The 72,089-nt window shown below is 45.2% G+C and overlaps 1 protein-coding gene and 2 long non-coding RNA genes across 4 annotated transcripts; all 3 read right to left on the minus strand.

Annotated features, from left to right (window-relative positions):
- Positions 1–3,794: 3,794 nt before the first annotated feature.
- On the minus strand, positions 3,795–36,297 carry LOC137157180 (uncharacterized). Its single transcript, XR_010921022.1, has 2 exons — positions 35,823–36,297; positions 3,795–5,498 (listed from the first exon to the last, which is right to left on the minus strand). It is a non-coding gene; the product is annotated as an uncharacterized lncRNA (long non-coding RNA).
- Positions 36,298–58,395: 22,098 nt separating this feature from the next.
- On the minus strand, positions 58,396–62,478 carry LOC137157390 (uncharacterized). Its single transcript, XM_067554655.1, has 2 exons — positions 62,342–62,478; positions 58,396–59,819 (listed from the first exon to the last, which is right to left on the minus strand). The coding sequence occupies exon 2, from the start codon at positions 59,766–59,768 to the stop codon at positions 59,034–59,036; it is 735 nt and encodes a 244-aa protein (XP_067410756.1). The 5' UTR covers positions 59,769–59,819; positions 62,342–62,478; the 3' UTR covers positions 58,396–59,033.
- A 3,604-nt stretch (positions 62,479–66,082) lies between these two features.
- On the minus strand, positions 66,083–71,638 carry LOC137157391 (uncharacterized). 2 transcript variants are annotated; one of them, XR_010921109.1, is made up of 2 exons: positions 71,542–71,638; positions 66,083–66,395 (listed from the first exon to the last, which is right to left on the minus strand). It is a non-coding gene; the product is annotated as an uncharacterized lncRNA (long non-coding RNA). The 2 variants fall into 2 exon arrangements; XR_010921110.1 differs by lacking the exon at positions 71,542–71,638 and adding an exon at positions 67,075–68,130.
- Positions 71,639–72,089: the final 451 nt, after the last annotated feature.

Raw genomic sequence — 72,089 nt, forward strand, 5'->3', positions numbered from 1 at the left:
TAAACAAGAGCTAAAGGGACCTATGAGGATTCCCTGAGTATGGGGGAATCCTGGGCTAGTGTAAAGCCAGCATAGCCAGCTTTATGCCAGTCCTCCTTGGCCCCCAGAGCCAGAGGCACGTCAAGGCAAGCTGTGAGTGTAGTACTGCAGTGCAAAAAGATGCGGCATGACTACGGTGGGAGAAGGTGAGGCCAGGGTGTGATGGGCTCCACCGCTCCCCAACCCATGTTACTATCCCTAGAGCACCTTTCCAGCTGATAACAGTTAAAGCAGCCCTGTGGCTGCTCTGACTGGTGCTGAGGGGGGGGGTCTCTTCAGCCCCCTGCTGGCCCAGGATTAAAAAAGGTGGCTCAGAGCCACCTTTGACTGTTCCCTTTCCCTCAGCTGCACTGATCGTGAGCAAAGCCAGCAGTGAGTAGAGGGGGCTTTCCTCTGTGCTCATCTGAACTCTTGGTCTTTGCTTTTTCATTTTTACTCCATAGCACCGTACGGTGGAGAATCTCACCGCACTGCGTACAATACCAGCGGGGTGCCTGGCATGAGGAAGTCTAAAGAGACAGACGAGGACTGCTGTGAGCAGGTTGGGGTGCTCCCAGTTCTGAAGGAAGACCTACCACAGATTGGGGTTTGGGCACTTCAGCTATATTTGCTCTCCTTTTATGTTCTTAAGCTACAAGAGGCCTTTGCCAATGTCTTTCTGGCAGTAAAGTACTCCTTATAGCTGCACATACACTCCACCAGCCCTATTGCCTCATAAAAGATGTAGTACCGGTTGTTGGTCCTGAGTGACTGCCTGGCCTGGCAAAGTGCTAATTCTACCCAGGGTTCAATGAAAGAAATCTCCTGCAAGCTGCAAAACTAGCAGACCTCATAACAGACTCATACATCACACTCACTCACTCCCCCTCCTCTCACAAACAAACTCCCCTTAGCACCATGACTCATGAGCACATATACCCATCTGCGCACACCCCCACAAAACACAGCATGCAAACAGGGCTAAATTCAACCAGATTTCTTGTCTTACTCAGCCCAATAGGATGGTAAGGTCCTCTGGCTCAGTCCATCGGGATCTCAGGTTTTGGCTGGGTGCAAAGCACTCCTCCTGCTCTGCACACCACCCACCCACCATGGGTGGGAAACTCGATGAGGGACAGCCCTAGTTGAATGGAGTGAACACACACTGTAGGAGTTCCCCTCCCCTTCAGACTCTCTAGCCACTCATTGACTAACTTGGGGAGGAAGGGAGCTGATTGGTCCCTCATAATTAATTAATTTAAATCCTACCGCAGGCCATTTAAATCCTACCGCAGGCCATATATGGAGCCTCTTTTTGCTCTGCTCCAGCAGCCCCACCCTGTACTGGTAGCCTCAGAGCTAGGTTCTGATCAGTCACCTGTTTAGAGATCAGGAAATAATTTCTTCTTCCCCTGGGGGCCAAACTGGTAGCAACCTGGAGAGTTTTTCACCTTCCTCACAGCATCCTGGAAGCACAAATATTATTTGTGCGGGCCAGATTATTAATCAGTGGCCAAACCTGAATAAATTAAATCTGAATGGTCAAGGAAGGTTGTGCTGATTTGCAGCATTCCCTGGCCAAACAGCCATGTACGGGGAGTCTGTCAAAGACCAGTGACATGACTATTGCTGCTGCTGAACAATGGGCATTGGAATGGACACCTTACCCTATTAAAGAAACAATAAGCCCAGCCATCACAGGCCCTAAGCATATGTGAAAGGCAAAAAGGGACCATAAGTGGCACTGACAGCCATGCTGCCTGGAGTGCCTTAAAGCAATCATCATTTACACAGCACCTGCCAAAGAATCTGGAATGAATTTAGTGAGGGGACTGGCAGTGTTGTGATCCAGCTTCAGGGCAGGTTCTGTATAAGCTTCGCTCCACCCCCTCTCTCACATAGTTCAATCCTGAACCGTGTCACCGCTGCTGTCTTAGTGTGTGCCTCTCCTGAGAAGAAACTACCAAATGACTTTTGTGATTTAGACAAATGGGGACTGATTCTGCCCTCTCATATCCAGCTTCAGGTCCCACTGAAGCTCATAGGACTTGTGCCAGTGCCGGAGGGCAGAAATCAACCCCAGGGTACCTACGGTGAGACCCATCAAATGTTTTGTCAATTGTAACTAAAGATGGGATTTGAGCTGGGGTTTCCGAAACTCAGAGACTGAACTGATCCCACAGAGTCCTCTGGTGCCAGGCCCTTGAAAATTCATACCTGGAAATTCTATGTTCATACATCAGAGAAGTGTATCTTCAAAACACACACACAACGCACAATGCGGAAATTCCAGTAAACTGCTGATACAGAGCAATATTTCCTCTGTTTTCCCAGCAGATTCAGTTTGTGCTTCTGGTTGCACACCTGAAGGAGGCAGTAGATTGGACTTGCAGTAGCCAGGAATGGAGTTCAGAGAACAAGGTTCTGTTCCCAGAACTGCCCCAGAGATTTCCCGTGTGCCCTGTGGCAAGTCATTTAGGCCAGCTTAAAAACACTTAGTGCTTCTGAAAATCAGGTCCAAAGCACCCATAGCTGTCATTTGCTTGAAGTGGATTTGCGGATGCTCAGCACATCTGAAAAACCAGGCTTTCCTTATGAGATTTTCAAAGGAGCTGGGCAGCCACCACTGCCACTAACTTCAACGTGGGTGCTCAGGACTTCTGAAAGTCAGCCCATAAATGCCTAAAGTTGGCCACCAAAATGTAGTAGGTAGGTCTGAGCATTGTGCTCTCAACTTCTGGGTGTCTCATCTGTTAAAAATAACTAAAAGCTGTGGGAATCACACTTGTGTTCCTCGCAGGGGAGTTGTGAGAGTAAAAGCGTGGTTATGCAAACGTTCATAAGGGCTGAGATCTTCACATGACAGAAGCAACATATGTGCAGGCTCTCAGAATATGAATATTAAAGGCTTTGGGCCTAACCCTGTAGCTCCTCATTGTTCAGATTAGTTAATCTTGTTGGTTCCAACACAATTATTCACTTTGGTAAAGGCTGCAAGATCTAGCCTTTGGCTGTATTATCCTCCCCAGCTGATCTTTTCTCACCAGCTGTTTTTAACCTCATAGAGTTACCATAATCTTTCTAAAAGGAGGAGAAAATGGGGCACCAAACCCCAAGTCCTGTCCCCAAAGTCTTAAGTGAACCATTCTGGCTTTGCAGTATACAGATGAACACTGCTCCAGCATTCACAAGGACCAACATTTACAGAGCCACCATTTTTAATTCCCATTACGTTTATTATTGCAGGATCCATCTGGGATCCAGCCATTCACATTTGCTTCTCTGCCATTCGCCCAACAATTTGATCTGAAGCACCTTCAGCAAACTTCTGCCACTCTTTCACCAGACATTCAATGGCAATGGATCTCAAACGTAGATAATAAAATATCGTATGCACTGGATCACAGGGCAACAGAAAAAAGTTGCTTGTGCACATGAATGCCATTGTGGGCTTTGCTTCAAGGTATGAGTCATTTCTTATTATAGTCGATGCTGTTTACATCTCTCTCTTAATGACACACAACATAAGGATGATGAGGACATGTTGTTAGAAGCATATGTTAAAAGCCTCAATTTCATAAGAAATTGCATCTCTGCAAAAACGTTATATTAATGCTTAACATATATAACTAGAAAAAGTTTGCTAAGGAAGATGTTTATACAGGTAAAGGAAGAGCTCCCCAATACTTTGCCACTAATATTATGTGTTAGTATATGGCTCAGCTGATAGCACTCTTACCTTAGAGTCAGGAAAATATGGGATCAAGTCCACCACCAGCATTTAGGCTCATGCCCAATATTAAAAGTAGAGTTGGCCAAATGTGGAGCAATAACATTTTGAAATCATTTTTGTTTCATTCAGAAAATAAATGACAAATTTGTAGTTATGGTTTTTCATTTTTGAAATAAGGAATATTTTAAAAGGAAAATTTTGGTCATCTTAATCACATGGTAGAATTTTTTCACCCTCAAAAAACATTTTAAAAAGCAATTTATTTTTTAAAATCATATTTTGAAGATGGAAAATGATAAACAAAACATTTTAAAAATTAACATGTAAATTGTATTAAATTGGAAAGCAATTTTGTACTTTTTTTAATATATAGTTTGGGGTTTTTTTTGCATGTTTCAGTTAAAACAATTCTGGACTGAAAATGTCAACCAGCTTAAATTCACAGCATGGTACTAGAGAGGTTACTGTAATGTGAGAGGTGCTGTCTGCCAGGCAAGATGCTAAAAGGATCTTTCTGCTGACAACTTTAAAAAAGTTCCTGGTATTTATTATTTGCAGGTGACACATGGACAAAAAGGTTAAAAATGTTCAAGAAGTATCATTCTCAGTGGGTGTCTACAGAATGCAATCACACATAAATACATGCATCACATTCAACACACTGCAAAAAACAAAACAAAAAAACACCACACGTCTTTTGTCATTAGCATACATCAGTTTAGACTTAGCATCCTAATTTCATAAAAATTATTTCTCCCCTTGACTCCTAGTCCAGATGGCCGCACTTGGGAGAAAGCACTGGCTCCTTTCAAGCCATCTCTTAGGGCTTCCATTAGAAGTATGGCTCAAATTCCCCTGAATCCCAAGTGACATTCAGAGATCCATGACACTTTTATAAAAAGAAAAAAGGAAAGAAAAGAAGAAAAATGGAATAACTCCAGGGCTCCTGCCAACATTGTCTCTAAATAAAATGGTTTCTTGAATATCCAAGACTGTGTAGTCTATAGTTGGGTGCAATACAGCAGCATCTCCAACATTACAGTAAAGAACTTGGTGAGATACTTTATAGAAGAGGCTTATATGAAACTATAGCATTCTGTGTGGTGGAGGAGCAAGTGGCTCAATGTAGGTAGTGACTGCAAGGCCACTGGAAAAATACACTATTATTGTTAGTTATGGATTATATTGGGACAGCACCTACGAAACCCAGCCATGGACCAGGACCTCACTGTGCTAGGTGCTGTACAAATGCAGAACCAAAAGCTGGTCCCTGTCCCAAAGAGCTTACAATTGAAGTGGCGTAGATGCTGCTGGGAAGAGCCAGTTTTTGACATTTCAGCCTTTTCCCACTGTATTTGCGTGTCTGGCTATAAACAGACTGTTAGATGGTTGTAATCTCTTCGACTAACAACATTATTAGCGTTCTTTCCATACATGCCTCAGTGAGCCTTAATCTCCCAAATTGTACAGATGGTAATACAGATTATCAAGAAGTGAAAACAAATATAATCCAAAAAATAATAAAGTGAAAGCCAGATGCTGTCTTGACTGCCAGCTGGTGGTTCCCCAAGCAGCCTTAGCCAGTTAGACTCCCATTCATCCCACAACTCTTCTCATGGAGCTTGCAGCCTCCTCAAGATTGGGCCTTCCTGTTGCACAAAGGACAGCTTTACCAGGTGGAGCTCTCCTGTTGCTGCATATCACCCCTCTCAGCTGGAAGTTGCACTCAGATGCATGAAAGCAGCAGCTAATGTTCAACAGGAAAAGAGCACTTTGTTTTAATAAAGGATAATAATACACATTGATACCAGATGAGCTAAGACACAGCTTTGACATAAGTGAGCAGTGTGAGAAAGCAAAGGATTTCCCTATTGGTGGGCCTACTGTCTACAGTAATGTGTACCCCAACCTTGCTGAGGGCCAGTGGTCTATTCTTCCATTAGCCCTTTGAAAGTCTTCTATGAGGGGAGAATAAAATTACTAGGACTACATAGTGGAGAGAGAAGATGGATAAGAAGGGACACAAAAGAGGTGTATAGAAGAATGGATGACACAAAAGAGGTGAACCAGGCATTCTTACAGGGATAAAGGGGATTCCCATAAAACCAGAAGGCAATGTTAAGGGAAGCAAAGGGATACAAGGAGAAATTTACGGCCAGCAGTAGTAAGGACAGTAAGGAGGAGGATTTTTAAAGTATATTAGGAATAAAAAGAATCCTAACAACGATACTGGTGCATTACTAGATGGAAGTGGTAGAATAGTAATAGTAATAGAATAGTAATAGTGCATAAAAGGCAGAAGCGTTCCATAAATATTTGTTCTGTAGCTGGGGGAAAAAAACAGACAATACAGTCATGCCATATCACAATGATGAAATGCCTTCCATTTCAATAGTAACTCAGGAAGATTTTAAACAGCAGCTACTAAAGTTAGACGTTTTTAAACCAGCAGGTCTAGATCAGCAGTTCTCAATGACCAGTCCATGGACCAGCACCCATCCCTAAGATCTCCCTGACACAGTTTAGGAAAGCAGCAAGCTGGTTCTGGGTATCAAAAAGGTTGAGAAAGAGTGGTCCAGATAACTTGCATCCAAAAGTTTTAAAAGAGCTGGCTGCGGAATTCATTGGACAGTTAATGTTTATTTTCAATAAGTCTCAGAGCACTGAGGAAGTTCCAGAAGACTTGAAGAAAACTAATGTTTTGCCAATATTTAAAAAGGGTAAATGGAATGACCCAGGATAGGAAGTTATAGGCCTGTCAGCCTGACATCTATCTGGGGCAGGATAATGGAGAGGCTGATTTGGGACTTTATTAATAAAGAATGAAAGGAGGATAATATAATTAATGTCAGTCAACTTGGACTTATGGAAAATAGATCCTGTTAAAACTAACTTCATATATTTTATTGATGAGATCACAAGTTTGGTTGATAAAGATAATAGTGTTAATGTAATTGATTTAGACTTCTGTAAGGCATTTGACTTAGTACCGCATGACATTTTAATTAAAAAACTAGGACAATACAAAATTAACATGGCACACATTAAATGGATTAAAAACTGGTCATCTGATAGATTGGAAAACATCATTTTAAATGGGGGATTATCATCAAGAAAATGTGTTTCTAGTGGTGTCCCACAGGGATTGGTTCTTGACCCTGCCTTATTTACCATTTTTATCAATGAACTGGAAGAAAACATAAAATCATGACTGATAAAGTTCGCAGACACCACAAAGTTTGAAGGAGTGGTAAACAATAAGGAGGACAGGTTACTGATACAGAGCAATCTGGATTTACTTGCAAGCAAACAGTATGCATTTTAATATAGCTAAATATAAATATATACATCAAGGAACAAAGAATGTAGGTCATGGAGGTAGGCCATACTTACAGATGCAGGGACTCTTTCCTGGGAAGCAGAGATTCTGAAAATATTTGGGAGTCACGGTGGATAATCAACTGAACATGAGTGCCCTACGCAATCCTGTGGCCAAAAGGGCTAATGGGATCCTTGGATGCACATACACGGGAAATTCAATCAGGAGTAGAGAGGTTATTTGACCACTGTATTTGGCACTGGTGTGACCACTGCTGAACTATTAAGTCCAGTTGTGGGGTCCACAATTCAAGAAGGATGTTGACAAACTGATGAGAGTTCAGAGAAGAGTCATGAGAATGATTAAATGATTGGAAAACATGCCTTATAATGATATAAGGAACTCAGTCTATCTTAACAAAGAGAAGGTTAAGTGAGGACTTGATCACAGTCTATCTGCATGAGGAGCAAGTATTTAATAATGGACTCTTTCATCTAGAAGACAACAATATAACATGGTCCAATGGCTGGAAGTTGAAGCTAGACAAATTCAGACTGGAAATAAGGCATAAAATGTCTAATTGTGAGAGTAATTAACCACTGGAATAATTTACCAAGGGCTCTGGTGAATTCTCCATCACTGGCAACGTTTAAATCAAGATTGGCTGTTTTTCCTAAGAGATCTGCTTTAGGAATTATTTGGGGAGAAGTGCTCTGGCCTGTATTGTACAGAAGGTCAGACTAGATTATCATAATGGTCCCTTTTGGCCTTGGAATCTATAAGTTGCAGCCAGACTTTTGTCAATGGAAGGGTTTTTTAATTGGTCTTTTAAAAGAACCTTTGAAACTGGCTACAAATGACTCTAAAAACAGAGGCTGTTGCATTTGACTGGTTTCAACTCATTCAGTTTTGTTCTGTGTTTAAATAACCTTTCAAAAGAGTTTTCTTTTTAATTCTGTCCAGTAGCTTATAGGTAAACTCAGGTGATTTGGAAAGGAAATTGAATGCCAGAATAACTGCTTCATGCTGCAGTAGCAAAAAAACTAAAATAGCTTAAGTATTCTTTAGAGTCTCCATTTTTTACTGCAACACCTCTGCCTTCTTAGCTAAATGAGAATCTCATATTAGGGCTTATATATTTGATGTAGGCCTCAAGTCACCTACCAGGCAACCATACGATCGCATGCAGATGAGCAAGTCTGACATTCGCTCCAGTAGAAAGCAGTAACGCACTACAAAAAAGGCAAATTATTACAGGCCAGAATTTTCATTTCATTCTAGTTGAATCACCAGCAAGGGAGAGCCAGTTCCAGAATATCTGGAGGCTTCTGTGAATCCATTAGATTGAGCTCCTAGACAAACGGTCCGAGACTCAGTGTGCAACCCTCCTAAATCATGTTTGCTAGTAAGGGCTGGGATGGGGTAGAAGAGAATGAACAGGGAATGAATCCAGAAGCAGCACATGTATCTGTGGTGGGAGGTTGGACAATAGTGGGTTTCTTGTTGAATGCAAGGATTGGAACTTGCAACTTCCCTCAGACACGGGCCTGACTAAGAGGAAAACGTATTGATTCTCCAGCATCATCCCACGGCTTTCAATCAGCATGAGACAGCTTGTATTCTAGACCACGTGGTACTGGAATCTGAGCAATAAACCTCATAGAATATTAGAGTTGGAAGGGACCTCAGGAGGTCATCTAGTCCAAGCCCTTGCTCAAAGCAGGGCTAACCTCAGCTAAATCATCCCAGCCAGGGCTTTGTCAAGCCGCAGCTTAAAAACCTCTAAAGATGGAGATTCCACCACCTCTCTAGGTAACCCGTTACAGTGCTTCACCACCCTCCTAGTGAAAAACTTTTTCCTAATATCCAACCTAGACCTCCCCCACTGCAACTTGAGACCATTTCTCCTTGTTCTGTCACCTACTATCATTGAGAACAGCCTAGTTCCATCCTCCCTGGAACCCCCTTTCAGGTAGTTAAAGGCTGCTATCAAATCCCCCCTCATTCTTCTCTTCTGCAGACTGAGGGAACTAGGCTTGTTTAACCTCTCCTCATAAGTCCTGTGCTCCAGCCCCCTAACCATTTTTGTTGCCCTCCGCTGGACTCTCTCCAACTTGTCTACATCCTTTTTGTAGTGGGGGGGCCCAAAACTGGACATAATAATCCAAATGCGGCCTCACCAATGCTGAATAGAGGGGAATGGTCACTTCCCTCGATCTGCTGGCAATGCTCCTACTAATGCAGCCCAATATGCTATTAGTCTTCTTGGCAACCAATGCACACTGCTGACTCATATCCAGTTTCTTATCCACTGTAACCCCCAGGTCCTTTTCTGCAGAACTGCTGCCTAGCCTGTCGGACCCCAGTCTATAGCTGTGCATGCGATTTTTCCGTCCTAAGTGCAGGACTCTGCACTTGTCCTTGTTGAACCCCATCAGGGTTTTTTTGGCCCAATTCTCCAATTTGTCTAGGTCACTCTGTATCCTAACCCTACCTTCCAGGGTATCTACCACTCCCTCTAGCTTAATGTCATCTGCAAACTTGCTGAGGGTGCAATCTACCCCATCCTCCAGATCATTAATGAAGATGTTGAACAAAAGTGGCCCCAGGACCAACCACTGGGGGACTCCGCTTGTGACCAGCTGCCAGCTAGACATGGAGTCACTGATCACTACCCATTGAGCCCAATGATCTAGCCAGTTCTCTATCCATTGTATAGTCCATTCATCCAACCCATACTTCTTCAACTTGCTGATAACAATACTGTGGGAGACTGTATCATGCATCCCTGTCTGTCAGAAAACCAAAATCAAAACTGATTTCCCGCTAAAATACTGCCCGGATACCCCTTTCTGCAAGCACCTGCAAGGAGCATTGAAAATCCATTGTTTTGCAGCAACAGTGTCATGTATTATTTTGATTCACAAACAATGGCAGGCCAAATAGCTCTATTATCTGAAAATGGGTGTCTTGCCCTTAAAACCTGAGCTGTACTAGTACTTCTACCTGATTTCAACAGCCTCATACCAAATGCTGTTCAAACCACATGTCTAAAGAAGACTCCACAAAGTATCACAATGTAAGACAACAGATAGGTACGAAAGGCCATGTGCTGGTTTGGGGAACAGAAGACAGCTGCTGCACTACAATGCCACTGACACAAGTGTTCTTGGATTCTCAGCTTTTCCAAGGATGAGATGCTGCTGCCTGTGTGTGATGGGAGAATGGCTCAGAGAACCAGACTGGGTCTGAACTGGATGCAGTGAGTTAAACTCTAAATAGGGGATCACCTGCATCAGGCAGCATTTCAGAGCTGGGGAGGAAGCAAAGCTTGTATAATTTTTGCCACAGGGCAACTTTGAACTTTGTTGGTTTTGAATCAATAACCTTTCACTATTTCAAAGTGGCAGTATCCTCCAGTGCTTCGAACAGATCTCCTACGTTCCGCTCCCGGCCCTGCCACCAATTTACTGTGGATATTGGGGAAAGTCACTTAGGACCAAATTTGTAAAGGGCCTGAGGCACCTAAGGATGCAGATAGGCACCTAGTGGGATTTTCCAAGAGTGCCTAGGTCCCTCTGAAATTAATAGGAGTTAGGCACCGTGGTGCTTTTGAAAATCTGTGTAGGCGCCTATCTCCATCTTTAGACACCTCAATGCCTTTTGAAATGGTGCCATTAGTCTCTCTCTACTTTAGTGTGACACCACTGCCTTTTATAGTGGGAGCAGAACATTACAAATAATGGTCCCGTATCCCAGCTGTTGGGTGCAACACCCAGTGCCTGAATGAATTGTTAGTACAAAAGAGAATTACAGCATGCCAGGGGCGGTAAATAAAAACGGCAAATATGAATACACGCAACTTGGCACAATTTATGTTAAGCAGCCTGGGTCTCCCATCTCCTCCACAGATAACACCACAACATTCCTACTCTCTCATTGAGAGCTGTCTCTTTACATATGAGAGCTGGTTGGAAATCATGTTTTTCCCATGAAAAATTTCAGCAAAAAGAAAAAATGGTCTTTGCCATTGAAAATTGTTTTCAATGAAAACCTGGGCATTTCCAGTGAAAATGCAATTTTTTTTTCATTAAAATTTCTATTTTCAAAGTTTTAACAAAAAGTTTTTGACCAGCTCTAATATATGTGGATATAACTCCACTTCCCCAAATAACCTTTGTTACTGTTCCTGGCCTAAACTGCACCTCTAACCCTTCCTGGTCTTTTCAAGTACGTGCCCACCCCCCTTCATATCTCAGGCTCTGGGATGTCATCTGACTCTAGGGGGAAACACCCAATTCTCCCTCTCTCAGATGGGGACGTGAGTGGCAGCCTTGATACTAAGAGTGTGTCTACACTACAGGGGCATAGCTACAGCACTGCAACTGTGCTGCTATAGTGCTGAAGTGTAGATGCTTCCTACGTTGACAAAAAGGATTTTCCCATTGATTTAGGTAATCTACCTCTCCAGGAGATGGTTCACTAGGTTGATGGAAGCATTCTCCTTTTGAGTTGGGTGCATCTACAGTGGGGGTTAGGCTAATCTAACTACATCGCACAGTGTGTGAAATTCTTCACAGCCCTGAGCAATGAATCTAGGTCAATCTAATTTTTAGGTGTAGACCAGGCCTCATTGGGAGTGACTTAGGCTCAGACCTTACAGTGCATGTTCCCCCCAGAGCAATGACAGTGGTTATTAGTGACCAAACAGCCTCCAAGCAACATATTATTTATTAGAGCCAAAACATTTCAGAAAAAAATACAAACCAGCCAACATGCATTCCTGCTTTTCCCTAAGGCTTTACCATTCCCTGGTTCTGGGAAGACTCAACTCATCCAGACTTGCCCACAGCCAGTGCGCCTCCCTGTGAAATCTCATTGACCACCACCCCTCTCATTTTTTCCCCGAGAAACACTTAACTATTTATTGTCTTTTCATCTTTAGTTCCCATTTTACACGACTTGCAACTTGTTGGAGATAGGAGACAGCATCTGTGAAGCTAACAGCTTACCCCATTGTCTTCCAAGTATGTGGTTGGGTTGTTTACCAAGATGTATCATGTGGCTTTCCTGTTTTCTTTTCCCCTATTCAGCTGGATCAATACAACCATACAGGAAACTCTATCAACCTTTCATAGTTATACTGTGACTTTACCTCGCTGATCAGGTCACACTCTATTAATTACATTACTACAAATCAGTATTCACAGATTACTACAGAGCAATTCCATGACCACCATAGCCATAATGGGAGGGGCTCCTCTCATAAACCCATTGGCAGCTATTTTGTATTCACATCACCAGCACCTTGGGCTAGAGAACAGCCAGAAGTAGAGAAGATTTTGAAGTCAAGTGAATCAGAAAGGGAATAGGAAAAACAGGAAGAGACAAAAAGGGAAGGGAGGCACGGGGGTGGGATATGCACCCTCCATCCAACCCATCCTATCTCACACTCAATAGTAAATAGGGAAGGAACAAAGGGCAAAAGTCCAGTCTCTGCTCTGGGGAAGGTGGTGTCTCTGGTCTCCCTGTCACACTCAGGAATAAGGTTTATCTGCTTCACAAGTGTCTTATCAGGCTTAGTCGAATAGCATTTTAAACTCTTTTGAGAGCCTTAAAGGAAAAGGACTATGGGATAAACCCTTCGGCGCTACCCAGGCATGGCTCCCACTGCAAGTTTTGCCTAAGGACTGTAGGAAATTTTTTTTAATCAGGGAAGTGTTTCTATTGATTCAAATGCCGCAGCCCATGGCACTGCCTTGCAGTGGGAGTGTTGCCAACATAAGGCCTGAGTGAAGAAGTCAGGATTTTGTCCACATTTTAATACTGAAGAGAGTATTATTTTCTGTAACCCAGACAACTTTTTCCTAAGCAACCTCACACCGGCAGGGCTGGGAACTAACCCTTCTCCTAGAAAGGAAATCATCTTCTGCTCATGCCCTGAGTGCTTCTTTTCTGCCTGACCAAGTCCCACTACTCCTGAGATGCTGAGAGAAGGATACAGGTCACAGATTCAAAATTAATAATGTGGAGAGACCAGAGGCCTGATTCACCATTGCTTTGCATGCTCACTCCTCATTTATCCCACTGCAAAGCATGTGTAAAACGGTCCCCGATGAGAGAGATGGCATTTTACACACTTAGAAGAGGGGTCAACGACGACCCAAGAGTCAGACCCCATGTTCGTTAGGGAATTGGGAGGATGTGAGATTCTTTCACATGGCCTCTGTTTTTTGTTGTTGTTTGGTTTTTGGTAGAAGTGGCACAGAGATATCAGCAGGGCCCATGCCAATAATTTAAACCTCCTTCCCCCCCAATAATGACATCTGCTTAAAAATCATAAGATTTTTAAAACAACAACATTTGTGGTTCTTTTTAGCTGCTTTCTGGTTTTTTGAATCATAAGGGTCACATTTGCCAGCTTTTCTCAGCAGCCATGAAAGCTAGAAACTTATTTTTTGAAAAAAATGAAAACTAAGATTCTCATGTCCTCATATAATTCCAGGAGCTGGGGCTTTAAGAAAAGCACCCGATATTATGAGGCTTGCAGTGAGAGTTGGCAATAACACACCAAACTCATCTTCAAGAGTGGTCATGGGGATACCCACTTTCTCTTCTAGTGAAGACAGTTGCAAAATTGCTGTCCCGTTGGAAGAGATTTTCAAGCTATTGGAATTAAACATATCCTTTCAGGCTAATCCATCTTAAACTTGGTCTGACCTGCCCACCCCTGAGTTCCTTTTTCAGGGTAGAGAGAGAGATCAAAGACAGACAAATGACTCTGACGCAGCATCTGTATGGAGCAAGTATCTCCTGGTTGTCTTTTTTCCTTGACATTCACAAGTTCTTCATATAGGGACATCCCAAGAGATTCATCCCAGATGCTTTGAAAATCCATATAAATCAGGTTTCTAGAAGAACTGTAGAATTTGCAGGCTTGTATAGTCCCTCTGGTATACATCCAGTACCTGGATGGGTCTCAGTCCTTTGTTTCACAACTTTAGTTGCAGATGACTTGGTCCAGAGGTAGATAGATTGCTGAAAGGTGAACAGGATTGAAGACAAAATGGATTCGGAGGCTTCTGCCTTATATATCCTCTGGCCCTTGCCATGTTGCTTGTGGAATTTCACAGGAATCAAAATGGAGTCCAGAGTCACATGAGCAAGTCCCGGTGACTCATCAGGTATATCCCTGGCTTCTCCCCCTGGGTCCCTTGCACCTGTGAATTTCTTAATGGGCCATTAAGCAGGCTATTGTTCTGCAACCATCCTGTCTGGGGTGTGTCCCAAACAGCACAATTTGAAATACAGATATCTCAAACATATCCATAACTTCCATTACACATATAACACATGAACATAAACATTATCATCTTACTTAGCACATTATAGCCTTTCTAACAGTACCTGACATGGCATATCTTACATGAATTATTATGATTTTGACATACTGATGTCAAACAATATCATAAATGCTCCCCCACCCCCAATCCAGCTAGCATGACACCCCCAACATGAGACTGGTGTAGAAGGAAGTAATCAGAGCTCCTGAATACGCTTCAAGGGCCCCCCCTTATCCAGCCAGCATGACACTATTTTCTAATGAAAAAAAGAACAGCCTGAGCTAGGGAAAACAACTGCGTTGTTCTCTTGCTTTCTCTTAGTCCAGCCATAAGGCAATATTATGGTAAGGTCTCCATCCCCTATTGATCGCCGTGGCCGATAATTGCGTCTGAGGAGAGCGAAAGAAAAGCTTCGGTAAAACTGTGTAAGCCTGTCTCACAGGTGATTTAGGTTGGTTGTCACTGGGGTTCATTGTATAAACCTTAACTCTAAAGAGCTAAGATTTGCCTCAACCAGAATCTCCCTGTAAGGGCTGGCCCCTCCCTTCCTTTCTCCTCTTAGACTCTCTTTTTCACTCAGAAATAATTAAATAGATTCTGTCAATATCTTCCAGCAGAGCCCCAAAACCAAACAAAGGAAGAAGAGTGAGATTGTAAACCCCAAGGAAATGTCTAAATCAATAGCACAACAGCTCAGCAAACCATGCTCACAAATTCCTCCCATTTAAAGGCAGCTTTCTCATCAGTTCACCAACCCTCATTCCTACAGGCAGTGGTTTGTATCCAACGGCCCCACACTCTCAGGGGGCGGGAGGTGGACTATCAACTGTAGCAGCAGATCAGAGATGTGTCAGTTTCAGAAGCCTTTGGGGGTGAAAAGCAGCAGCAGAACTCCAGAACAAAGGCCAGGGTGTCGAATTCACTTACTTGAATCCTTCTGCCACCTACACACAGCATCCTTCCCCTGCAGACCACGTGCCTGTTTAAATCTTTAGCTAATGAGTGCAGTGCGGTTCTTTGTTTTGTTTGTTGATAGATGGTGAGCAGCTCTCTCTCACACACACACACACACACACACACACACACACACACACACACACACACACACACACACACACACACACACACACACACACACACACACACACACACACACACACTTCCAGTGTTTTTCTTGTTAGTCTACAGAAGTCCCAAGGTGAAGGAGGATGCTACAAAGAGCCCACTCACTGGATCTGGCATCTCCACAGTGTCCCAATGATTAACATTTGGGTTTCTTGGCATCCCGGCTTTCTCTTCTCTCAGAGCTCCCTCAGTTTGCTTTTGAAAATGCATCGTACTGCTTCTGAGACATAGAGCCTGAGGAAATGCAAATAGCTAAAAATCCTGCCTCTAGAACACTCAGCCAGACACAGTACACTCCCATTTATCCAAATGGCCTAGGTGACATCTGAAACTTTTGGATAACTGGACATTCAGATAAAGGGAAGGGATTAACGAACACAGGGCTGGATGGGGGACACACTGTGGATTCAGATAAGAGTTTTTGGATCAAGGGAATTCAGTTAACTGGAATTCTACTTTACTCCCTACTTCCCTGGCCATCATTGCCCCCCTTAAATCACAGGCTAGGGGTCACCTGGAAGACAATACATTAGTCGTGAACTATGATTGCTCATGAATACACCATAAGGGTTGGAAATGGGAAGTTCAAAGCAAAGTCCCTGTAGTGCCTCTTCTGCTGGAAGAGGTCATGCTAAGACCCTGTCTACAGTTGCCTTTAAAGACAGTTTTGAAATCACTGAATCATAGAAGTGTCGGGCTGGATGGGAACGGAGTACAATCTTTCAACTAACTGTGCACCCACCTTATAGTCATTTCATCTAGACCTCGTTTCCTTAGTTTGCTCATGAGAATGTCATATCAGACTGCGTCAAAAGCCTTACTAAAAATCAAGATCCATCATATCTACTGCTTCCCCATCCACTAGACCAGTAACCCTGTCAAAGGAGGAAATCAGGTTGGTTTGGCATAAATTGTTCTTGACAGATCCACGCTGGCTATTCCTTATAACCCTAATATCGTCTGATGTTTAGAAATGTATTGTTTAATAATTTGTTCCAGTATCTTTCCAGATATCAAAGTTATGCTGAATGGTCTACAATTCCTCAGGTTCTCTTTGTTCCCCTTTCTAAAGATAGGTCCTATGTTTGCCCTTCTCCAGTCCTCTGGGACCGCACCTGTTCTCCAGGAGTTCTCAAAGATAATTGATAACGGTGCTCCCATTCACCATTGTGCTTGCTAAACCAGTTTCTATCACAGCTCGGCTGGGCAGCACAGGTGCGCTTGCACCATATTGATGGGTGTAGTACATAAACCGAGAGAGATTGAATCCTACCCATCCTAGCAGATGAATGTGGTCAGCCCTTGATCCAGCCGAGGCCCAGCTTTGGCCCTGAGAAGACTTTACTGAGGGTTCAGAGAAAGCTGATCAGTCTCTCCATTTTGTTCCATACCCTAATATGAAACGATGGACTTATTTGACCAATTAGAATTTGTTCTAGCCTAGGTACAGAACTAGGCCACAATAGAGTTTTTAATCCCAGTTTTAACAAGGGTTTGCCCTGGTCACCCTGTGCTTTAACTGGCACCAAGTGTGGACGCAGGTTGAACATGGGCCTTAGCTGGGTTTGAGCTCCTTTAAGCAAGTTTGTTAGGAAATCTCTCCCTGTTGTTGGAACAGCATCGCAGCTGGCAGGACGCATGCTCTCATCCCCAGGTTTGCCGCGTGGGGCTAGTTCTAGTGGTTACTCACAATTTCAAGCCAAACATGCCTGTGGCCGTGCTTGAATCACCTGCCGTTTCCTCACTTTGGACACTAGAAGCCGCTGTGCTGCAGGCAGCGGCCGTAGCAGCTACCTGCAGTCAAGAATGCCTCCATGCACTCTGCGGGGGCCAGCGTCCTGATGTAGGCACAGCGCACTGGAGCTGTCCTTTCTATCTCTTCCGACTGGGCAGCAGTGCCCCACCCCCACCACAGGTTAGAGCCCAGGGCAGAGTGGCGTAATTCCCTTCCCTGCAGATGGGGCAAGGGCAACTGCTGGGGGTTGCCAGGTGGGGAGTGTGGTCTGTTAGGGTATGTCTACACTGCACATGAAGCCCAGGTCTGGGGTACCTGAGCTTGTGGACTTGGTGTCTCTAAGGCCATGCTCGAGCATCCGCACTGCATTGTAAACTCACAATCGCTGGCTGTGGCTCTCACCACTGTACTAACACATCCATGCTGCATTATGCAGATCTTCTGACTCGGCACTGTGGCTTGAGCTGTGTCCACACTACAAAATGACAGGACTTGAACCCACATCACAGTGGAACTCGCGCTCTGACCCACTTCCCTAGCAGGTCCTAGAACCTGAGTGCTCGCTGCCCCCCATCAGACTGCTGTGTGTGGATGGAAGGTGGGATTGGGCTCAAACTTGAGTCAGAGCCGAGGTTTAGGGTTCAATGTAGACACACTCCTAGATCCTATCAGGAGGCAGTGGGGCTAGCTAGGGCTGCTGAAGCTTGCCCGGGGAAGTATGAGGGCTTCCCTTTACCCCCCAGGGAAGGGGAACTGGTGGATGCTAATGGAGAGAGCTTGAGGAAGGCAAGCAATGGGTAAGAGGGGAAGAGATGCTGCCATGGGGAACAACAGAATTCACATCAGTAGGGTTGTTTGTTTCACACACACAGATGGAGGGGGCAGGCAGGATGCTGGCTGGGAAGTGTTTGGAAATCAGACTCATACCCAAGAAACAAAAGTTTATTATTCTTTTAATCTCATTGCTCCCCTTCCCCCTTCAAGTCAGTCTCATGATTCCCAGGTGATGGGGTGGTTCTCACGATTAGCATAATCATGGAGTAGGGCCCTACAGACTCCAGAGGTGGACGTGTAGATTGGCCAATGGTGTTTTTACCAGCATGGCATCTGATTTAGAGCAGGTCTAGACAGTACAGTGGTGAAAATGCCCAAGTCCCAGCTACGGTAGTGCTCCCATACTGCTAATGCACTGAAAACTAGAGAAAGCCAGAGGGAATGAAACTCTGCCTATGCTGCAAACACAACCACATTTAACAATAGTTCTGAAACTTAATTAGCAGCCCCACTACAGGTCAAGTTTTCAGATGAGCTGAGCATCAATTTATGCATCTTAATAATTAGGCAGATTTTCCAAAGAGACGTGCATGCCGAGTTCATTTGAAAATCTGGACAATGAGCACTTTTGAAAATCTGTCTTGCTGTTGCAAAACAGTTTGGTCCAGTTTGTGGGGACAGATGCAACCCCTATTATAATCAGCCTTTTTTAGAAGAGGGTAATTTAGTCAAGTCAGAGGCCTAAACAATAGCACTGATTTTAATTTGCTTTTGCCCCATCCACATAACCTGGACCAAGACAGCATATAAACACGGTTAGGCCAGAACTTCGTTTAACCACCCTTGTTAAAGTTGGTTGATTCTTTGTATAGACAAGGCCTAAACCAAAAAATACAGGTAAATCAAGAACAAGCCTCAGTGCTACCACTTATCACTGGTCACACCAAATCACATGATGACCCCTACTTGTGGCAGCTGACTGAAGTGATAATTCTGTTGCTGTTTTTTCACCATTGGTTGCCGCACCTGTTATCTGAATGCCTCTTCTCTACCCGTCCCACTGGCTAAGTTCCCTTTCGGGAATTCTCACTGGCCCACTAGCTGTGAAATTCGTTGCCAATTCCTCAGTGTTTTTTAAATCCAGATTAAACTTTTGTGTTCAATTTAGCTTTACGCCCTCTGTATCTGGCACGTAAAAGGCCCAGTGCTCCCCTTCTGCCCATAAAAATAAAACTCGCATTATCACTTAGAATTTTATATTCCTCTGCTTTTCAGAAGTGGTGAAATATAGGCCACAGTTGCCTATTTCCAGCAGCTGCAAAGTGACGTTCTGACCGTAATGACATCCTTCTGCCTCCCGTGATATGTTTCGGCTTCAAAAGCTCGGGAAGCTGCAGATGTGATAAACTCATCAGGCCCAGGAACGGATTTCATCATTTCCATTTATTACCATGGTACTTCTAGGGCAAAGAAGTGCCGAAGAGGGGGAGGAAAAAAAACCCAGTCATGATGTATCTTCCCATTGTCCCTTCTTCAGTCTATGCCCTCGACAGATGGGACTAGCTTATGTTCATGGCTTCCATTTAATAAGGGACTCTCATGCTGAAAGGAACCTTCCAAGGGAAAGGTAGGGATGGTTTTACATTTGTTCTGTTACACAGGAACAAGAGACATGTCATCATGGATCAGCTTTTTGATTCATCGAGTCGGGGATCCTGCCTCTGGCAGTGACCAATAGCGGATGCTTCAAAGGAAGGTGGGAAACAACCCATAATAAACTAAGACAGCTGAACAATGCTGTACATGGAGATGGGCTGGTGGAAACCTTTCTGGCCAGAATGCAGTCAGTTTCCACCCCCAAACAATGAGATTTAACTCATAGAAGTAGGCATTTTATTGGCCACACAATTACCCTGCATGCTTAAAAATCCATCTCCTAAGTTTGGCTCGGTGACTTGCCTTTGGCAGTGACTGGAATGCTCACCCTTATTACGCACTGCAGCAAAGTATTTGTATGTATTTGTTCTAAGGCTACCCACCACTACATGAATCAAGTGATTCCAGACTGGCCTCATAGCACGGGACAGCATGACAACATTAGAGAGTGCTTAATTTGTGCACAGGCTTGTCAGGGCTGAGCCCCGACCTCTCTAGGCTTGGCAGTTCATAGCCCCGGCATCTCTGGGCTTGCCACATCAGTTATGAAAGTAAAAAAATGCTTGAGCCCCAACATCTCTTTCATCACAAGTTAAGCACTGACTAGAGAAGGGCTTGAACCAAAAGCAGGGAGATCTTTACTGAGTGCAAGTTACTAACTAGGGGGAAGCAAGACAAGAGTGGAATAGCTCCTATTATTTATTATGGTGAGGCCCCCGTCTGGATCAGGACCCCATTTTGCAAAGCAGTGTACACACACATAGGAAGAGGCAGTCCTTGCCTGAGGAGTTTATTGTTTAAGGCCTGGCCTACACTACAGAGTTGTGTCACCAAAAGTCAGCTTTTGCTGACAAAACAGCGGTGGTGCACACACTACAATGCTCCTCCCACCAACAAAGTTTCCCTGCTTTGCTGACAAAATAAAACCACCTCGGCAAGAGGTGTAGAGCTTTTTGCCACAAAGTTCGAGTGACAAAGCATCAGTGTGGACGCTGTGTGCTGTAACTGGCCTCCAGAAGCTATCCCACAATGCCCACCCTGACTGCTCTGCTCACCGTTTTGAACTCCACTGCCCTGCATCCAGTTAGATAGGCATGTGCCTCTCCCCTTTCAAAGCCCCAGGAAGTCTTGAAATGACTCAGGGTGGAGGGCTCACACAGCCACTCCCCAGCTGAGCATGCCGGCTTTTAGCAGCAAACGCGCTCCTGCCTGGATTACAGAGGAGAGGGTGGATCATTTTCCTGAGGCTGTGGGAGAACTCGGAAGGAATCAAACCTGCTCTCCTACTGCAGGCCTGCCGGCAGCAGGTCTGCTGCTGGGAAGAAGGGGGAAGAGACTCCTGATGTACAGAGCAGAGCCAGGGAGGGATGCAGGGCTTGGTGTTGGTGTCTCCCCCTCCCACCCGTCGGTGTATAGGTCTCCACTGAACTGGTGGTGGGACCGGGGGGACAGCAGGACACCAGCCATCTGTGCTGCAGACTGCCTCAGGATTGGTTGCTTCCAGCTTCTGTCTAAACTTAAAGACGTGTGGCATACTCACTCTCCTGCAACACACACCCTGTCACACACACACTTCTGTGGGCTTCTTGTGTTAGTGGCCATCAATGCCAGTTTGGTCATATTACCAATGTTACTTTAAAAAGTGATTTAAAATGTGTTACTTTTCGGGCACACACAGCAATCATTACAAGGTTCATAGCACGGTGCAAACAAACAATGCCAGGCTCAGCAGACTACAGCAACACACATTACTGTGGCTCATTGTTAATATGCTCCTTTAAGGCAACCATCAGCCGAATAGCCCCCCCCGGGCTCCTCTTATAGCCTTGTGTTCATAACATACAGCACAATACCGAAGAGCAGGGCAGGATCCATGCTTTCTGACAGAGATGGCCGGCTTGCAGGTTAACAGGGCAGTTGAGAAGCAGCTGGCTATCTACTAGGATGCCCATGGAACGATGGGATTGAGAAACCTTCATCATGTGACGCATGAATACCCTTCCCAAAGCACCCTGCAGCTCGATGCACAGTGGGATGGCTACCCACAATGCATTTCTCGCTGTGTCGATGCAAGAGCTGCTAGTGTGGATGCGCTCCAATGACAAAAGGAGCATAGTGTGGCCATGCAACAGCGTTTTAATGACGGCAGTGGCTGTACGCCAGCATAACTTGTCGACAAAACTCTGTAGTGTAGACAAGACCTAAGGGTGTATCTATGTGAACTGCGAATGCACTTTGAGCTAGTCTCATTTCAAAGAGGATTAGCTCAAAGCACTCTAACGAGCCGTTAACACACATCAGCGGGGTGCACACAGACACCCCAGCTTGCCTAGGTCTAATTGCTCATGTAGACAAGCCCTAAGAGAAGATTGTGACCTGTTGTGGTACAAGAGCCTGAAAAGAATAGAATCCAGTGGGAGTCCCTGTAGCAGAGCTCAAGACTATAACTCCTGTCTCTGCTGAACGGAATGAATTGTGAACGTGGTTTTATTAACCTCAGCAGTCATGTGTCCGCGACGAAAGGGCAGCGATCTATAACTAAAGTGCAACAACACATGAAATCCTCCAATCTCATTGTTTAAAATATTTGCAATCTTGAAGCACAATCTGACCCATTATTAAATCCTGAACCTAAATTCACTGACACAGAGCAAGTAATTTCCTAGAAGTTTTAAGAGTTCTCCTGGCCTCCGTTCCCTCCCCACCTACATCTCATCCGAGGAATGCAAATCGCCTCAATAAGCCAATTCCACACATAGTGCCGGCTAGTTATCTTGCTCTCCAGCTCTTAGCCAAATACATTCAGCAATGATCTCTTTAGTGATCTGGAATGATATTGCATTTCATTTCTTTATTTCAATAGGGTCCATGAATTTAATGTTTATAAAAATGGGAGGACTAAGCTCTGTCTAGAGGGCTTGTCCACACAGAGTGATTCAGGAGTAGCGGGAGGAGCAGGAAGAGTTATTCAGGACAAGCCTTTACCATCAGCAGTTACACCTCTGCAGTTACACCTCTGCCAGACTTGCAGCACTCTTTGCTATTGCATTCCTCTGCCTCCACCCACCTCTGCTGATGCAATTCACTCCTGACCTGAGGCACTATAGAAACACTGGGACTGACATACCGGATCAAACCAACAGTCTGTTTTGTCTGGTATCCTGTCTAACAGTGGCAAGTAGTAGATGCTTCCGAGAAAGGTGCAAGAAACCCTCTAGTGGACAATCGTGGAATAATCTTCACTAGGGGGAGTTTTTCCAACCCAGGTTAAGGGTTGGCTCATGCCAGCATTCTGCCTCATGAAACAGTGGGTGTTCAATATCCCTCTGCAAGTCTAATCTTTCTTTAAATCCTACTAAGCAACCTGTCTCACTGATATCATGTGGCAATGATTTCCACAGGTTAATAATGCATTGTACAAAGCACTGCCTTTATTTACTTCCCCTGATATCCCAGGTCTGGAACCCTGCACTGCTCTTAGCAATGCACTTTATTCATGACTGGCAACAGCACAATAGTTCAGCCTCTCTGAAGCACAGCCTTCTATTCCGCAGCAGTTTTGAAATGTGGACAGACAGACACTTAAGATTAAGCCAAGACAACCAAACTCATGATAAAACTGGGTATATTTGAACTCATGTCTCCGGTTTTGAAAAGCTACACACAGTACATTACATTTTTTCTCCTTCCACCTCCAAATCTTTCAGCCCTTGAGTCAGTTTAAGTGGAACAATATTTCTAGAGCAATTTCTATGGCACTGATGAGCAATAGGAGCTAGGAAGCTGAATGAAAACTTGCTTCCATGACTCAGCTTGCATTCATTGTGTGCAAATGCCTATGTCTTAATTACTTTGGAGAGTGAATTCTGATGCTATAAATGCTGCTAAATTAGCTTGAGTACCTTTGGTGCCTTCCTAAATCCTTTCCCTGCTGTTTCCTTCAAAGTGAGCCACGCTAAAAACAATATTTCCTCTAATGCACTTGATGACAGTTTGATGTGATTGGCAGTTCTTTTCATCTGCTTCTTCAAAAAAAAAAAAAATAGATAAAAAGATAAAAGGAAAAGGAAAATCTCATGTACATTTTTAAAAAGGTTTGCTAAGACTTGCTTGCATTGCTCTCAATACATCAAAATGGGCCATGTTTTTCTGAGTCACATCTTCATCTTACCAACTGAAACAGGTACAATGGAAATGGATCCAAGCAGCTTGCAAGGTGCATGCTGTGGCCCCCTCTAGTGGCTGGTCCTCATAGAGCATCGGTTCTCAACTCAGGGTCACCATCCCTCCCTCTGTTTATGGGTGTGGAGATCTCCAAACTTTCATCTGCTGTAACTTGATGTCACAGTACAGAAAAGTCACTGAGAAACCCTGACAGGAAACAGCCTACTTCTTCTGCCAGCTACTCCTTTAGCTCAACTGTTAGAGGTCTGTGCATTGGAGCTGAAAGTCCAAACCCTGCTGCTAACCCCCGGTGGGGGTTGTTGAACAGAAGCTGAGCTGCGTTACCTAGTAAGAAAGGACTGTCTGGTGGCTAGGGTGACCACCTGGGAGACTTGAATGCAATACCCAGAGTCACCTGTATGAGCTTGGGCGAGCCCACATTTTAAAAGGTATTTAGGTGTTGCTCTGCTCAGCACTGCAATGCCTAACTGACTTCGGAACCTAACGGTACATCTACCCTACAGTGACAGGAGGGAGTTTCCCCCATCGCTGTAGTGAATCCACCCCCTCAACAGGCAGCAGCTAGGTCAATAGCTACCGCCTCTCAGGGAGATGGAGTACCTACCCTGAGGGGAGAAGCTCTCCCCTCAGCGTAGGTAGCATCTTCACTAAGCGCTACAGCAACACAGCTGCAGCGATGCAGCACTGTATGTGTAGACAAGCCTTGAGGTTCCTAAGTCAGTTAGGCTGTGCAATGCCAAGCTGAGCAATTCCTGAATACCTCAAAATCAGGGCCTCACTTCCCCATCTGTACAATGGGGAGAACAGAACTGCCCTACCTCACATGGTTCTTGTGAGGAAAACAACATTTACAAATCATGAGGCGCTCAGATACTCTGGGAACTGGGGCCACATAAATATCAAAGAAGTGAAACCAACAGAGCAACAGCACTTGGTGGGGGCAGAGCTCCAGCACGGGCCTTAGATAGGAGTTCAGAGGCAGAAGGAGCTGAACTCCAAGCATGGCATAGCATTAACCTTTCTCTGTGTCACAGGTTAATGGAGTTGTCGGCAACGCATTTGGACAAGAAAATCTAGTTCAGTGTGGTAACAGAGTTAAACTATAAGAAGAAAGCGAGCAAGAGACCCGCTAGGATCCTCTGTCCATTTTATGAGGTTGGAGAATCACGTTATCCCATGACATTCTCCATCGCCCTACAACCTAGCTACTTTTCCTTGTACAGATGAGTCAAATCACCTTGAACAAGGCTGCTGCCAAATGATTCAGGAATGTGGTTTCATCTCAGCTACACAAAGAAGGTCAAATTCTTGGAGGGAAACTAGTGTGTTCTTGCACTATCCCTCAAGTGATGATATTTTTTGTTTAGATGGGTCAGATCAGACTAGCACTGCAGGGCTGCCCCTAATTTCCCTCCGTGCCCACTCCCAGTGTTTGCGCTCTGCTCTCCCGTCAGCCCTGTGCTGCAGGGGTTCATAGACAGGCACTTTGTACTTCCCTCCTTGAGCTCTGACACCAAGGAGGGCAGCCTTTCTGGTGAGGAAAGTAGTAGCTGGGAACTGGAGGGGCTGCGTAAGGTGCCTATGCATGATCTGACTCTCTACCTAACGCACCACAGCACACAAGTGCTGAATAGGAGATAAGGAAAGACTGTCTGGAAGAGCCTGGGGCAGAGAAATCTGTTTGCTGTTGGTTTTTAAGGCCTTGCTATCATTCAGGCAGTGGGAATCCAGTGATCTATCCTCAGCTTACGAGGATCCAGGCCATGCCACCCCCAGGGGTCTCCTGATGCTACCTGTTGAAGAGTAGTGCCTGGCACCAGAATAGCCCCTTGCCCACCACTGAGGACACTCACCTACGAGGGGAGGCTCCTGAATTCGGGGCCCTGCTCCCAATCAGGCAGAGAGGGGATTTGAACCTATGTCTCCCATCTCAGTGCTCTAATTCCTGGGCTATCAGGTATGAGGGGCAGGGGTGGCACCACTTCCTCCTCTGGCAGTAGTGTCTTTTGTGCTCGTTTAGACGTGCTCAGCAGAAACCTTCCAGCTTGAGCCCCAAAGGCAACATAGGTAGGGAACACCTAAGTCTGCGAATCCTGCTGATGCTTAGTCAGGAGTTAGGTGCTACACTGCTAGGTGGTATCAGGACTGAGGCCTCTGTGCACATTCCTGCTTAATTTAGGCACCTCAATGACATTAATAGTGGAAAGTCAGGCTTAGGGATTACTGGCACCTACAGGGGTAGGTGGCACCTGAGTGGTGGTTTTGGGATGACAGTGGGTCCTAAATGTTGGACTTAGGCATCTAAGTCCCCCTGGTGAATCTAGCCCTTACCCTCTCTGTGCTCAGCTCCCCATCTCGTACAATGGAGATAATAGCATGGCCCTACCTCGCAGGGTGCTGTGAGGATAAATATATTAAAGTGAGTAAGGCACTTAGATACTACAGGAATGAGGGCCATATAAGTACCAGAGAGAGAGAGAGACAGACAGAGACATACAACGGATGGTGCTGAGTATTGACAAGAACAGAGAAGACACCTGAGCAAATGATCTGTCCCGCAGAAATGCCAATGTTGAGGTGGATGAGTGGTATAAGAAAGATCACATGAGCAATGTGTGCGTTAGAAACATCCTGACCGGAACACCCATACATGACAAAGTGAGGAGCACAGGCTCAGATGGTTTGGCCATGTAAAGCACAGCCCTGACAACTCTGAACACAGCAAGACTGAAGGAAAAAGACAGAGGCCAACACAAGAAGAAGTGGTGGGATGTCATAAAGGAAGACGTGTTATCATGTGGTGTGATAAGGGATATGGCACTGAACAGAGCACTTTGGAGGGAGAGGACTCATAGAATGGACCCCATTTGATAGGATTAATGCAAGGAAGGAGATAGATACACACAATATACATGACAGAAGACGGGGCTAGTTGGAAATAGGGTGTCATTGTATTCCATGGACTTGTGAGAAGCCAAAAAGGTTGAATTCATGACTGTGGCCAGGAAGCATTCAGCACTCACCCATTAAGATGACTGTTAATAATTAATCACTAACCCAAACAGGTAACAGTCTCAGGCTTGCGCTAAACCAGACATTTCACCACCCATCCAACTGCTGCAGCAAGCCCCACATCAGCCAGAAATCTCTCTGCTGGAGTCACTTGCCTCTCTCCTCCAGCTGCCTGGAGCTCAAGTCAAGGTTGCATCACACTAACGATGTAACTTGGAGAATTGATAAAGCGCGGCTGGGGTAATTCAATTCCTTCAGTGAGAACTGCGAGCCGGAGTTCTATGAATGGTCAGATGAAGGAAGGTTATTTGATTCATTGCAATCAGCACGGAGCCACAGATGTGCTGAATTGCACCACAGGTTTTTTTCCCTCTCCCCACAAGCTCCAATGCTCTGACTGTCTGTGCATAATTGGACTTCAACTTTGAACTGCCTGTGTTTAATAGGGCCTAATCTTCAAACTGAACATATTTAATAGGGCTTGATCTTCATAATGAATGTATCTGAAGCCCTGGATTTCAAAGCAGCTCATTTAATAGGACTTTGTCTGAAAACTGCTAGCGTACAATAAGGCTCGGTTTTAAACTGGGAACATTTAATAGGATCGGATGTTTAAAGTGCATGTCTCAAATGGGTTTAATCTTCGCAATCCTTCCCCACCCCTTTTCCAGAATTCTCTCCTTTTCTTTGCTCCTCTCATTTCCCCAGGAGCGTTACCCATCAGCACTGTGCAGTAAGGCTCCAATCGTGCAACAGCTCCCATGGGGGAAGACCCCATCTCCGCATTGAGATGGAGCCCCACTCAAGTCAGAAACTGGTTTCAAGTTCAGGGTCATTTTTGTTTGGGGCCTAATTTGCAGAAGTGCTGAGCACCGCCAGGTTCCCCTGACTTTAGTGGGTGCTGTGCATACTCCGCTCCTGTGCAAATAGGACCTGGGTGGGTGCCTGACCTGGAACAATTTTTATAGTGGGGGTGCAATGTCACTGCTATGAGCGTAGGAACCCAGACACCAATTTACATTCGCTGAGAATCCATTTCCATTCTTAGCCACCAAACCTGGTGTCATGTTTGACATGCAGACATTTTCATGTGATCCATTTCATGTGATTCATGCCCAAGGGAGTTTGGGTTTGGAGAAATCATCCGCAGGTGAGCTTCGGATGAAGAAATTTCACAAAGCACAGTTCCAGAAGATCTCATGCCTTCGAGAATTTCAGGGAATGTCAATCTCTCTCTCTCTCAGAAACACACGCACTTTTTTGTTTTCTTATGTGCACAATGTTTCTGCTGTCTCACACCAATATTTCTAGTCTTTTTTTTTTTTTTTTTAAATGGTTAGTAGCGCCCAAATCTTCAATCTGCCACAAACATGAGTTTGAGCATGTGGGGCTGTTGTTCCTTGGTACTTCCTCTCACTATATCAAAGCACACTGACTAATCTGTCTGCACAACCCTCCTCTGCTGGATGGAATCAGAACGGTTTGTCAGACACCTACATGGCTAAGAGCCAGAGGAGATTCTCCTTGATAGAGCTTTATATCTATGTTATACACTAATATCGTCTCTCTGCTCTTGGAGGTAATTTGGAAACTAATTTTAACTGATATATTGACTGGTGCCGCATATATGTAATATTGGAATTGGACTGGGCTTTATTGCACAGTCTTCAGGTCAGGTATTTTTAGCACATTTAACATCCAGAGAAGGACACAATCCCTGCTGCCCTTCCTCTTCTGACTATGACAACAGACAAAGAACATCTGGTTTTTGCTTCATGGGTTGCATAGAATTCCCTGTCCACTGGGATCTCTGTCAATAGACAGAAGTAATTTCTTTAAAGCCCTTTTGATTTTCTGAACAATGCTTCTTGGCTTTATCCCTGTTAAATCCTACAGGACTTTTCCATAAAAGGTGGGGACTGCATCTTCTGCACACACACCACCTGAGCTGAAGCAGCTTAAGCTTCCCCCACAATGTTCCACCGTTGTGCTCCAACCCTAAACTTAGAGGGATGACTTTTAGAGTGGAGAGGAGGATTATCCAAGTCTCCAGGGCCAACGTGGCCCTTGGCCTCTCAGTTGAGACCGCTGACAAGGATGTCAGGCATGGGGGCGGGAGGTGGGGGAGAAGACCTATTTCCTATGACACGAAGAGAGGTCCTTAACACAGGGCACTGGAGAGCCATTAGATGGTAGCGATTTCAAGTTACTCCTGAGATGACTGGATTTAAACTGGTACCAGAGAGGTGAAATGTGCTGTTCCCTAATACCCATCCCCAGGCCCATGAACTCTCCCCAGTTATTATTATGACTAGATCAGTGTCACCTAGAGCCCCCAATTAAAGGTATGTCTACACTAGAAGTGCTACAGTGGCATAACTGCAGCTACATCACTGCAGCGCAGGCATTTACTACAGCAATGAAAAGGGTTTTTCCATCACTGTAGTTCATCCACCTTCTTGAGAGGCAGTAACTAGGACAAGGGAAGAATTCTTCCATCAAACTGGCTGTCTCTATCACAGAGGTTAGGTCGACCTTACTGCTTTGCACAGGGCCTGAAACTTTTCATGGCCCTGGCCAAGACAGCTAGGTTGATCTAAGTTTTATGTGTAGATCAGGCTAAGATGAGAGCCCTGTTGTGTTAGACTCTGTGCTCAGAGTAATAGACAGCCTCAGCCGACCACAGACTTCCTGCGTGACTGCGGGGTCAAATCAGGCCTGCTTGGCACTTAGTTTTAGGGAATAGATAAGTATTTAAGAGACAGAGAGCCCTGAAGAGCTCACACTCTAAAGAGACAAGACAGACACATGGTGGGAGAAAGGAACTATTAACCCAGTTTTACAGATGGGCACAAAGAGATTAAGGCCCAGATCTGCAAAGAGACGTAAGCGCCGAAAACCCAGACGTAGACGTCCAAGTCTCAGGTTCAGCGCTTAAGTCTCAGTTTTGGCTCCACTGCAATCCTGTAGGCCTCCTACATTTTCAGGGTAAAAGTTCCCTAAGTGCCAATGTTTCTGCCTGCTGCCTCCCTCCATGTGTCACACCTCTCTCCCCGCCTAAGCCCCAGAGCCAGACACAAATCAGGAAAAAGAGGCATTTGTTCAGCCACCACAGATGCATTCAGGGCCTGATCCAGTAAGTGTGTCCAGAGGCCACCTCCTGGGACCTCCAGGTGGCAGGCCCCCATTTGTGGATCGCTAGGCAGAAACAGGTGCCTCCCTGCAGCCCATACTTAGGCCTGATCCACACTTAAAACATGGGTTGACAGAGCTACACTGCTCAGAGGTGTGAAAAATCCGCCCTCCTGAACTCCGTGGCTATTTCAACCTAACCCTTGGTGCAACCATGGCTAGGTCAATGGAGGAACGTTTCCATCATCCTAGCTGCTGTCGCTTGGGGAAGTGGAGTTACTACAGCGACAGAAAAACCTCTTCCATTGCTGTAGAGTGCATATACGCAATGGCGCTCCAGCAGTATAGTTACAGCGCTGTAGCTGTGCCCCCATAGCATGGACAAGGTCCTAGATTCCTATCTCAGACGGGGCAGGGCTCAGCACGCACTCTCGTGTCATTGTCAATTCCCATTGGCTAGCTTACGTGCCTCCCTGCCCAGCAAGCTGCCTTTTGTGGATCGCATTCTTCGGCGCCCACCACTCCCCTAGACGTCTAACTCAGCTCTGTGGATCACAGTGTTGTTCCAGTGATTTTCCAGGCACCTATATGTTAGGTGCTACAACACTGAGCATCACAGCACCTGAGTCCCTTTGTAGATCCCACCCTGGGTAACTTGCCAAGGTCATGCAGAGGGTCTGTCTATACTGCAATTAGACACTCGCAGCTAGCCCGAGCCAGCTGATTCAGGCTCATGGGGCTCGAGCTAAGGGGCTGTTGGATTGCAGTGTAGACGTTCAGGCGCAGGCTACAGCCTGAGCTCTGAGACCCTCCCACCTCACAGGGCCCTAAAGCTCAGGCTCCAGACCGAGCCCAAATGTCTGCACCACATTTAAACAGCCCCTTAGCCCAAGCCCCATGAGCCTGAGTCAACTGGCACGGGTCAGCCACAGGTTTTTTTTAAACTGCAGTGTAGACAGACCTGGAGGGTTTACAGCAGGTCAGGAAATTGAACCCACATATCAGCCCCACTTGTGCCTTGACCAAAAGAACATCCTTCCTCCCAACCATCTGACTAATATCCTGGATGGACGATAATGTTCCCTGCCACTCGCCCCCCAAAAAAGTCTGATTACTGAAGCAAATTATGAATCTAGATCCTACCATGCAGGGACCCCTCGAGGAGGGAGCATTCCTTCTCCCCAGCTACACCAAGGTTTCACCTGCTGGCATGCATGTCTCCCAGCAGCTGACTCTCTCTCTCACACCTTTTCATCGTTCACTGGCACAGAGTATTGCTGCAAAGTTAATTCACCACCTTTTATTTTCAATTGAATCAAACTCCAGCACTGCCCTAAGACTTACATTCCACATGAGCCTTATTGACAGCTGGGGGGTCGGAAGGTTATAGCAGCAACATTACCAGAATCTGCATAAAACAAGGGGAATTTCATGATTTAACTGATGCAGATATGGATAAGAGGATACTGTTGGTTGTTTTATAATTAGATGGCTAGCTACCACAAGCCATTATGACACAAATGAATTTCATCTTGGCATTGGACTTGTTTTACCCTCGTCCTTGAAGTCCAGAGGAGGTAAGAGAAGCTTTCTTGGCAGGTTTCACTCTGCAGCCAGCCCTGTATTATATTTTATGGATCACAAATGTTTAATCAATAATGCAGTATTTTCAGGAACAATATTCCTCCTTGTGTCTTTCTGTGGCTGGAATTGATTAGCTGGTGACTCACAAGTCCTTCGACGTGAATTGGCTGTTTTGGAGATGCCCTTAAATTCGGAGAAGGGTAAATTCCTCAGATGAGTTGTAAAGGACAGAAAAGTTTATTGGGATAAAAACAGATGCACTGGCAAGTGGCTAAGGATACTGCCCTAGAGTTTGCTAGTCAATTTGTCAGGATAGCCATTCAAGAAGCCATTAGATACTCAATGGCTGGTAGGTCACTGCTTTGGCAAATAGAAACAATGTTTAAGTCCCTTTTCCAACATGTCAGCCAAGCCTTTCCCAGAGAGGCTGGCGGGTTCCCCCTAAAAAACAGTTCTATTCTCGGCAGCAGAGCTTGAGGAACTGATTGGAATGGACAAACATGGATTAAACTGCACTGCTGCAATGCAACATCAGTTCAGCTACTTCCAGGCAGTCGGTCACTCCCTGTTCTTATTTAAACAGAGAGGCTGTCTTGATTGCATGCAGGCTTGGGGAGCTTTCCTAATTACCAAAGAGACTCTCCTGGCAGGTCAGGAACCTTGGGGAGAGGGAGGAGGAGGGGGAGGTATCCTTCTTTGGCAGCATGAGGCATGGATCACCTGCCAGGATTAACTGGGTCTCTCTCACCTAATTCCCTGCCATTGCAGGGGCCTTAGCCACTGATGGCACCTCAGACTCTTCCGCTCTGTCTGTGGCATGCTAGAGTTAGTTTCCTTGAGGACCGAGATGCTTTGGTCCAACAGGTTATTGTGCTCATTATAGGGCTATCTATTGGAGTGAAGTGAAATGAAATGGCCTGTATTATACAGGAAATCAGACTAGATGATCCAATGGTCCCTTCTGACCTTAAACTCTAGGAAATTTGTGTTTAAATTAAAGATGGACTCAAGCTTCAAATTTTAGATCTAGATCTGACATTCAAGGGTGTTTGGACCCAATGTTTTGTTTTGGCCCACTGTGGGGATAAGGCCAGATGCAGTGTTGGGGGAGAGGGAGAGAGGGAGGGAGGAGGGTTCAGTAGTTAGGACATTGCCTAGGAATTGGGGGACCTATAAGTACAAGAGACAGAATCCACATATCCCTAAAGTCTGGGGATTTGGTTCTGCCCCATCTCCAGTTTATTCCCAAGACTTTCTCCTTCCCATTCTGTATTCTCACCCTCCTTGAACCTGCAGTGAAGTCTTAATGGTGAGTGTGTGATGTTGAATTAATTTCCCTGGCAACAGGTAATGACATCATAGAGGATTCCAGGATCAAAGCAGGAGGAGAAGCTGGGCTGAGTGGCAATGACCTTTGTTTCAGCAGTCCCAGTTATCTGAAATCACTGCCAAGGAAACACAGAAAATGGCTTGCCAGGTACCTAGCTCTCAGTATAAATATTCCCTGTACGGTTGAGTTTGCTGCAGCTTTATGGCTTGAATCCACCTGGAGTTTGGAAACATTCTGGTGTCAAAGCAACAGGCAGGATTTGCTAACCAGCCAGCTTCTCTACTGGGAGAGAAGAAGTTTCCTTCGCAATAGGCCCTGGAAAAGAGAGTGTCAGCCAAATCATCCCCTCTCTATTTAATTTTCCACGCTCATTATATGAAGGGAATTATCTTATTCAGTTCAGCCTTAATTTGTGTGCAAATATATTTAACAGGTGTATTGACCATGTTTGACTTTGCCACCTGAGTAAATGTTGAATCAGCGCCAAGCAGACCTTATTGACATGCCAGAACAGAAGCTGAGCAAACTTGATCCTTGCTCATTAAAAGACGAATGCTTTTCACTTTGAGGCTGCACCTTTTATCTGAGGATTTCAAAGCACCTTGCTAAATTTGGGTTAATGGAAATCTCACAATCCTACCTGTGTGCCATAGAAGTATTATATTTTATACTTTGCAGCTAGGTAAATTGAGCCACATGGAGGTCCAGTGATTTGCCTAAGGTCACACAACAAGTCAGTGTCAGAGTTTAATACAACTCAGATGTTCTGACTCCCAGTCACCTGCTCCCCATGCTAGATCACCCCCCATCCTCATGCTATATCCCCAGATCAACACACACCCTTACATTAATTCAAATTTACAGTAGACAACAAGCTTTTTCTAAAAAACTAATCTCTAAGACTCTACCTATTGAAATGATTCTCTAGCCATCAAGGCCCAGCTATTTAAAGAGCCATTAATTTCCATGGGAGTTAAGTGCCTAACTATCTTTTAAAAATCTAGCCTCAGCCTTACAGAAATGATAGGGTGCAGTAGTGTGAACAGAGATCAGTGCCGGTGTGCAGTTCATACGGCTCTAACACAAATCTGAGCATGTGAAAATTAGCATTCAACATTCCTGTACCAACTAACACTGCCCTCCTGGGCAACACTGCAGACACCTAGGACTTCAAATAGCCAATTACAGAAAGGCAGCTTCAGACGATTGAAAACGGTCGTCTCAATGCTTCAATCACTAACATTTCTACCATCACTAGAACTGTCTTGCATCAGCTACAGAAACAGGGCCTTTCAAGGTCCCTTGCATGCACATCTTAATTAGCTTATTATGCAGAGATTATCCTGTTCTGTTATCTACAGCTACTATCTACACCATGGAACCTAGACATAGCGCTCTACAGTACAGCTGAGATTCGACAGGGACATGGGGCCTACAGGACATACATCACCAACACCCACTGATTTTCAGTGGGACCTGAGCACTTCATTGCCTTCATGGCGCTGGCTCTTATCCTTCAGAGCAGACAGGAATAGGAAATGGAAAGACGAACTTCAATATTTGATCGGGTTTGTGAAGGGGGCTGGAGCTTTTGCTTCCCAGAATGATGAAGGGGTGGAAAGGGCTTTATGGGAGGTGGCTGGTTGGCAACGTTTCTGTCTCAGTGATCATTTTAATGCTGCTGGGGTGATGTTGTAACATTAATGATGTGTTAAGGCTCCAAGGTCCAGATTTTTAAAAGGTATTTAGGTAGCTAAAGATTCAGCTAGACACCTAACACTTTTGAAAATCCCACTCAGCGCTTCTCTGCATCTTTAGGTGTCTAAATATCTTTTGAAATCTGAGCCCTCACTCTGTGTATATTCTGTGCTATACAGATTCCTACCCAGCCCTTATCACAGTAGCATATAAGTGCCTTCCACTTGTGCATTTAGTGATGTGACTAACGCCTGTCCCCTCTGGTTTGTTCTCTCTCACACCGTCTCCCCAGGTGGAGAACTGCATGTGCAGTGCAGTGTTTTATTATGGGGATTGGTTTTTAAATGTAAGCTCTGTCCTGTGTTTGTTTCGTGCATTGCAGCAGCACACAGAGGCTCCAGCTGAGATCAGAGCCCCATTGTGCTAGTTACTGTACAAACGGCCAGTCAGAAACAAGCCCTACCTTGAAGAATTATAATGCCCAGGTCACACAGTAGGTCAGTGGCAGAGTCAGAATAGTAATACCTAGCATTCATCTAGAACATTTCAGCAGGAGATCTCAGAGTGCTTTACAGAGGTCAGTATCATTATCCCCATTATACAGATGGGGAAACTGAAGTACAGAGTGGAGCCAGGACTTGCCCACAGTCACCCAGCAGGCCAGTGACACAGACTGAAACAGAACTGACCTCATGTGGTTCCCAGCCTAGCACCTTTACCATGAGACACAAGGTCCTCAAGCCAGAACTGCCCCATGTTATGTATTTACACGGCCTGTGACACATAGCTTCTTAAGAATCTGATTTTTTTTAATGTGTACATTTCTAGCCCTCATAGCCACCAAGAAAATAACCTTTCAAATAATAACTGAGTGCAACTGATGCAGTGATGTCTGCCTGAGTCAAGAGCATCAGCACTCAAACCTACCACTGACACTTTCCTGTCAACATTAACTCTTTAACCACTGATCATAGTCGTGCATGGAACGGGGAGAATGGGTGGGGTCAAAGTCCACAGGACTGGGGAATAGGAACTGCTTCAGGGAAGGAAATGCAGAGAAAAGGGCAGAGGAGGCTTTTCAAGACAGGGAGGGATGGAAGAGAAACAAAGGTCAGGAATAGGAGCTGACTAAAGGAGAACAGGTTTCCTCATTGAACAACTGGGGAGGGGTCACTCACCATCCAGTGCACCCCCCTCATGGACAGTCATGGTGCAGCAGTTTCTCTGACTCTGGCAGCCCCTCCAAGGGTGTGTTGGTTTGCCTCTTCTCAGCCCTCCAGCCAGGTCACTTAGTCCTCATCCCTCCAGAGGCCAACAAACAAAGTCCAGCAGCCTCCTACCAGGTCCTCAGCCCTACTCTGGGCCCAGTAATCCTAGCCTCGGGAGAGCTTGCACATCCCTTTTTCCTGGTAGCAGGTAGAGGCCCTCCCTCTCCTCTGCATTGCAGCCCAGGGGTCCTATTATGCAGCTAAGATCTGTTTCCTCAGACTCATTGCTGCTTCCTTGGGCCACCTTCACCTGCCTCCGGCTCCTTTTGCAGATCTCCTCATCCCAATGCTTTGTCCCTGGAAATTCTGGCTCCTTGAGCTACTTTCTGCCCAGCTTGTACATACAGAGGCCTCCTCAGGCTCCCTAGCCAGGCCACCCCCTTGGCTTCTTCCTGGCCTGCAGACTCTTACCCAGCTGTTAATGGTCTGCCAATTTGCCAACTGAAGAGGTCTGTATTGCTGCTGTTTCTTAACCCCCGAGTGGCTGCAGCCTGACAGGACAAAGGTAACTACACTATATAAAGGCTGCATTCTCCCCTCAATCTTTCTACCAACTCCCAGTAACTGTAGCAGGCACCCCACCATGCACAAGGATTGGGGGAAGAGCATATACCTCAGTCCCATAATTAAACATGGAATTCAGCCCTCTCCTCTGAATGCACTAACCCAATGAATTGTTTTCAGAGAGGACAACAGCACTAGGCCAATCCTGAGTCCTTACTCACCCTGGCACAAGGAGTCCCATTGAGACTGAGGGAACTATGCACAGAGTAATGACTTGCTGTGATAAGGGCAAGAGAAATGGGGCCTTTATCACATTGGAGGCAGCCAAAATACATTATCTATGTCCTGTTACTTTTCCACAGAAGCAACTACTGCCATTGTCACAGGGCTGGCTATGAGATCACGACCCAGAGCGAAGGCAAGTGGGAGGTGAGGTGGTCCGAGGGACATTGTCTCTGATTAGATGAGTTTCCCACTATTCAGGACTTTGTACAATCTCATCCTAGAGTGTGTCTGGGGGTGGAAGAAATGACAAACACCCTTCTGGTGTTTAGATACCACAGTGACAGGATTTATATGAAAACCTGAGAGAGAAAGAAATAGGTGCATACATTTGTCAGTGGTGAAGTGTAATGTCTATGGGGGTCAGCTCTTGTAGAAAATGTTCTCTACACCAGCATACTGTCAAGGGAAGTTTTACCTACCAGAGTTTTAAAGCAGAGCATCATTCCTGCATAAGCGTGCATCAGGGAAAGCTATAAATGGCAGTGCATTGACATTGAAAACATCCACCATGAACTTCCTCAATGAGGGATTGAGACAGTGATATATTTTTCTTAGCTAACCCTGCCTGAGTGCTTTTTTTACTGCAAAATGTTATAATCAGACATGTTTAAAGCTGATTTTGCAAGGAGCTCTGCTCCGACCCCTATGCCCCTAACAAGCCGCAATGATTTCAACAGAGCCTCAGCATGGGACCCCTCTCATTTGGAAGTTGAGGGATGACAAATCTGAAAAACAAATGACAATTTTTTCAAATGCACAAAGGAGCTAATTTGAATAGTCTGTTATTACAAGATTATTTAATAAAAGAGCTTGGCAGATAAGGAAAAAGTTTGACTTCATCAGGGAGTAATCCCTTATGTGCTGAAGCAAACATCTTTGTTCTGTTGTAAAATAGCAGAGTCAAATTAGGGAAAAAATTAAGTCTCTAGTTCTTATATCTGTGAAGAAAACCTTCAGAGGGTAAACCATGTGATTTCTGCCTGAGTCTGGAGACAGCCTGAAATGATCCCTCTGAAAGTGGTGTTGATTGCCCCTCTTCATCTAAATATGATGTTAACCCTGAAATCTAACAATTACATAACTAGCAACACTGAACTATTTCTCTGCTGATCAAAGCATGGAAGAAACAAGAGGTACAATCATATTATGAAGAGCTATACAATTTATTGTAAGTGATGTCTCGAGTAGGTGGAGCTTGGTTTGTGGGAGAATAATGGGGAAACTGCTTTCCCCCCAAAATCAAAGTCAACCCTAAATGCAATTTTAGCTATGGCATAGATAACTGTTTCTCCATAGTGAGTATACAATAAACATAATTATGGAAACTACTTCTGATTATTCACAAGCATGTGTGTGAGCAGAAATAAGCCCTAAATGATGAAAAAAAATTCAGGAACTGCAGCAAAGGATCTTCAAAAGGCTCCAAATTCCCTGTATTTTATCAGAAGAGAGAGAGAGGGAGAGATTGGTAAAGGATCAAACAAATATTGATCATTAACCCTGTGACAAACACAGAACAAAGAGAGAGTCGCTGCCTCAAAGAGCTTACAGTCTGCCACATCTATAAAAGGAGAGCAATATTTCCCTCTCTCACAGGAGAAGAAAGACGAGTTGTGGGGATGAGTTGGCTGCAGTTTGTGAGGTGCTCAGATATGACCCTAAAAGGACTTAGATAGAAGCTGACTCTTTAAAACAGCTCGGTCATGGTTAGAGTTGATGGATGCTTATTGGGGAAACATTTCCAAAAACGTCATAAAAAATGTTGAAATGTTTAGCTTTTCAAAACATTTCAAATCAACACTAATCTTAATAAGAATCCACTTTCATTGTCAGGCCAGAAGGGGCTGCAGGTTAGCGTCAGGTTGTTTTCATGGGGATTCTGCTGTCCTTTTCCCCCAAAAAGGAGTCAATCGCTGGATATCCCAAGCTGGCGCTATGCGGGCAGGTTATGCTGGTGCCCAGCACAGCTGTGGTCTCACTGCATAGCTCACGTATCCCACACAAAAGGAATCTAAAGTGATTGGTGATCAGCCTCATCGGAGCGGCAGTAAATCAGATGTAGCACAACTGATTGTCCTTTAGCCCCACCAGCTCTGTGTAATAGACTGCTGCTTCCAGGTCACTTTAACATCCCTACCTGCTGCCCATAACCGAATTGCTGAGTCTACCAGGTGCTCTGATTTCTACAGAGCTTCAAGAGAGAATCCTGTGAGGTACTGAGCGCCCTCAGTTCCCATTAAAGTCAGTGGAAGTTGAGGGCACGCAGCACTATATAGCAATGGTGGACCGATGGGGAGGATAGGGTGCTGGCCAGGCCCTTCAGACGAGAGATGAGCAGGGGGTGGGGGGCGCAGGAGGCTCTGAGGGACAGCTGGATGAAGCCAAGGGGCAGGTGGGGAGGTACGGGTGACCAGGAAGAGGAACACTCCCCCCCCCCCCATTACCCCCTGGCCAGGGGGTGAGGCTGCCCCGCCTGGTAGGGGGAGTCGGCGCCGGATCTGATTGGGCTGCGGGGCTGGAGTGGGAGAGGTGGGTGCCGCATGGCAGGTAAATGTGATGGGGCAGCAAAGGAGCCCGGCCAGAGCCAGGACAGCCACTGCCATGAGAGCCAGAAAGTCCCCGGGGCTCAGGAGAAGGAAAATGGCATGTCCCCCGAAGGTACAGACGTCTCCTTCCCAGGGCAGCTGGGGGACATCACCATCTGGTGGGAGCCAGGGGCCCCTCCTGCACTGCCCAGGGGGGTATGTGAGGCCTTTGCGGGGGGGGGCCCACAAATGCAAGCATTGGCCCACAAGCGCCGGAGACCCACAGTACGCCGTTGCTTTACAGAAGCAGGCTCGGATGGAATAACAGCACCAGAGCAACAGCAGGTAAACTGGCGATCCAGGTAAGAGTGGAAAATCAAACATAAATGCTCATGCTGGATATACCTGCACTGTGGTTCTCTCATCTGGAGCATGGATCTCCATGGCATTAAAATCAGGTACAGTACCTGTTTAATAACCTCTGGAAAGATGCCCTTGCTGCAAGGGCTTGGGGAGGGTGCGGGAAAGAGGAGCTAACCCGATGAGCTAGTGCTGCGTTCCCATCTCTGCCATATAATCCGCACTTGAGGCCTGACCCAGTGCCCATGGCAGTGAATGGAACTCTTGTCATCGACTTCAGTGGGCGCTGCATGGGGCTATTGCCTTCTGTACAGAATGATAACTGCCAATGATAAGAATTTGAAGAGCAGCTCAGAGACAATAATAGAGTTGTGTGAGACAGCTGAGATGACCCAGGTAATTATAGGCCTGTCAGTCTGACATCAATCCTGGCCAAGATAATGGAATGGCTGATATGGAACTCAATTAACAGAGAATTAAAGGCGAGTAATATAATTAATGCCAATCAACATTTTATGGAAAACGTTTTATGGAAAATAGATCCTGTCAAACTAACTTGATTTTTTTACGAGTTTACAAGTGTGGTTGATAAAGGTAACAGTGTTGATGTGATACACTTAGACTCCTGTGAGGCAGTAGACTTGTTACCGCATGACATCTTGATTAAAAATTTAGAAAGATATAAAATTATCATGACGGACATTAGATGGATTAGAAGCTGGCTAACTGATAGGTCTCACGATGGAATTGTAAATGGGGAATAGTCATCAAGTGGGTGTGTTTCTAGTGGGGTCCTTCAGGGATTGGTTCTTGGCCTACACTATTCAACATTTTTATTCATGACCTGGAAGAAAACATAAAATCCTCACTGATAGTTTGTAGATGACACAAAAATTGGGGGAGTAGTAAATAATGAAGAGGCCAGGTCACTGGTACAGAGCGATCGAGATGGCTTGATAAGCTGGGCACTAGCAAACAATATGCATTTTAACATGGCTAAATGTAAACGCATACATCTAGGAACAAAGAATGTCGGCCATACTTGCAAGATGGTGGGACTCTATCCTGGGAAGCAGTGACTGAAAAATATTTGGGAGTCATGGTGGATAATCAGCTGAACATGAGCTCCTAGGGCAACACTGTGGCCCAAAGGGCTAATGTAATCCTTGGATGCATAAACAGGGGAAACTCAAATATGAGTAGAGAGGTTATTTGATTTCTGTATTTGACACTGGTGTGACCGCTGCTGGAATACTAAGGCCAGTTCTGCTAATCACAATTCAAGAAGGATGTTGACAAATTGGAGAGGGTTCAGAGAACAGCCATGAGAATGATTAAAGCATTGGAAAACATGCCATATAGTGATAGACTCAAGGAGCTCAATCTATCTAGCTTAACAAAGAGAAGCTTAAAGGTTGACTTGATTAGTGTTACACATATCTACATGGGGAACAAATATTTAATAAGGAGCGCTTCAATCTACCAGAGAAAGGTATAACACAATGCAATGGCTGGAAGTTGAAACTAGACTTCAGACTAGAAATAGGCGTACATTTTTAATGGTGAGAGCAATTATAACCATTAGAACAATTTACTAAGGGTCGTGGTGGATTCTGCATCACTGTCCATTTTTAATTCAAGACTGGATGTTTTTCGAAAAGCTCTGTTCTAGGAATTGTTGGGGGGAGTTCTCTGGCCTGTGTCATAGGGGAGGTCAGACTAGATGATCACAGTGGTCCCTTCTGGGTTTAGAACCTATAAGCTCGAGTTCTAACACAAGTTACGAGCTTGTTTCAGAAATTACTTGGTGGGTTCTCCAGCCTCTGTTACGCAGGAGTCAGGCTAGATTGTCATAATGGTCTCCTCTGGCCTTAAAATCTATGACGGTCTCCCTTAACGTTTGCATGGGTGTATCATTTTTGTGCGATGCCCAGGTCACATTTAGAATACACCAACACCCTCCCTATGAAGTCTCTTGCCCATCTCACAGTGTATCTCTTACCTAGACGAACATATACAGGAGTGCCTGCCATACGCCTCGCCTCCAACTCAAGCAAATCAGTCGCATTAATTTGTATCCCCAAATGAAACTGCTTTTAAACATCTGCTCTGGACTGCAGGCCCTGCAGGTCTGTGTGGGCAGGAACTTGTTTATCTTGCTTTGAAATGGAATACATTATTTTAACAATGTTTTCAAAATAAAACTAGGGCAGCTGTTACCTCAGCTTCAGAGAAAAGAGGAAACTAGCTGGGGAGGAGAATGGAGAGGACCAAACCAGGACTGGCATGATGATTTGCAGGGTTCCAAGAAACTGAAAGGCTTGGAGTAACTATGGACTTGAGTAACCTCCCACTGCTGGAGAGAAGGGATGGGGCCATGAGTCTCTTATGCTAGCCGTGCTGCAGGAATTAGCACTGGGTCACAAACTGGTGAGATGATCCAGGAAGATCACCCATTTCCCAGGCTGCCCTTTGTCTGGCTTGTGTTTAAATCCAGCTCTGGCCTGGAGAGAACAATTTCTCTTCATAGATCCAGAGGGAAGACATGTAGCTCCTGGTCATGTATAGATCCAGAAACTGACTTTGCCCCTTCAAGGATAGTTTGAAAGGGTTAAAAAAAATGGGGGGGAGGTGAGTGGGTCGTGCTTGACTTCGACCTTGGAAGTATCAGAAATATCCAGTTTTATTCATCCCTTTTTTTGTGGGAAGAATATTATTGTCACCATCATGCACCATATGACAATATTATTGTCAGGCCAAAGGCAGAGGAATTGAACAAATAGGCCTCAGCCTAGACATAGGACAAGCAGTGAAAGTGACTATCCTTAGAAGGCTCGATTGTGATCTATGGGCATGTCTACACCGCCATTGAGGGGCATGAGCACAGCCCCCGCAGAGGTACCTGAGCAAGCTCGGATCTAGTTTGCTCACTAAAAGTAGCAGTGAAGCTGCGGCAGCACAGGGGGCAGAGCAAGCTAAGCTGCCCAATGCAAGCCCACCCAGGACCCTGGCTATGGAGTCAAGCAGCTGGCCCACACTGCCATCCATGCTGCTGTGACTTCACTGCTATTTTTAGCAACCTGCTCGATCAGCGCTAGCCCAGGTATGTCTCCACATGCTGCTCTCATGCCTCCCAATTGCCATGGGGAAGTTGCGTAAGTTCTAACTGTGTAGAGCAGGAGTGACTTCACTGAAGCCCTCTTCCCTAGCCAATTAGAAGTTCGTGCCTATCCTATTATTAGCTTTCGAGAGCAAATGAGCTGTTTGTATGTAACTGGTTTCCGTGGCTTTGCTTTCCAGTATTTTCCAGTATTCTTTTTGTCTGTTCAGCTAATAATGATCCATCTTTATCCCTGCCTTAGATCCCTGAATAGATTTGGCATCGTTAATGCTGCTCCCATGGAACTGAGCTGGACTGCATGTGAGGACCTCCTAGTCCCCTCACAAACCTTCCTGTACAATTGGAGGCTGGCCCTTAGGGAAGCCCTGCGGTGGCATTTGGGATTTCTCTCCCCCTCTGCCTCACCCTTCCACATCCTGCTTTGCCTTCACCTCTCCCCTTAGTAGATGCTGTTCAGTCAAGGAGTATTTCATAACTGGATGTTAAGAATCTCTGCATGTCCCATCTTCTCTCTTCCTCTTTTGCTCCCTCCATCCTTTGCCGGATGCGAGAATGGCCACGGCATATAAGCAGAAGCATGGTATAAGCGGAATTGTAGGAAGACAGCTAGTGGTTAGGAAACAGGACAGGTTCTTTTACTGAGCGCTGGTTTACACTACAGAAAAGCTTCCTGCCCTGTGCAATTTAATTAAGCTAACCTAAGCCCCGGTGTAGACAATGCTAGGTCAATGGAAAAATTCTTCCATCAACCTTGCTACCGCCTCTCGGAGAGGTGGATTTACCACAGTGACAGAACAACCCCTTCTGTCACTGTAATAAGCATTTATGCCACACCGGTGCAGGAAAAGGGTCAGTCTTGACATATCTCCTGATCCAAATATTAGTTTGAAAATACTATGTTTTGACACGTTCAGAATGAAAACTCTCATTTTCTTGTTTGAAATTATTGTTCTTTTTGAAATTTTAGTTACTTTATACTTTTTTTAAAAAGTATTTTTAAAAAAATCAAAATTGAAATGAAACATTTTGAAATTATCAAAATGAAACATTTATCCAATTGGGAGGGGGGGGAAAGAATGTCTATTTGTGATTATTTTTGAGGTTTTAACTTTGCTTCCCAATTTGGGACAAGAAAAATTTTTGAAGTGTAGAAAATTCTCATTTCTATTTCCCACCCAGCTCTAGAGATGAGCACTTGCAGAGCTGAGAAAGCCTCACTAGAAGGTGCAGAGTGTAGTGTAAAATCTGGTGCGAGAAAATCTTCTCCTGCACCTCCTTCTCCAGCACCCAGAGTGGGAAAGTTGGGAACATCGGAGCTGGTGTGCCTGATGCAATGACGTTGAGACCTCATCCATGCAATGGATGACTTCCAAAGGCACTTCCAAAGGCACTGCCCACACAAGCAGCAGAGGCAATGGTGCCAACGGGCTCCCAAAGTGAGTGTCAGCATCGAGCTGCAGGATCTGTATCTCCCTCAGTCTTGTCTATACTAGAGAATGGCTCCATCACAGGGTTGCAAGTGGTGCATTGTGTCCTCACTAGCCATCTTCTTCAGCAGAACATGCAGCTCATGGCTCCCACGTAATGGTGCTCCCTGTACCATTGCATTGTGGGTAATCAGCTCACAGTTCCAGACACAGCGCTCATGGCAGGTATTCGATCTGAACAACGGATAGAACCGTAAGTTGTTTGGAGCAGGGACCGTCTTTTTGTTCTGTTTTTGCACCTGCACCCCTTCATTCTCCTCCAGCTGGGACTGGGTCAGGAGCGGGACCATGGCCCAGGGGCTGCAGTTGGGGGCCAAAACTGGGAGCGGGGCCACGATGGCCAGCCGGCCAAGACGCCTGGGCCAGAGACCAAGGTACAGGGCCTGGGGACCGGGCGCAAAGGCCATGGCTGATGGGGCAGGGCCAGAGCAGTGCTCGGGGCAGAGCAGCGTTAGGTGGCATTCCCTCCCCCCTCCCTGTGAGGGCAGGCCCGGACCCTACTACGCTTCCCCAAACGTTCCTCTGCGCCCCCTATGGGAGGTGTGCCTCACAATTTGAAGACCTCTGACCTAGCACAATGGGGTCGTGGTCAATGAGAGAGGCTCCTAGTACTATGTTAATAAGTACATAATTTGTAAATGTATGACATGTCTATGGAGGGGCTTATGTGTAAGTGAACTATATCTGCCCTGGAGTGCAGAGCCTTGATCACAAAGTGCACACCAGGCACAATGTCGGGTTGCGGGGGCTCTGTGCACACTGGCCCTGCAGCCGTGCAGAGCGCTCCAGTGCAGAAGGCAATGTCAGCAGCCTTACTCAGAGCAAGTGCAAATCCAGCCGTGCTGGCAGCACTTGTGCATCATCATTTCAGGTTGTGACCCAGCAACCTCTTGATGCCAACTGGCACAAGGTTAAAGGGATCCCCTGGGTTCACCAAAAGGGGTCATGTGGGTCTCTTCTGAAAGCATGTGTCACTCTGGTCACCATAAGCATTGCAAAATGTACGTGCAGATAACGGGTAAAGGGTTACGTACGTAGACTCACAACTATGCTCTTAAAGTAGGTAAGTTAAGACAAGTCACCTGAAGGTGATAAACAGATTCTCGGCAGGAAGGGGGTAGTAACACTTCTCTCTCCGGCAGGCCCATTGTGTACTGTATGCTTGTGGGCTAACTTGATCAGCATGAAAACCAATGGGCATACTTGGAGACAGGCTTCCCCAAGAGGTGGTAGTTAGACTGATGGAAGAATTCTTCCATTCTCCTACTGTCTATACTGGGGTTAGGTTGGCTTTGCTACACCTCTCGGGGGTGTAAATTTTTCACACCCCTCAGCAACGTAGCTGAGTCAACCTAACTTTGGTGTGTAAATCAGGCCTAACATGATGCATTTGAGACCCAGACAAGGCCTGTACCCCATTTACCTACGTGTAAGGTGGGGATAGTAACACTTCCCCTACCTCCCAAATGTGAGGCTTAATTAATGTTGGCAGAGCCCTGTGAGTTCCACAGATGAGTCATCATTAATAGATGCATGTGCTGGATTCTACTGTTCACCCACCTGTTTTTATTTTTAATCTCATTTCTTAGAGCTCAAACAACCCTTTGACGGTTCTCTTGGGTGATCTCTGTATCCTCTGCTGCTCCTTTGGATACTCTGAATAAAATCCCTGGAAGGTCCTTGAAGAAACAGTTCATACTGACATTTGAAATGGAGAAAGGAATATATTTTTAAACATCACAGCTCTACCTTCACTCTTTCTTTTGGTTACTGTTATTGGATAGTTGATTTGGGCCCTAACACAAGCAAGCTCCATATATAATAGCAACACTTAGCATTTACTGTATCTGTAGATTTTAAAGCCTTTTATAAAAGGCAGGTAAACATTGTTATCTCCATTTCCCAGATGGGGAAACTGGGATATAAAGGTCAAATTTAGCTCAGGATTAGCTAACACAAGCTAACTAAACCCAGCCTAAACTCAACCACTCATTCTAAAGTAACTGCATGGGAACACCTTCAATTCAGTTTTAGTAGCTTTATCTATCACTACTGCCTTCTCTACACTAGCACTTATGCCAGTAAAACTTTTGTCACTCCATGTGTGAAAAAACCACGCAGCTACACAAGTGTTCTTATGGTGGCACAGCTGTACCGATACAGCTGTGCTGCAGTAAGTTTTAAGTGTAGATTAGCCCTTAGGCTGCTGCTACTCAAGAGAAGTCGTTCATTTTTTATTTTCTTTATTTTAAAGGGGATAAAGGTTTGTTGGGGGAAATCCTGCCTATTGGGTTCTATTGGGCCTGGAGTTTGGGGGGAGATTTTGTTATATTTTTGCTGATTTTGTTGTACTGTTGTTTGAAATAATGTCAAAGGCACGGAGAGCGGATTCATAGTTTTCAAGGCCAGAAGGGGCCATTGGGATCATGAAGAAGAATAGCTTTGTGTGGCTCAAATGCTTGTCTCTCTCACTCTCAGAAGATGGTCCAATAAGGGATATTACCTCACCCACCTTCTCTCCTTATTCTAACAATGCTGAGTACTTCACTAGCACTTTTCAGCAGTAGGTCTCAAAATGCTATACTGGGTAAATCTGTCTATCGAGGGGCCAAGTGTCAAATTCATTTTGTGGCAAGGAGAAGTGAATCATTTACGGGCATAGCAAGGTCTAACAAAGTTAAGGTCACGCACTGATAAAGGGACATCTGCACAAAGATTAAGAGTAGAGTATGGCCCTTACACAGTAGCTACATTTTAATTAGTAAAGTGACTGTTGAGCAAGCATCACTTAGAGACAAGTATAAACCATGTGACAAACAGCTGGGTGGTATTTTTTCATCTAAAGAGTTTTTGGATAACATGACGTTTTTGTTAAAATCAACATGTTCTGAAAACGTCCATTTCAAAAAAATTTGCTTTAAAACATTCAATTAAGCATTCTGATGAGGTTGAAATGCCCTACTTTGAAACGTTTCTTTAGGAAAATTTCAATGTTTCATTTTGAAATCGTCTGGAAATAAAATTAATGTTTTTATATAAAAAAAAACATTTGCAAACATTGTAAAAGGTCAACATGGGAACAAAATGTTTTGATTTTATTGACTTGAAATGTTGCAATTAACTTGAAACCAATTTTGGGGGGAAATTTTGATTTTTTTGTTTTCTTTTTTCATTCCATTTCAGAATTGGGGGGGGAGGGGGAATCAAAATCATGACATTTCCTGCAAAACAGAAAATCCAATCCCTGCCCAGGAAGGGGTCCCCTGACCTGTTTGTATGTGTAATGAAGATGGGTCCTAATTGTATTTGGATTTGTTAACACTGTGAACTCCAGTGACTAAAGAGCATTTTGGAAAAAGTATGTCTGAGGTAAAAAATAAACACACTGACCAATACTCTTCCAGTCAAGGAACAGAGGCTCACAAGAGAGATGGTCTGACCACAAATACTTCTTCCAGCAAAACCAGAAAACACCAGGCCTGAGATTTCTCAGGTAAATAACAAGCAGAAAAGAAAAAGAACTTTTAAAAAGTTCTCCAAAATTTCTAAGCCTCCTTTTGTATCATAAAGCTGCAGAGAAGGGCACATGCCCCATTTTTTTCCAATCCTTTGCCATGCCAGTCTATTTCTCAAGAAGCACATTCTGTGTGCTTGCTGTGACAACACCCCCACTCAGTGGTGAGAGCTAAGAATGAGTGTGCACAAGTGAGATAATACTGATCAGGGGAGAAAAATAAGCTCCTGTCTAACATCACAACAGTTTGTAAATCAGGATATTAATCTAGCTGTATCTCCGCTGTGGTCTGCTCAGCAAAGTCTTTTGAAGAAAGATTTGAACAGCAAGAGAATAAAAAACATTTTTAGACTTTGCAAGAAGGGGCGTTACTTCCTTGCAGTCTGACTGGTGTCTTGGAAGAAGGTTTAATAAGTGATGCTACTGCACAGACGCTGAATGGAGGTGATGATGCTGACTTAGAATGCCCAAGCCACAAACACCTGAACTGTGGGAGAGCTCAGATTGTGATCTGAGTCCAGATGCAAATGCCACATCTGTCAAGCCCTTCTCCAAGATGTTCTCTGCTGCATGGGCGCTGGAACGAGGGGTGCTGCCGCACGCCAGGCTTTGAAGTGGTTTCCATCATATACAGGATTTGCAGTTTGATTCAGTGGCTCTCAGCACCCCCTCTGTACAAATTGTTCCAACTCCCCTGCTCTGCTGGTTTCTTGGCAGGTTTGAGGGTGACCTGCAATGCCATTGCAACAGCTACACACAGCCAGAAAGCCTAAGCAGTCACTCAGAGTTGGAACCGATGCTGGGATAAGAGCAGTGTTCAGGATTCTCTTATGCTGGTTGGTGGATGGGCCACTACAACTTTTGCCCAGCCACACCTGCACCCAATTTCCCTACACCTGTGACTGGTCATGTATCTATTCTCACCCTGATTCCCTTTGCTGTGAGAATCTCTTACCAGGCTCTGGCTCCATGAAGTGCTTTCAAAAGTGTCTAGATCTTGGAGCTGCAGGGGTCTTCACCCCAAGTGATGAGAACAGTTGCTCCTGGGGAAATTAAAACCATGGTGCTCAAGGAAGAACACTGTAGTGGAGCCCGCTGCTTCTCCCAGATTGCTGCGGGTTGCTTCCATGCCGTAAGAGGCCTCCAGAGCCTATTGATGATGGGATTATTAGGCAGAAATTAGTCCATAAGAAAAATTTATCAACAGCAACAACAAATGCATTGATTTTGTGTTCAGCTGCTTCTGTGGGGCCTGAGTGATGACAGATTGAGAAGTTAACTGCTGCAGTTTTGGCTTAAATCAAGAAACCAATTTACACCATGGCTGCAAATAAACAAGTGCATCAGTGGAATTGCATCTAAAATTAATATTTTTTACTTATCTGGTCCTTTTGGACAGATCTGACATGGATTTTGGCATCCACTACCTACTGCACAATTAAATTACAGATAACAGGGTTTGTTCTTACTGAGCTGTAACTTCTAATTTGATATTGGACTTTTTATACCAATAGTATATTTGGAACTGAAATAACTCGGAGCATCACTCACTAGACAGAGTCATCAGACAGCGCCACCAGAGGTCTGGTACCTGGCACTGTGGTTCTGAGCCCTGCACACAACACCAGAGTGTTGCGCAGCCCTCCTCTTTTATATTCAACATCCCTTTTGCAGTTTGGGATGCCGTATCTGCTGCCCCTCAGCCTTGCCACTACCAAAAGGCCTGAGATCCTTGGAGGCCATTCTGAGGTGAGGCCTGTACAGATGCCTTCCAATAAAGGAAGGATGATTTGGGGGCTAATTCACAGGATGGAGTCACTGGTCCTAACTCTGCCCCAGACTCACAGGGCATTGGTGCAAGTCGTGGCCACACTGCACCTCAGTTTCCCCATCTGTCAAAAGAGGCTAATACTTCCCCAGACTGTTAGAGGGGTTAGGAAGTTAAATAAACAGTTAAGGGGTATCTTGAGATCCTCCAGGGGATAGCGTACAAGTGCAAAGCATTAAACCTAGGCCCTGCTGTCTACTCTTCAGAGGCTATCTGGTTACAGCTCAGCAGTCCCCTAACCTGGGCACAAATATGATTATGATTAGTAGCATAGACTGGACCTTAGCTCCGGGTATGTCTGCAATGCAGTCAGAGGTGTGAAATTACTGCAGCACATGTAGACAAACCTGAACTAACTTTGATCTAGCTGCAGCATGGGCTATTGAAGTACAATCCCACCCTGGACCCTGGGTATATATACTCCAGTGGCAGGCCCATGCTGCCACAGAGTCACTGCTATTGTTCCTGGAGCTGGCTAGCTCAAAGCTATACGTGCGCAGTCACACTCCTGAGTAAATATACCTTGTGTGTCACAGCCAAGCTACAGTATTGATCAGACCAAGCCTTAAAATGGTTAAACTTGGATGTGAGGCCTGAGAAATCAAATTATCCATATTCCATAACCAGCATCCTCAGCCAGCAAAATCACAATACCCTGGTGTTTCTCGCACAATTTTCTGTGGCCTCTGCTGTCGGGCAAATGTTTCTCCTTGGCAAAGCACCAGATCAGTCTAGGCTCACAGTCCCTCTGCACATCTCTATATGAATAAAGTTCCTGTGAAACTGCTGATGTCTACACTATGGATTTCAGCCATCAAAGGCCAGCCAATGGTAACCTTGCACCTATGCATACCCCTGGCATAGACAGGCAAAACTCAAAGAATCCATGATTTGGATCAGTGCAGTTTACCCTGGTGTGAAACCAGGGTAGCTGCCCCAGCGCAAACTGCAGCATTTCTATAAATCATATCTACAAAATAGAACAACACAAGCAAGATGTGCCCAGACAGCCAAGGCATCTGGTCATCCTGCCTGCATAGAGGTGGGAGATCACAGGCTGTGGAGAAAGCATATCACACACACAAGACCATTCAATTGTGTACATATTTCAAATGTGCAGTTTTATCTCAAACGATTGGAACACCCAAACCCCTAGTAGCTGGATGGATCTGCCCAAGCCAAAGAACAATGAAAGAGTTATCTCTTTCAATTGCCATAAGGAGCCATCCTAAGAGCCCACTGAGATGAATGGGGCAGTTCACACTTCCTGAGCTCCAGCAGCAAAGCCTATTGAAGTTAGTAGAAAGCCTCCCAAACGGGTTTTGCTTTCTCCAGAATTGTGAATGGTTTCTCAGAATCAATCATTGTAGTAATACCTCCCAGAAGAAACTTGCTAAATGCAGGGGGCCTCATTAAAGTCAGTGGGAGTTCCACCATGGACATCAAAGGAGCCAGGGTCTCACCCATGGTACTGATCAGATGATAATGTAGAGACCAATAACGTAGACCAGTGCTCAGCTTTGTAAAGTTATGTTTCCAAATGAGCTGCATTACATTATCTCAGTGCTACTCTTCATTCCACTGTCAGCTGTCTACAGGATTCATGCTTTTTTGTTACATAAGAGACTTTGAAGTGGTTTGCTCCTCTTTATAATTAGGTCTCCTAGTTAGCGTGTGAGATTATTATTCCAGTACACATTTCCTTTAAAGAGTCATGACTGATCAAAAGATCATATTAAAAAAAAATCTTACATATGTTAATAATATGTAACATGTAATAGGCAATAAGCTAACATGTTACTCCTAACCAATAGAAATAATAAATAATAGTAACACGGAGTGTTTAAATACAAATCACTGCCAAAATCTTATTGATTTGTCACTGTTTAGGTTTCTTTTTCTGGATGTCATGCACAAGCAGAATGCAGCAATGTTTGGGGAATGTTTTCCTAAATCAAAAGAAAACATTTTCATTTAATACATTCACACATTTCTATTTAGTTCTGTTAAAAAAAAAAAAAAAGTTTCCTACCCTATTTTTAAAAAACAGAATGTGGGATTTTTGCAATTTTCTGACAGGTCCCAGATTAAAACTGTATTAAAAAAATGTGGAGGAGGTCTTTTTTTTTAAAGCAACATTTAAATAAAGGAAAATGCTTTCATGACTTCTTAGATGAATATAGTTTATTCTCATGTTAATTTTAAATAAACATTCTCCTGGGAAGATCCTTTATTGAAAGGCAGAAAGAAGTGAAACTGATATGAAAAGGACTCTAAAAATAGTGACACTGAACAATCTGGTTTCACTCTTAACCTAAGTGAAATGTAAAATAACAACAAACGGCATAAATGCCAAGAATGCAATGGAAGATGATCAATTGTTCCCTACTTGCTGATGTTACCATTACAAGAAGAGTCGGAATTTTGTAAAAATCGGGTTTCTTTCAATAGAACAGGTTATAGAAGATTGCAGGAGAGAAAAGGGCCATTGTGGGGAGCACCTGCCTAAGGTGTAACAGCACCAAAACCATTCTTGCTATCCAGGGACAACACAACTGTCTAGCTAGCAAACAAGGTATGAGGCCTGTTTATTAGTTTTGAGTCAGTTGTACTAGTAGGCAGAGGTATCCCTATTGTCCCCACTGTCCTTTGAACAGCTCCACCCTCAAGCCATTTCCTCCTGGGACATGTGTGATACAGCCTGGATGCCAAGCAGGGCCAAAAGGATTTACAGTTAACTGCGGATTGCGAGAGCAGGAGGTAGCAGTTCATTGCAAAAACAAAACAAATCCCAAAAGCAAAAGCCTTGAAATGTTAAAAGCAAAACACATCCACTTCGCGTTGTGGCACATCAGCATGGCTAGTTGTGAACACAACCACGCTCTCTTGCCCAGTAAAGAAGCCATACATAGACCCACTTCTAACATGCGGCAATATAGCAATGGATCAGTGTGAAACAAAGGCCCACAGGCTCCTCACTGCCTTTGTCAGTGCAGCCGTGGGTAGCTCAGAACAAGGCTGCATGAACAGCTACCCAGGAGCCAGGCAGTGTTTCTAGAAGACACACAGTTTGTTTGCAGTCTCATCTGTGTGTCTTCGAGCATGTCTTCACTGCAGAGTTCACATGGGTTTCTGCCTGGGTTTGAGCCAAAAATCCCCCTTACTGTCCACACGCAAAGCTGGTTTGTGTGTGCTTTAGACCCAGGTTTGCTTACCCAGCTGCAGGGATAAGTTAGAGCCCCAGTTTTGTTTTAAGGCAGATTCTAACCTACCCACTTTGTGTGGATGCATCTGAATCCAGGTGATGGAGCTTGGGTTTTGATAATCCTCCCCAGGGCCTTCCTACGTCTTCCCAAGGGCTGTATTTTCCTTTCTTTGTAAAGGGAATGCTCACAGGCTTGCAGGCTGGGAACTTGTTGCTTTACTTAACTGCATCACAATGGGGGGTTGGAGGGGAGGACCCCTACTAACTAAACAGGAATTAATGGAGGAGTGGAGCCCTGGCTCCAACCCATAATACTCAGAATAACCCAATAAACCCCTTGAAGACCACTTTACTACACCTGCCCTTCTCTTGCTGCTCACCTCCTAGTTTATATAAACACATCATTTCAAACTGCTCATGACATGCGACCTGCTCTTTTTCTGCACAGCTCATTCCAAGAGCACAAGAAGATGGCACCCGGGAGGCCCACAAGCCAGCCGGCTGCTCACTGGCCAGACTTAGAGGATCACACCACAAGCCACAATTTGGGAGAAGCACCTGGAATCAGCCTCTTTACAAGAACATCTCCCAGGGGCTACAGGAGGAGGGCCTCAAACGGACAGGAAATCAGCATCAAGAGAGAATTAAATGCCTCACGGTCAGATGCCAAACCAGTGAGGGAAAAGAAAGAGGATCAGGGTTGCTTGGCTACAAGAAATGTATAATGATGTTGGACACAGGATGGACTGGCCCTTGACTCCAGAAAGGGCAGCTAGAGTGGGAAGACAGACTGGTGAAGTACCTACAGCACAACAGAATAATGTGTGAGCAGGACCGACAGCAGCAGAGGGAGTTGTCTGAGCGGCTGCATAACCTGATTGTGAGCAGGCTGCAGACACCCACCACCAGTGTCTGCACCATCATCCATGGACTTGCCTCCACCCTAGCACATCCTGCAGCTACTGGGCAGTTCAGAAGTGGTCCATGCACGCCTGTGATGGAAGTCTGCATGAGCAGATGTACCCTGTTCATTCTAACCCCATGCAAGACCTGGGGTAAGAACAGGTACGCTGCTGATGTGCAATTCCAGTCCTGGGGAGATTGCACTGAGTGCCATTCACTGTTAGTTTTCACTGCACAGACCACTTTTCAATTTTGTTTCAATTTGCACACCTCATTTACTGGCAACTGAGCTGTCCAGATGAGTTCTTACTACAGTGTTTTTTAATACTCTGCCACTTTAATACATTGTCTTGTTTAATAAAGTTTTGGCTGTACGCATCTTCTGTGTGAGAGTGCGCGGGGGGAAAAGGAAGAGGCAGGAAGTTTTACGTTAACTTTTTTAAAGTTCGGATAAAAGTCATACAAAAGCAATAGCCAGCTGAGACATTGGTGTGTGTGTGCTACAACACTATACGGCATCACGTTTTCCCCAAACATCTCCCCTTGCAAACCAGTCATGCCTTGGTTCTCTTGCTCTCCGGGCCTAGCCCTACTGGTGACAGGCACAATTTCCAGTTGCCTGTATCACACTGGCAAACCAACAGTGTCTTCCACCTATTTGTAGTGAAAGCTCGGACCCTTATCCTGACAGATGTTGTGCAGGGCCCAGCAACCCCAAATCACACCAATGACACTGGACACAATAGCTTCCAAGCCAGTTTGTAGGCAGTGCCATCTTGTCTTCAGTTGGCTAAATCCACTTTCTATCACCCTTCTATCCTACAGTTGCTTGAAATCAGAGTGTGGCTTCATGAGCGAGGGCAATGGGAGGATAGACTGGGTCCCCAAAAATAACAGTGGCCTAGACATTCTCCCCCTCCCCAACACACACACACACACAAACACACACGGGTATTATTTAGAGGGAATAATTGTGTGTACAAGAAGAGACCTTAAGTACCAGATCGCCTCAGTTCCTGGTGTCATGCACCCTGTCAGTGCCTCCCACATTAGTGTTCATGAACCTGCCTCTGTAGTCAACAAAGGCTGCATAATGATTGTGGGTGGGTACAATGTTGTGTGAAAACCTACTATATTTTAAATTGCCTTTAATTTGCCTTGTGGCCAGCTCCTCTGACCCATTAATTTCCACCATGAATGTAGACAGGCCCAAAGAAACTTTGGAAACGACTTTGGCTACAATTCCTTTGCCAGTTGCATTATTGGGCCATGCCACTGAAGGACGTTCAGTCGCAATGGAGGCTGCAAATGCAATATTGTTTTGAACGGTCTCAAATTTATAATCGCAAAGCATGTCTGCTACAGAGAGTGCTTTACCTAGGACTAACAACAAACGGTATTTACCAACAAAGGAAACCGCAAGAGGTTCACAGTAGGTCACAACCTAGCGTATGCATACCCCTGGGGTACATCAACTCATCTAGATATTGCCTAGATATTGGCTACATAAAAACCTCTAATGAAGTCAGTACAAAACTAAGAGGTCATACAGACAATGACTTGCTTATATTGCTCAATATACTATACACTGAAATGTAAGTACAATATTTATATTCCAATCAATTTATGAGAAAGTAAGCACTTTTTCAGGAATAGTGTGCTGTGATACTTTTGTATTTTTATGTCTGATTTTGTAAGCAAGTAGTTTTTAAGTGAGGTGAACCTTGGGGAATGCAGAGCCAATGAGACTCCTGAAAGGGGTACAGTAGTCTTGAAATGTTGAGAGCCACTGCAAAAGAAGAACATATCTATATATTCTTTTCTTCAGAATTCGGTGTGTGCACGCACACACACATACATAATTTAATATAAAATAATTATCAATCCATTGGGATGACAGTTAGACCTCAGGGAATACAGCTACCACTCAAATGTATAGAGATGAAGTGAACTTTCAAAATTGATGTAAAGTAGCTTTTACCAAGTTTTGCTAAATTCAGTGATTTAGCTAACAATTAAGCAGTCTCTTAATTTGATGATATGTCCCCAACTTCAAACTTATCTCAAACGTATCAGTTAAAAAACCACAGAAAGTAACTCTCTCATATCAGAAACTGAAATTAAATTAAATACTGGAACAAAAGTGTCTGTGCTAGAAATGAAAAATTCCTGCCATTGAAAACTGCCCACTCAAAATTTCCATTAAATTGCAGTATTTTACAAAAAGCTTTAAATTTGATTACATGAAAAGAAAAAGCGCATAATGCAGCTGCATTTTTCTAATAAATAACTGACGAACCTGCCACAACACAACGTATCACTATTATAATGACACACTGAAGAATAAATAGAACAGAGAACATAAATCGAACATAAATCTAGCAAATGCTCTACGTTAGTGCTGCAAGCTCATATGCTTTCTGAAACCATCACATAATGGTGAGCTAGGCTAAAAATAGAACCTCCACACCATGGTTAAACAATTATTCTTAGCTTTATGCGCTGCAATTTACTTTGCTATATGCAATGGCACTAATTACTGTGATGTGTGGGTTAGCATAGCCAATGGGGTAAATTCCGGTGACAGCTTAGTAGAGCTTGTTGTTTCATATATACCTTCCAGTCTGTGCACTTCAATTATACATTGATCATTTCCAGCCTCTGGCATTTTTACCCTATCCTGATAAACTAATCAATTCCCCTGTCCAGGTTTCAGTTGAACAGAAAATTTGACTAATGCCATGAATGTAATTATGCAAAAAGGCAAAAATCTCCAGTTTCTGCTGTTATCTAATCACCAGGGCCAGAGGTGGAACTTCCATGGCTGCTCAGCGTTTAGTGCCTCCCATTGACTTTTTTTTTTTTTTTTTTTTTGGGTGGGGGGGAGGGCTTTCATTTAAAACCAGAATTAAATTTCCAGATCTCCTCTTCATGAATGAGGTTGTGTGACCTGAGACAGCTTCAAACAGATTCACTCAGACAATACCTCTGAAAGGTGCTAACCAATGTATTCATACCTAGAACTCTGAGGTTGAATTGTAACGAATTCAAATGCCAGCCCTGTTTGTCACTGTTGATTATAACTGAGACTTCCACTGTAGTTGGATGTTTAGGAAACCCTAGAAGACCCAACCTGAAAATGTTAAATAAAATTCCAGTATTGCCAACCGCAAATGTTGAAAAAATCATGAATTCAGTCCCTGAAATGCCATGAGATTTAAAAACTAACTAGATAAATAACAACAATCACATGTAGGGCTCTGTTCCTTGCCTTTTGATTGCATTTGGGTCCCATCTTCAAGCTTTACTCTGCTACCGTGGGGGCTGGAAACTTTTTTTTAAATGGAAGCAGAGACTCACTGGATTCCAGGAGCTGGGGATTCAAGTATAACAAATTATTGCAAAATTCACAATAAAATGATGAGAGTTGTCAAATACTGTGATTTCAGTTCTCCATCCTAAGAAGCCCACACTTACCTAGCAAACACACTGTCCAGATGCTGGGTGCATGGTGAGCCTTGTCTGTGCTCAGGAATGGCCCTGACTAACTATGGGTTGCCAGCAATTGGAGTACTTGTCCCAGTCCTACAGCATCCAGACAAGGGTAAGCATGGTTTGTACTGATCAGGCCAAATACTGATGAGCTCAGTTGGTGCAACCCTTGCATGCATTTATCTGTATAGAGGAGTCAGCACAGATTAAGCAACATGGATTGCTGGCTCCTGATGGCAGATAAAGGCCTATTCCTGTACAGATAAGGCCATATCCTTGTGTGCCAGCCCTGAGTGCTGGAACAGGGCCTGCTGGTACATTCAGTATCACTGGTACAGAGTTCCCTGTTCCACTTAAAAACCTTCTTTGCATAGACACAGCCCTGAGATATAGTAAGCTTCCCCCTTCAAATTCCCCTCTGGAGAAGTTTCACTGGTATCTCCATTTGGAGCCTTAGTGGAGACAAGCTGTTGCCATTCTAAACACCATGTCACATAGGCCCTCCTTTGAGTGGGATTAGGTGTAGGCTGGTTAAAAAGGCAGGAGTTCCCAGTCTATCTGAGTGCTAGCACTGGTGGAATTGCATGGCCGCTAGAAATAATGGGAAATGTCTAGTGTGGACACAGCCAAAATCAGAGACAATGACAGCGTTGGTGAAGGTGACGTGTCAGAGAATGGAATGTGGCTTGAAGGGGTGTAACTAACACCCTAATCAAGCAAGAGCAAGTTTTATGAAACCTCCTTAGGCACTCCCAATTGCTCCAGCATCTTTGCATTTCCCATTTCTCCACCATGTAGACTATGGTCTTTCAGAGGTATGGAGCTCCCTGGCTCTAATAAGCCTCTGGATCAGTACATGGTTTAGCAAGCCTGATGGGGATTCATGTGCATTCATGGACCAGACATTGGCAAGTGACAAATTCACCCCACAAGGATCAGCCAAATATCTATTTTGAGGTGTTAGATCGTGCAGGGGGGCAGCATAAGAGCTATCTAATGCACTGGCAAAATGGATTATGTGACTCATCAATAAAAAATGGGAATGATATTGACATGCTTCCTGGATGAGGTTTGCAAGAAGGAAGTGTCTGAGGCTTAACAATCATTCCCAAAAGTTTAGGTAATATCCAATCAAAATGAATTTACACACAAATCTGAGAACCAATGTTATTAAAACTACACACACAACATTTCCAATTGCAAGTTTTTATACAATTCAGGTGAACTCATTTCACTGATAATAAAACCACTCTGAATACTTGAGAGCAGTGTGAACTTTATTGAACAAGACCAGTTTCAAAAAGAACTTTACCATAAAGCAGCAAACCAGAAGGAACGACACAATGATCTCAACTGCAGAACTTGCTTAGCTTGCATTCATTTGACTCATTTTGATGTCTTTATGGCCTTTTCTTTTTAGGATCATTATTTTGAGTTTTGTGCCCTTTTTACCACAGTATGATTGCATGTCTCTCAGAACACCAGTAACAGCGCAATGAGATCTGTAAACCTGATCCTAGTAATAATTTTTGCCTGCACCAAGAAGACACCCCACATTAACATGCAAAAAACCCGTTAACCATCTAATCTATTGAGATGTGTACAATGCTCATCACCACCGGCATGAACATCTTACCAATATTTGATAAATATCTTTTGGCAGCACGGTTACAATTGTGGCTCCATATTGCAACTGGGATCAAACTGTGGTCTGCAAAGAGCAAACCCATGGGATTTGTACAACACTGAGTGCCTTATCCCATAGGCATAACTCAGACCCAGCTCCCGTTGGAGACACAGGGAGGTTCCCAGCACTGACTGGTTTCCCAGATGCAGGATTCCCTTAACCCTTCTATACGAAGGACCCAAAAGCCTGGTACTGGGGGGAGTCAGGCTGTTACATCTGCCCTATAGATACAATCAGACTTCTGCTCTTCTGGGATCGCATGAGATTATTGATGCGGATTTTGATGTTACTATAGTCTTTGCCTGCCAGTTTTGGCTTCCACCTCTTTGCTGCCTCAAACGCTGCATTCACCAGATTGGGTGACAGGGCAGTTTTCTGGTGAGTGCCAGACACGTTGGCCTTTCCCCACCACTGCTGGTAATAATCCTGCGGCATCGTGTGTCTAAACACTGCCAGGGCGTACTTGGCAATGTCCCCCTTGGCCTCCTCAAACAGTCTCCTGTCCTCCTGGGGGGAGATGCGCAGGAGAGAGCCGTCGGGAATGCTGGCTGCTGCACGAGGGTTATGGGGCAGGGACTGTACCTCAGGGATAGATGGAGCCTCTCCTGATTCCACTGCCTCTCGGTGTCCAGCTGACAAGTTGATCTCAGTCCCCTCACGGTCCATTGGCCTCGTTTCATCCATCTCGGCCAGGGGAATCTCAATCTCCTCCACCTTGGGAATTCGGAGGGTACCTGTGGGGCGTCCATCTGGGAGTGGGGCTTGCTTGAGACCAGCCAGCCTGGACTCAATCGTGGACACTCTCTTTGTCAAATCCTCAACACGCTCATCTAGCCTCTGATTCTCTCTCGTCACGTGCTGCAGTGCCTGGGTCAGTAAGCAGATGGTCACACTCCCGCATGGCAGCGATGGTTTGAAGAGGGCTGCAGGTGGTGATTCCTCCATCCTGGGCAAATCCTTCTCGGAGGTTCCACCCTCAGCAGTGATTCTTTACAACTGAAACACATGCAAATAATGGATCAGATTAGCCTGCAGCCTGTGTGAAGCACTGTAGTCCACACACCCTGTGGTCACTGTGTGTAAGGTCCTGATAGGGGAGGGGTGGGCAGCAGGAACACACATCGCCTATTCATCCAGGCCCGCGTCCTGCCAGCACTTACACCTGTTATTCACTTGATGCACGTGAGCGGTTCCGCGGGACATGCCCCAAGCTGGTAAAGGACAGGCTCCCATTGCATTACTTGGTTTGTATGGGGTATATAGGGGAGCCGATGCCGTCTTAGGTTTGTGATTTCAACACCAGCATCGCTGCCGACAGCTCACGCCCCGGGGGGCACTCCGGACATACTAATACTACTCAAGCTTGGCCTGGCCTGGCCTGGCCTAGCCAAAGGCTCAGTTTCTCACACAGGCTATCAATACGTGGTACAGCTGAATGCTGCCTGTCTTTGTCTCTGCTTGCAGCTAAGTTGCATCCAGCACTGGTCTGACTGCAGTCACAGGTAAAATTTGTGGTACAGAGCAGCCTTGTAAAGTTGGAGAGCTCAAATATAAGCCGTGGGGAGGGCAAAGAGATAGGTCTTCTGCCTCTTTACAGCTCTCAGAACAACAGCCAGAAATCTTGGCCCATTCCCGAGATGTGTGCACATCTTTATGTATCCAGGGCCATCACAGATCCCCCATCATGGCATGGTAAAGAGTGCCAGGGGCCCTGTGTGCGCCCACCCCAGCCACCCCATTCTCCGGGCACAGATGGCTGCTGAGGGGTGCCTGCAGCACAAAGGAGCCAGCAGCATTCCCGTCGGTTGGTTTGGGGTTTAGTTTTGGAACAAAATTTCTTCAAAGGGACATTTCTGTCACTTCTGGATTACACACCAGCTATAAAAACAAACAAACTGGCAGGGATAGAATTACATAGTTTTATGACCCTAATTTAACAATCTGGCTGAATGAAGATGTTTGAATCTTTGCTCAGCCTGAACAGTGACAATTTCAGTATTTTTCAAGTCAATTTCATATCAATAGCATCAGCCCCAGTTAACTTCTCCATTCTAACAATGAACCTTTGAAATAAGGAGAATACTTAAAGAAAATAAACTGCATTCATGTAATGAAAAAATGTTTATTTATATCACGGATTTCTAACCAGAAATTGATGCAGGCTTCTTTTAAAAAACACACACACACGGGGCCAAATCAAAGATAACCCTAAAGAAAAATTGAGGGTAGAATGAGGTGAGTCTCTCCCCCCAAAAATGAAAATATTCCATGATAAATTAAAGAGTCTGTCCTCTGCAGTGTTTACAACTCAAACATTGCAATGTTTAGCTGGTATATGAGACCCAGGAGGAAAACTGGCTATTGGGTCTTTTCTAGGCAAGCTAAAAAGGCAAAAAGGAAACAACATAAATAGCTAAAAGGAAACTAGTTTTTAAGTTGTTTAACAGCTCTGTAATTAACAGCATAAGATGAAAGTATACCATTTACTCCAAAAATGTCTATTCAAAAGAAAAGTGCATTAAGAAAATATTTATATACTACAACATAGGTACATCTGATTACATACAGGAGTGAGTCATTGACAGACTGTCTGCAATATCACTTAGGAACCAGACAGAGTCCGATGTAAGGAAATGCAGCTCCCAACTGAATGCATTAGAAAACAAGATTTTCAGAGCTGTTTTAAAATGGTTTCCTCTTACAACTTTGAAAGTCACCCTAGCCACACAACAGCTGCAAATATCTCCTGCATTTTTTTCTTTTTCTTTTTTTTTTTTTGCAATCGAATAGACACTGCAATTTCAGACCCCCTACTCTACATTATTAGGAAGAAGCTCCTGTTGAGGAAGAATCAATATATTGCTGCTTCTGAAAGACCTGAAGGAGAGCTCTGTGTGGCTTTAAAGCTGGTCTCTTTCACCAACAGAAGTTGGGCCAATGAAAGATATTATCTCACCCACTCGTCTCTCCGAGAGGCCATTCAGTTATGGAGAAGGTAAAGCAGTAACATATTTTGAAAAGGAATCATTGTAACATTCCGCAAAACCTAAACTAGATCATTTATACTGCAGTACTGCCCAAGGGCCATAACCAGTTTGGGCCTCACTTTGCCAGGGTTGTATAAATTCATAAAAAGGGCAGTGTCTGCTCCAAAGGCATTAAAAAAACAGACTTTTCTCAGTGCCTCTAGTGATTGCTTGAGTTATGCTGTACATTCTGATCTAGTTTAGGATTCAGCTGCAATTTTCATTTTGAAAGAAAGGATGCTTCAGATTTGTCCTGCTTGGTTTCAAATGCCAGTGAAATTTTTGCAGCCCCAAATCCTGCACCATTAGGAAACACAGTTAAAATGAGTAGAAACAGAAAGTGAAAGGCTTTTGTGCTTCAACTCAGACATCTATGCCCCAAAGATGTTCACGTTCCCCCATTCCCTTCCCCAAACCAAACTCCGTTGGGGTAAACAATCCTGCAGAGAGATGATTACAGCGTAGATATTGGAATAAAGAAATAGCTTTTACCTTGTTAATCCTATGAGGTGAGGCAGGCTAAACCAGAACAGGAGGGACAGCAACAACAGCAAAACTAGCAACAGGAACCAGTTTTCTGAGGCCAGAGGAACTGACCAAGGGAACCGTGCTTTAGACAGGAGAGCTGAGTCACCAGGCATTGTTCTCACAATGCTCCCATTCTAATACAATCACATCGCTCATTGGCTGGATTTGAATCCTGGGGGTGGAGCTTCCAAAAAGCAACCCACATTAATCTACCGCTTTTACCCTTGGATCTCAGTTCTGCTGAGGTGCTTGCTCAGAACCACCACCATTGAGAGGGGATGAGTAGCTTTGGCTTTCTCGTGTGTTTGTACAGCTCCTAGGACAAGAGGTTTGGCTGCTGAGCACTTTGGAAAAGCCACGTTCACTTCCATGTCTAATGTAAGGGCCCAAGACCTATATTTTCAGTTTGACCCTTTGTGGCTCCCTCAACTCAACCCTGTTTGCTCAACGTGCCACTCTGTTTAGAAACCTCCAACCAGGCCATGTTCTCTATGCTCCGCAATCCTTCAACAATGTGACTGTCCCATTAGCCGCAGGGTTTGTAAATCACTGTTTCTGATATGCTTTCCGCCTCCCCCCTAAAAAAAACCAGACAACCCCACGCTGTATTCAGTCCTGCAAATAAACAAGCAGTGAAATGCCTTTGGCCGAGCTGTTAAATCCTTGGAGCAGGAATTTTGGAAGCCAGGATATTACTTTGTCATGGCTCCTTTGAGGAATATTGAACATGGACTGGGTTTGCTGAGCCTGGAATTTTGCATTCTGGGAACTGAGTAGACATGGGAACAAGCCCCAGGGTCCACTATGTTCTTCTGGGAATGAACGAACCACAGGCAACCCATGGGAGCGAGAGAACAAGCCTGGACCTGAGAGTGGAGTTTTTCTATCTGGGGATGATATTTCAATCTAACAATCTTTCAACCAGCAGGCCCAGATACTGCATTAGTAGGAGCGTTGCCAGCAAATCGAGAGAAGTGATTAGTCCCCTCTATTTGGCACTGGTGAGGCCACATTTGGAGTATTGTGTCCAGTTTGGGCCCCCTCACTACAGAAAGGATGTAGACAAATTGGAGAGAATCCAGAGAAGAACATCAAAAATGACTAGGGGGCTGGAGCACATGACTTATGAGGAGAGGCTGAGGGAACTAGGCTTGTTTAGTCTGCAGAAGAGAGGAATGAGGGGGGATTTGATAGCAGCCTTTAACTACCTGCAAGGGAGTTCCAGGAAGGATGGAGATAGGCTGTTCTCAGTGGTAGCAGTTGACAGAACTAGGAGTAATGGTCTCAAGTTGCAGTGGGAGAGGTTGAGGTTGGATATTAGGAAAAACTTTTTGACTAGGAGGGTGGTAAAGCACTGGAATGGGTTACCTAGGGAGGTGGTGGAATCTCCATCCCTGGAGGTTTTTAAGGCCCAGCTTGACAAAGCCCTGGCTGGGATGATTTAGTTGGGGTTGATCCTGCTTTGAGCAGGGCTAGACTAAATTACCTCCTGAGGTCCCTTCCAACCCTAATCTGCTATGATTCTAGGATACTGGGAAATGGCTCCAACCAGGCTGTGTTGCGGAGTCAGTGAACTGGGAGTCAGGGATGAAGGTGCTTGCCTCACTTTATGGGAGATGCAGGGGTGCCAGAATTGGGATGGAAGGCACGGATGTGGGTAAGGGATTCAGCATCTTCTCTGCATGCCCTTCCTCTGCCTGGTATCAAAGGTTGCCACCTTTCTAACTGCTGGTACCCAGACCCCCACCCCTGCTCCACCTCTTCCCCCCCAAGGCCCCACCTGCCTCACTCGCTCCTCTCTCCCCTTTCCCTGTGGCTTGCGGTATTGTCACACGTTCCTCCACCCCCATACTGCCACCTGGTGCAAAAAACCTGCCCTCCAGGCTGATCCTGAGCCTATAAAAAAGGGCGACTCCTGAGAAAACATGGCCAGGTGGCAAGTCCACTCCTCCCTTTCCTTCTCCGGAGTGAATGTAATGCAAAGCCCCCTTCAACAGAAAAAAGCCCCAGCTTTCAGAAGTTTCCTGTTGACCAAAATACCATCAGCTTCTTCAATCAGTCCCCCTCACCTGCTTCCAGTCCGATGCTCTTCTCTACCGATTAGGCAAAGGATCAAACGAATGGAATGGCCATGAGGGGCAGCTGAGAGGAGTCCCCTTCCCCAAGGCAGCGGTAGCCCCGGTTACTCACTCGGGTTGAAGAGTACAGTCCCAGTGAGGGAGGCGTACTCCTTGGTGCTGACATCCAGGCTCCAGCACTTGGCCAGGAAGCCTTGGATGACCTGAATCTCACCGGCCGAGGGCAGCTGCAGGCCCTGGCCGCTCCTGCTGCCGACTGGTGAATATCCATACTGGGCTCTGCGGTCTCCACCGTCTCAAAGTGCACCCACTCCTCGGCCGGCCCTGGCGGGGGGGGGGGGCCCAGCAGCTGCACACCAGCACCAGCTGCTCATCCAGCAGCAGCTCTTGGAAGCAGGGCACGCTCTTGATGAAGTGCAGGGTCTTCGCCAGCACGGCCGAGGACACTTTGCCCATCACCTGTGGGCTGTACAGGGCCATGGGCTGCTGTGCGCCACACAAGCAGCCTGGCCCCAGAGGCAGCGGGGGAGTCAGCCTCCTTCCTTGCTGTCATATCCCAGGGAATTCACAGGACGGTTTGGGGCTTCCCTGCCCAGGAGGGGGCAGGCTGGGACCAAGTCGTTTCCATGGCTTACTCCCCTCCTAAGACATTGGGTGTCTCAGTGCAAAGCTATTCCGGAGAGAACACCACTCAGAGCAGCAGTGACTCCTCTCCAGGCCTGCCGGGGGGGGGTCGAGAACTGGGCAGCTGTGGAGGTGGGGCAGGAGGGAAGTTGGGGAAAATTCCTGAGGAGTTCAGCCCCTAGATCCCAGAGGCCCAGCAAGGTTTCCAGGCTGCAGACCCTACTCCCATGGAAGGACCAGTGAGGAAACCCTACCCACCACTCAGAAGTGTCCTGTCTGACCTCTCCCCTGCATCAAGAATGCCAATCCCTGATGATCCGTTTCACCCACTGTCATCTCCAGGCATTTGCCCCTGTCCCTTCCCAGTCCTGTGCCTCTATCAGCTATCAGGCCACTCTTTAAAAAATAACAAAACAAAAACATATCTCCCATGATGCTGACTAGCAGTGAGAATGGTACAAAGAACCCCCCTACTTGCAAAGTCACCCCCCCCCACCCCGGATTTGAAGAATCTCACTGAGAGGGCCCCACACCAGTAGATCTAGTTGCAAGATGGGCATGGGCCCTGGGGCTATAAGCTCTTTGGGCAGGCTTAGCTTTTACTTCCCTGCCTTGTACAGCTCCGTGCACATTGCTAGTGCTAAGCAAATAATAGACACTGATAAGTTTCCAGCTGACTTTCCCCTCTCCCTTGGACTCCCTGAGGAAGGGCAACAAAATGGCTCTAGGGAATCATGGCTACTTTATGCCAATACAGTCAGAGGTTTTGGATCTCAAAAGATGTTGGGATTTTCACAAGAAATACACTTGTGTCTGACAACAAACTTTCCTTATTACTCCCAGACCCACCTCAGCTCACCAGGGTGGTAAATCAAAATGAAATCTCTGCTTGCTTGGTTTCTTTACTCTGCCTATTCAATGGCACTTTGTGTGTAGTCACTTTTGCTTTTCCCCTGAACAGTCAGTCAATCTCTCCTTTGCTGGAAAGGACATCACCCTGCTGTTTGTGTGGGTTGTTCACAGCAAAAGGGGAGAAACAGTTTTAATTTTTTTTTTTTTTGCAAATTCATAAAAATAATCAGGGAGAGTTGGGAGCAGGCTTAGTCATTGAAACTCCTTTTAAACATGGATTTTTACTCTGGTCAATTTCAATTGGAAGCATCAGGTTAACAGGTAGAATCATGATGGCGGCTGTGGTATTGAAAAGTATCTTTCTTCTGAAATCCACCTCATCCAATATTCTGCTGAATAAATTAGTGCCCCCGGCGATGCTGTATAGCTGAAGTGTTCTTATTTCCTTCTCTCCACAGCAGTTTCTGCAGAAGGTAAATTTCAATTTAAACACGTTTTATAATAATTTTCTAGCCCATCTGTTCATACATAAATCCTTCAGTCTGTGACCCAATGCAGGGCAAACAAACTAACTGCCTCTATACACAAATGGCCTGAAACAGCTGTGTGGCCTGAGTCACAGAGCCACTGAAGTCAAGAGGAGTCTTTTTATGGACTTCAAAGGGTTTTGGCAGAGGTGTCAACTGCCCCGTTCATCTCAATAACTGTGAACAGCTGAGGTGCCCCATTGCTAACTCTCTCTCTGCTGTTTGCCTTGGTGGCAATATCCAGGCAGCTCATGAGCTTTTTCCACTGGGGTTTGCAAGTTTCATTCCTTTGAAAGGTTTTTGCAGTATGAAATGGGGATGACGTCGACCTGCTTTGGGTGGGAGGTTAGGAGCTGGGGGTAAATGTTTAAGGATAAACAGGGGTTCTCAAAATTCTCCCACAAGAATTTGATAAGGTATGTTATTAGAGCGACACACACCACATTTACAATGACAAGGTATTTTATTAGAGATATCACACCGCTTTAAATTGACAAGCTTTTATACAATTCAAAGGAATTCATTTCAGTGATGCACTGATGACAAAATATTACTTTGCTCCTAACAAGTAAGCCATTACTTTGCTTTAAATTACATACTGTTAAAAAACACCCACCGTGTACACACACAAGTTGGGATCCTTGATGCCAAGTAACAAATGTGGAAGTGTTTCTGAATGCTGGAGAGCAGTTTGACAGAACTTTCTTGAACAAGAACAGTTTCAAGAAGGCCTCTTTCATAAAGCAGCCAATCAGCAGGAATGAGACAGTGATGCAAGGAGCTGAACTGAGGCTCTGCATGCCTTCGTTTGACTACCTACACTGTGCTCATGACCACGCACAGAAAAAGTCTCACCAATAATTAGTAAATATCTTTCGGAGTCACTGCTACAATTGTCCCCTTGAGGATGTAACTGGGATCAAACTGTGGCCTCCGAAGAGCAAACCCATGAGATCTGCACAACACTGAGTGCCTGATCTCACAGGCTTAACTCAGGCCCAGCTCCCATGGGAGCCACGGAGAAGTTCCTAGAGCTGATTGGTTTAAAAAGATGCAGGATTCCCTTTACTCTTCTATAGGAAGGATCCAAGGCCTGGTACTGGGGGGAGCCAGGCTGTTACATCTGCCCTGTAGATATAACCAGGCTTCTGCTCTTCTGGGATTGCATGAGATTATTGATGTGGATTTTGATGTTACTATAGTCTTTGCCTGCCAGTTTTGGCTTCCACCTCTTTGCCACCTCGAATGCTGCATTCACCAGATCAGGCGACAAGATGGCTTTCTGGCGAGTGCCAGACACGTTGGCCTTTCCCCACCACTGCTGGTAATAATCCTGCGGCATCGTGTGTCTAAACACTGCCAGGGCGTACTTGGCAATGTCCCCCTCGGCCTCCTCAAACAGTCTCCTGTCCTCCTGGGGGGAGATGCACAAGAGGGAGCCGTCGGGAATGCTGGCTGCTGCACGAGGGTTATGGGGCAGAGACTTTCCTGCAGAGGTTGATGGAGCCTCTCCTGTTTCCACTGCCTCCGGGTGTCCAGCTGACAAGTTGATCTCAGTCCCCTCACGGTCCATTGGTCTCGTTTCATCCATCTCGGCCAGGGGGATCTCAATTGCCTCCACGTTGGGAATCAGGAGAGTGCCTGTGGGGAGTCCAGGCACATCTGGGGCTGGGGCTTGCTCGAGACCAGCCAGCCTGGACTCCATCGCAGACACACTCTTTGTCAAGTCCTCAACATGCTGATGCAGACTCTGATTCTCTCTCGTCGCTTGCTGCAACTCCTGGCACAGTGTCCAGACAGCAGCGTCCCAGGAGGGCAAGGCCAGGGAAGCTTTCAAGATGACACCTGTTTTTGGTGTTTGCTCCAATGTGGATGGGTTACTACTCTGTGAATTCTCATGGTTGGTTCCATGCTCAGCTAAGAGGCTTTGCACTTGCACCTGAAACACACAGAATAAAGGGTCAGATTAGCGTGCAGTCTGTGTAAAGCACTGTAGATCATACACTCTGTGTTCATTGAGCACGGATTCCTAATAGAGTTGGGGTGAGCAATGGGAACACCCAACGCCTATTGATCCAGGCCTGAAAGAACTTCCACTCAAGCTTTGCTTGATGTACGTGAGCAGTCCTACAGTAAGTGCTATTCAGGATCAGGCCCCAAGTTCATAAGTGACAGGCTCCCGCTGCATTATTAGTTTGAACAGGGGCCATACAGAGGAGCCAGTGGTGTCTTAGCCTGTGATTTCTACATCGAACTGGCACGCTAACACCAAGTGCCACCTAAGCTTTGCCTGCCCTAGCCAAAGCCTCAGTTTTTAGCACAGGGTGTCAGCTGTGGTTGCTGTGTCCCTGTCTGCACTTACAGATAAGCTGCATCCAGCCGGGGTCTGAATTCAATAGTTTAAACATTTAGATTTAAACATTCTGGATAAATTAATGTGTCTGCATTTAACAGAATAATGAAACTAGATGGGTCAGGTTTGTGGTTTTTTTGGGGGTGTTATTTTTTGAGGGGGGGAACTAAAGTCAATTTCATAAATTTCATATCAATATCATATTGACCAAGTGAACTTGTTGATACCAACAATAGGGTCAAAAAATGAAACTGTTTAAGTACATGAGAACCCGGGGAGAAACAAGCTACTATGCAAGGGGACAGAAAAGCAAAAAGAAAATAGCAGAAAAGTGAACTCATTTTTAAATTTTGTTCAAATACTCTGTTATTCACAACATAAGATTAGTGTGTAGCTTGTACTACAACATGGTCTATTTAAAAGTGCATAACGGAAAGATTTATATAACACACTAATCACTGAATCACCGACAGAGTGTCTGCAATATCAAATTCAGTCATTTTCTGCAAAATGCATTAGAAAATAGACCTTGCAAATTTCTCTCTTTTTCAAAAAAGATACTTGCTCTTACAACAGTGTTCAGGGCCCTGCTTTCTAACCACAGACCTCCCGCATTTCTATGCAGTCAAACAAGCACTGCAATTTCTTTTCCCATCTCTTCATTATTAGGCAGAAGCTCCTGTTGAGGATGGCTCAGTGAACTGGCTGCCTTGGAGGGCCCATTCGGTTTTGAAGAAGGCAATGTAGTAGAAGGGTTTGAAAAGGAATCTAATGTGCATCAAAACCCCACAACCGATCATTTATATTGGAGCGGTGCCCAAAGGCCATAACCATTTTGGGCCCCTTTGGGCTAGGGGCTGTACAAAACCATAATAAAGGACAGTCTTTGCCCCCAGATCATTAAGAAATAGATTTTTTTCCTTAGTCCCTCATGGTAAATTACACCGCATGTTCTGATTTCTTCAGGATTCATCTGCAAATTGCTTTTAAAATAGGACATGTCAGATTTCTCTTCCTTGATTTCAAAATGCCAGAGAAATCAGTTGCTAGGACAACCTCAATCCAGCACCATTAGGAAAAAAAGTCAAACTGATTAGAAATGGAAGAAAAGAGTTGTGCTTCACCCGCCCATGGCCTGAAGGAGACCAGTTTCATCCCATTCCCTTTCCCAAATCAGATTCACTGTGGGGTAAATAATACTGCAGGAAATGCCTTGGGATCAAGAAATGACTGTACCTTGTTATTCCCATGAGGCATCCTGGAGCCAGATCCAGAACAGGAGGGACAGCAACTGCAGAAATGCAGCAACAGGAGTAAAGTCTTCAGCAGCCATAGGAGAACTGACCAAGGTAGCTGAGCTTTATACAGGACCAGGCACTGTTTTCTCAAAGCACCCATTCTGATGCAATCAAGTGGGTCATCAGAGACTTGCATCCTGGAGCATGGCTCCCACGCAGTATTATTTCTACAACATTATCAGTGTTTCCCACATGCACTTTTCTTTTAACTAGACAAGGCGGCAGCAAACTTTACCCCTTCATCTTTACCTGTGTTGTTAATTACACAACATGCTCATGTTTCCGTTTAGCCTTTCAGTTTGCAGTGAAAACCGAGTAGACAGTTTCTTCCCTGGGTCTCATGCATTAGCAAAATGCTGCAATGTTTGAGTTGTAAGCTCTGCAGTGGAATGTTATTTAAAATCATCAGAAAGGAAACCTCCGTCCCCCCAAAAAAAATTTTAGGCTTATCTTTAGTTAGACCCTGTGCCAAGTCGGTTAGTTTAGTTTGTCCATTGCCCTGATCTGTTTACAGCCAGAGGAGCTAGGAAATGACTAGAAAATGTGTTTCAGCTGACATTTACCTTCTGTAGAGAACACTGGGGAGACCAGGAAATACCATCACATTTTCCCCCTGAAAGAAGTTTTTCTCCCTGTTATTGTGAAACACGCAGACAGCAACAGAGAAACTGAGAGCTGCTGTCTACAGAACCCTTCCTCGTAAAAATAATGAAAGTGACGTGTCATCCAATGAACACAGTAAGCAACTGAGCAAGCAGAGATTTCATTTGATTTCTTACCATCCTGGTGAGCTTAGATGTGACTGGGTGTAGTAAGGAAAGTGTGTTTTCAGATTTTAGTGTGAAAAACCCAACTTCTCTGAAATCTGAAACCTCTGACTATAGCCAGCCATTCTTCCTTAGAGCCCTTTTGTCCCCCTTCTTGAGAGAGCCTAAAGGAAAGGATTCCTCCTTCTGTAGGCTGGAAACTTATCAGCATCTATTATTTGTTTAGCACCAGCAATGTGCACAGAGCGGTACAAGGTACATAAGTAAAAAGTAACCCTGTGCAAAGAGCTTACAGCCCAAGGGCCCATCTTGTAGATGGATTTACTGGTGTGGAGTCCTGTCAGTGAGATTCTCCACAGGTGCAGGGGTCTGCACAGGAAGTTCCTATGCAGGACAGAAGCCTGAAAGCCAAGCTCAAAGAAGTTGAGGTGCAGGGGAAATCCAGGGGTGAGGGTTTAGGAATGGTCTGTGCTATTGTCATTTCTGGTTGGCATTGTGGAGGGAAGTATTTTGGTTTCTTAAAATTGGCCTTGTTGGTGGATTAGGGCTTGGACCACAAAGCTGGGGAGGGCATTGCACACACAGGGGCTGTGGAGGTGGTAGTGGGGATGTCACAGGGCCAGTGGAGGGGGGGGGGGAGTGGGGCCAGCTCCTTATCTGCTCACCTGTCTCTGAGGTTGTGGAATCAGGAAAGACTCCCTCCTCCTCTGAGGAGAAGTTCCTGCCCAATAGCCCTCCTTCAGGAGCTAGCGTTTGTAGTGTACAGCAGCTCTGTGAGGATGGAGAGATCAAATAAAAATCATGGGGAGCGAAAGAGGTTAACTCCTCATCCCTGCCTCAGTTCCTAGAAAAGCCACCACAGACAGCTTCTCTGTAGAAATCTGGCCCTTTCCCAACAGGTTCTTGTTTGTGCATTTGTGACTCAGGGCCAGCACTGATCCCACCTTCACGGCATGGCCGGGACGCACTTGGGGTCCGTGGGGCTGCCCACTCCAGTCACCCTGCTCTCCAGTCACCGAGTGCTGCTGAGGGATGTCTGCAGCACAAAAGGGCCTGTGGGGATCTTTGTCACTTGGGTTTTTGCTTTGGACCAAAATTTTCTCATACAGATGCTTCATTCATTCAACATCAGATTTGAAATAAAACCAGCCCTGACCTTTTACTGATAGGAACTGAGTTAAATATGAATAGTTTTGAGACCCTTATTTAAACA

This window comes from Emydura macquarii, unplaced genomic scaffold, assembly GCF_026122565.2.
Source record: "Emydura macquarii macquarii isolate MOO-44397 ecotype Brisbane River unplaced genomic scaffold, CSIRO-AGI_Emac_v2 contig_1483, whole genome shotgun sequence".
Lineage (NCBI taxonomy): Eukaryota > Metazoa > Chordata > Testudines > Chelidae > Emydura > Emydura macquarii.

What these genes read in the sequence shown, in the direction of transcription:
- LOC137157390 (XM_067554655.1), bottom strand. Translation starts at nt 59,768, where the DNA reads ATGGAGGAATCACCACCTGCAGCCCTCTTCAAACCATCGCTGCCATGC.